Source organism: Scardinius erythrophthalmus (assembly GCF_964197995.2).
Source record: "Scardinius erythrophthalmus genome assembly, chromosome: 20".
NCBI classification, from domain to species: Eukaryota; Metazoa; Chordata; class Actinopteri; order Cypriniformes; family Leuciscidae; genus Scardinius; species Scardinius erythrophthalmus.
The window spans coordinates 2,479,844-2,551,932 of record NC_138240.1 but is presented as its reverse complement, the minus strand read 5'-3'; the positions used below and the strand labels follow the sequence as shown (position 1 = coordinate 2,551,932).

Here is a 72,089-nt window from a genome sequence, read left to right as displayed (position 1 = left end):
ATACAGTACACTCACGTAAAGCAATATACAGTATATAGCACATCTCAGATGCGTGATTGTTTATATCATCGGAAAAATGTAAACTGCACTATTGCACAGCTCTAAATATAAAGTTTGATTTATAATATATCCAGGTTAATCTGCATACTTACAGTACATAAAGCGATATATCAAAAGATCTAGCAAATCTCAACTGCTATATTATCGCCCAGCTCTTTATATAAAGTTGAATATACAGTATAAGTGTGTCCAACTTTATCTGCATGCATACAGTATACTTGCATAGGACAATATAAACATGAATCGTTGCAAAATGTAAACTATATTATCACCCATCTGCTAAATGTGACTATATTGCATTAGAATATTAAGACATTATCATCATGATTTTCTGCTTTGAAACAATATGTATTGTGAAAAGTGCAATGTTAATGCATTTAACTTGACTGAATTAACCAAAACCTATTAATATTAAATAGAAATGTATACTAGCCAATATAAACTATAATGCATCACATTTCTGTAATGAGGGAAATTCAGTGAGAAATAATTTAGGCGGCGGGACTTGAGGATACAGTTTTATGCGGTGATTACGTAATCCTTTGGACGTTATCATGAGTTTGAACATCTTCCAGCAAACGTCTGCTCACCTCATCAGCCATCAGCGAGAGCTCACTGGAATCTCCAGCATCGTAGGCATACAGGACTTTGGCCTTGCGTGTGCCGCTGGCGGGCGGCTGCACTTCTTCGATCTGAAGAGCGTCTGTGTCTGGAGATGGAGAGTTTAGAGGCAGGACGGCGGACGGGTCTGTGGGGCTGCCGACACCGGGGGACTTCACCTCCAGTGAGTCGGGGCATCCTCTGAAACACAGAAGATTGCCGGAGGAGACGCTATGAGGACTCTGCTGACTCGTGTGTGCACTAACAAGACGACAAACTCAAAACTCACATGTCTCCGCTGGAACTGCGAGCAGACGATGGGAAAAGTAAAACAATCATTTAGAATAATGTCATGTGATGAAAGTACACCAAGTCATATTTTCCACTGTAGTAAAGATTTCCTCTTTAAGAAATCTTGGTAACACTTTAGTTTAGGGTCCAATTCTCACTATTAACTAGTTGCTTATTAGCATGCATATTACTAGGATATTGGCTGATTATTAGTACTTATAAAGCACATATTAATGCCTTATTCTGCATGACCTTATTCTACATACCTTAATCCTCCAAATACCTAAACTTAACAACCTCACTAACTATTAATAAGCAGTAATTAGGAGTTTATTGAGGTAAAAGTCGTAGTTAACCCTGAGAATTGGACCTTAAACTAAAGTGTGACCGAAATCTTTAATTTAATGGGTTGTGCTTTACAATAAGGTTCCATTTGTTAACTATATTAGTTAAAGTGCACATATTATGCTCTTTTAAAGGTTCCTAATTTAGTTTTCTTGGTCTCCTACAGTAGGTTTACATGCATCTAAGGTAAAGGAAGAAAAAAACTATTTAATTTTCTAATCTACAAAGCAGCATCATCTCTTTTTTCACAGTGCAGCTCTTAGCCCCTCTTTTCCTCAAGCCTGCTCCGCTCTGAATGGTCAGATGGTCCAGTTAGTTGTGATTGGTCGTGCAGAAAACCAAACAGCCATTACCATATCTGAATTTCAGCTCCAGATCTTCCTCAGCACTTTACACAACAGTTCAGCCAATAGACAAGCATTATGAAAATGTGTTACAAACCTACATGCGTTCATGCAGGAAGTGAGACTGAATTACTGACGACTCGTTTCAGTTCAGAATCATTTATTTCTTTTAGGAAGACAAAAACTCCATTCATCTGCACTTTGATCTGTGAAACTATGCAGAGCTTTTACAATCACACACAACTCTATTACACACTACATGACAGGTAACATGAAAAACCATAATGGGGCACTTTAACATGAACTAATAATAAACAATACTTTTATTATTTATTATACATTTAATATTATTATTATTTTATCTCCATTTATTAATCTCAGATCATGTGACGATCATTTTACCATTTACTCACGTTTTCAAATTAAAAGCGGTCTCTGTTGACATTAGTTAATGCATAGTGAACTAACATAAATAAACAACGAACAATTTCTATTAACAAGTAAGAAACATATTGCTCATGTTAGCAAATGAGAACTAATTGTAGTGTTGCCATTTAATGTTATATTTTTAGGACTGTTGAGTTTCAATGACCGTTTTTGATTTTGTGCATGCTAAACATCATTAAATATTAGTTTTGCTCACCTGCCCAGCTCTCTCTGCAGCTCCTGCATGTATTTGTGGCACTGGTTGTAATACACCGTCTGCGCTTCCACAAACTCACACAGGCAGCGCAGATGATTCACCTGCGCAGACACAAAAGACCTCATTAAACTGTACAAACACAGACTGCACTTCATTTGTTTGCATAAGGATAATAGATATTTAAGCTTGTTGTCAGAGTCTTTTGAAATATGATTTAGCCATTACTGAGCGATGTTTTGAGTTTCAAAGTGTGTATATTTTGAGAGGTTATTAAGAAAGCCTTTAAGCCAACCCTGGCAATGAGGGTTATCCGTTTAAAGTGTCTTGTTTAACGTTAAACTATTCAAACAAACACTTCTGATCAGGTGTGTGTAGGGTTGAATATCATTTGAATCTTAATAATGATTCTGATTCTTATTGATCTCCAGTTTCGATTCCCAAAAATTAAGCATATTTTATTTTATTCACTTTATTTTGTGTTTTTGCACAAAACATTTTGTTGCAGCTGAATAAGAGCACTTACATGAGGAACTTTGTCTATGGTTTTAACAGAAATACCACAGCAAAAAAACAACTAACTAATATATATTTTAAAAATGATTAAAGACAATTAAAGAGTCAGGTTGGTCTAGTATTCAGGTACAGAAATTGAAATCAAATGAAATCAACTGCAAAATAACACTGCATAGTCTTCACTTTATAAATAATATATAGACTTATTTATTACAGTTACAAATGTTGATTAACATTTGAAAGGCTGCTGTCACTTTTACACAGAATGCACAGATCCAATATACTGTTGCACTCACTTTTTCTTTCTCAACTGTTTAAGACAATCACGACTGTATTTACAATGATATTGTGACATAATTTTGAATTTGGCTGTTCAAGCTAAAAAAAATAGGTGAAAGAGAACTCAGTTCAGTATTTATGCACTATTATGAGAGGCCCTTTCGGTGAGTGCTTCAGATGTGCGCGGAGAGAAACAGTGCACGCGTGCCAAATTGAGTTCTACTTCACATCTTCTTGCACTTGAATGGTTTAAAATCACATTTAAATGCGCACAAAGGAATCGATAAGCGGAATTAAACTTTTAATTCTATAACAAGTATCCGTTTCCTGACTAAATTTTCTATTCCCAACCCTATCTGTGCATAACATGTGTGTTAATGCAGCATGCAGTGTGTAAACACGACTCACGTGTGTGCTGCTGATGCCCTCCAGGAGCAGTCTGGTGACCTCAGCCTGTCTGTCAAACTCTGTCTGAGCAACACGCAGTTCATGATCCGCCTGCATCAGAGAGAGAGGGAGAGACATTGCATAAGCAACATTTGCATCTAAAAGCTGATCTGATGAAAACATAAAATGAATCTCAAGTTCATATTTAACTCAAATGGAAACAAAAACAAGGAAATAAATATATTTTGATTTATTTGACATGATTTGTGTATTTGTGACATTATTTTTTATGATTAAGAACCTCAATTTCCTCTGAATTTAGTTAAAAACAGCAGCAACAACAAAAAAATATATATATATTCTGTTTAATGATTTTCATTACTGAATTACAAAATGTTTTTTTGGCATAGTTATGAAAATAATTTCACAACGCAAAACATTTTAACATTCTTCACCATTTAAACTTTGTGCAAAATATTTACTTCATACTAAATATTTGATGCATAATATTTAATTTCTTATTTTGAAATATGACCCAACATTTCATCACGAGATTCAGTCAAATTGAAATTCAACTAACTTAATTCACGAATTAACCACAACCAAACCAGAAGACAGTAACAAAACATTTTTGACAGAATATATATAAACATCAATATATATGTGATGATGTCACGCTTACTTTATCAAGCTCCTCATTCCAGAGCTGATCAGAGGAGAGAGAAAAATGCAGATAATATAATTCAGAATGCTGACCGAACTATAAACGTGTAATAAAACTGTTCAATAAGAGTGCAGAAGAATATGTGATTGGTTTGCTTATAGTGGTGAGTGTGAGGTTGCTCATTTACTGTGCTGTACACCAGGGTGAAGCATGTAGATTTGTGTCATGGTAAAATAATCACTAACTCATGATGCACAGAATTAGCACTTTTGACAACAGAATGTCAGGATATTGAATGACAGGCTGTGTCTCATGAATATTGACACTGGATATGTAATAGAGTATATGTGTGTGGAGGAGGGCGTCTCAGACAGTGAAGATGTTCTCACCGCAGATGCACTGGCAGACAGCACATAATTACGTGGTCTGGTCTCTTGAAAGTCTGGAGCAGCCTGAAAAAGACAGGAACACACTTTGATGCACTCCTCATGCCAAAACACAATCAACAAACACGTAATGCTGCAGATATTTTAGGAAAGAGACTGACTGGCACCACTGAACTATGGGAAGAAAACTGCTGGTCATTGTGGGATGCTTTAAATGCCATGCATCAAAACAACAGATAGATTCAAAGATCAGAATATTGTGCATATGCTTGTTCAAATCTAGATGATATTTAGCTGATCTCTAAAAAGTATGATAATGAAAGCATCTGATCTTTGATCTTGCGGAAAAGCAAAATAAAGAAATACGTGAACTGAAATAATGCATTTTTTTTGTGTGCATTATCTATAAATTCTGTTGCATTAATAAATCCAAAACAAAACAATTAGAGTGGGTATTTATTGTTATGATATGATGGAATAAATGATCACATGATCATATTGCAGAAAATGAAGCTTGTTGCAATGCATTTTGTAAATTTGGATTTTTAATGTTTTTACTCTGATACATGTAATTACATCATATCATTTAAAAGTAGGTCTTATGTAAATCCTGGCAAGTGGAGTGCATGAAAAATGAAGGAACAAAACTGAAAAGTCTTTGTCGCTGTCATTCAAAAATATTAAAAAGGCAGAAAAGCATAATGAGGAAATTTACTGCGATACTCACTTCTCCCTCACACTGTGAAGGTTAAAGCAGAGACACGGGGTTAGTGCTCATAGTGTCAACAGGGGAGAAATCGCTCAATATTCACAGCAAACACGAGGAAGAGACTCATGTCAAGTGATGCTATCAAAGCATGACAATAAGGAAGGGGAATGAGAGGGTTGGGAATCGAGAAGCGGTTTTTATTAAGAACTAATTACATATGAGAGGCGAGTTTTCCAGACTACCAAACCTGTAAATGCAGCGTACTGTGAGGGACATGACACTTTTGTTTTGTTTTTACAGATGTGGAGCATGTTTTTCCTCAAGATTTATACTGTTTATTTCTGATTTGCCACTGTTCTGTTGATTTTATCATTCGACAAAACTTGAGGTCAGTAAATGCAATAAGAATCGTTTTGAAAATCATTATCTGTTATTTCTTCCTCAAACGTCACCTTTATTGTTATAGTGCTTTATACTAGAGCCCGACCGATATATCGGCAGGCCGATATTATCGGCCGATATTAGGCATTTTCAAAACTATCGGTATCGGCATTTATAACGGCCGATAAATGAATATTTCAAAAATAAAATAAAAAAGGACGAAACACCCTTCAACCATGTTATGAGTGCTGCCGTTGTATAGTTTGTCCACCAGAGGGCACTCTACACCGTCCCTGTTGGCAACACTCGTGTATAACGCGCCACACATTCAGCAACCTGTTGATCCAGCCAGAGTCGGGCAGAGAGAACCGCGAGTGAGATCATCGGTGAAGTGTGTTCATGGTGAGTTGGTCACGACTCACGAGACATACATTGCTTGAATAACAATTAAAAGAACATCCGTATCAGTTCTCTTAACTCAAATAAGGATGACAAAATTCGTGACTCATGTCCAGTTTTGCTGCGGTTAAATAAGCAGAGAGTGAAGCGGAACAACGCGACGTAGGCTATATTCACATAAAATGTTAACACTGCAGTTCACAAAAGTTCATAATGTGCATGTGCTTTAATGCTTTGTCGGTTAAACATTTAATTTTAAATGCTGATGCGCTGTTCTAACGTGTGCGTTTCTCAGCGCGTACATGTGAAGCTCACATGCACTAAAAGCCTTTCTACCAGCGCCTGGATACTGAACTAAGTTATCTTTCGAGTATTATTGTGCTAATACTGTTAAATACACACAAGATTTACATAAACAATGTCGGTTGTCTAAAGTGAAGGCAAAATTGAGAGAAAATCTGCTTGTCAAATGCGTGTACATTAGACGTGTCGTGCTCAGCTCTTAAAGAGACAGTAGCAATTGTAAACACATTGCCGCTTGTCCTTAAAGGGATAGTTCACCCAATAATAAAAATGATCTCATTATTTACAGGCACTCTAATGTTGTTCCAACTGTATTAATTTCCTTCTAATATTTTTCTAATATTAATAGTTTGAAGAATGTGGGTAACCAAACAGTAGCTGGTCCCCATTGACTTCCAAAGGAGAAAAATATACTATGGAAGTCACTGGGGTACATCAACTGTTTGGTTACCCACATTCATCCAAATAACTTATTTGCAACAGAAGAAAAAAACAACTTGAGAGAGTAAATTATGACAATTTGAATTTGTTGTCAATTTGAATGTGAAATTGTTGTTTTTGTTCAAAGGACTAAACATTTAGTCTTAAAAAAAAATCTTAAGTTTGTATTTTTATACATTTTAATTATCAGAACTTTAATATATTTTGATGTTCCTCTGTTCTGTTGTGACAATAAAAGAAACAAGTTTCTTTTTAAAATGCATTATCATATCATTTTAGTTAAAACTCATAAATAACTACAAATAACTAATGTTATGGAAATTTGTTAATGTTTTGTTTCTGAAAAAAAAATATATATATATCGTCCGATATATCGGAATATTGGATTTTAAAACCAACAAATATTTGTACCGGTATCAGCCTTCAAAATCCTTTATCAGTCGGGCTCTAGTACCCATCAAAAGTTTGTACACAACAATTGTAAAGTGTGTCCAAACTTACTGTACTATAATACACATAAATAATATTGCTACTGTATTATAATATACACATAAATAATATCGGCCGATATATCGGTATCTGGCTTTTTTTATCGGTATCGGCATCGGCGCCCAAAAATCCATATCGGTCGGGCTCTACTTTATACAATAGAAATTGTTTTAATAAAGCTTCAGTAATAAGCAGGAAAAAAAACAGAATTAATGATGCAAACTTCAAATTAAAATTCCACTGTAGAGCAGCTGTGGCGGATAATAGTGTCATTAATATTATTAGAAAACACTGTTATACCAATGATACTCAGCTATATTTCATCACGACAAGTGTGTTAAAGATATTAAAATATTGGATGACCAGTATTTTTGGTCTATTAAATTCGGATAAGATTGAGATATTATTTATTGGACTAAAAACCTGCACACAGAATCTCCTCGAATACAATTTGCATCTAGAAGGATGTACAGTTACTTCATCCTCTACAGTTAAAGGGATGGTTCAGAGTAAAATCAACCTAGGGTCCTTTGCACCATGACCTCGAGCCAAACACCCCCCCAGAAGCCTTTTTTCCCATGGTTGAACATTATTAAAGTTAGAGCTTATTTAGAGAAATCAGCCGGATGGTTTAGTGCAGGTGTTAATGGATCCAAGGATCTATCTCGTAAATTACCCCACTAATAATGCCCAGAATGGTACCAAATTTCTACAGTAGTACAAATAGGTTCTGTACTCATAAAACGAGGCATTGGAAAGTTTGTAAGCACATAAGGAGTTTATTTAAATAACACTTGCCTGACGGCTAATGCTACTGCTAACCCGGACATAGAGGTCACTTCCGTGATTTGGGAAAAGCCCGTAAAAGTCCTGGCAGAAAGCGATGCATAAGGATGTAGTGTAACGACGCCCAGTTCCAGGAATGCACTAACATTCTGGGCATTATTAGTGGGGTAAACTACGTGATAGATCCTTTAGCGTCTGCACTAAGCCATTCGGCTGATATCTCTAAATAAGCTCTAACTTTAATAATGTTCGACCAAGGGGAAAAAAGGCTTCTGGGGGGGGTGTTTGGCTCGAGGTCATGGTGCAAAGGACCCTAGGTTGATTTTACTCTGAACCATCCCTTTAAAGACCTGGGTGTTATATTAGACAGCAACTTGTCTTTCGAAAATCATATTTCATATGTTACAAAAACGGCTTTCTTCCACCTCAGAAACATTGCTGAACTCCAGAACATGCGATCTGTTTCTGATGCAGAAAAGCTAGTTCATGCATTCATGACCTCTAGACTACATTACTGTAATGCTTTATTAGCTGGTTGTCCTGCATCCTTGATAAACAAGCTACAATTAGTCCAAATTGCAGCTGCGAGGGCTTTACCAGGTCAAGAAATCATGATCATATGAACATATAACACCAATTATATAATCTCTACACTGGTTACCTATTAAGTTGAGTATCAATTAAAAAGTATTGCTGCTGACCAATAAAGCCCTAAATGGTTTAGCCCCTGTGTATTTAACTGATCTTCTATCACCTTAAAATTAACTCTGGGCTTCTGGTAGTCCTAAAGTCCACTAAAGGAGGGAGAGCGTATTCACATTAGGCTCCTAAACTCTGGAATAGCCTTCCTGATGATGTTCAGGGCTCAGACTCTCTCTCCCGGTTTAAATCTAGATTAAAGATGCATCTCTCAAGGCAAGCATTCACATAATGTATCTCATAACCTTGTACTCCAGTTATATCTGATGAAATGCACATGATTATATTCGCTTGAAATGTTATGAGCAGCAGCTACACTAATTATTTTCCATTTTCTTTTCTGTTTCTACCTCGGGATGCCCATTATTATTCAGCTCAATTCAGTTAATTGCTCATTCAGTTCAGTTTCAATAATAAAATCTAATTGCGTGAAACAGAATCATAAATGCTAAATCCCCTATGATTCCCATTCCTAGAGAAAAGAGAGGGTAAATGAGGAGAGGACAGGGTAAATAAGTCTTACAGCCGCTTTGGTCTCCGCTGCTCTGGCCTTCTTGAGTCGAGCTTTACAGGCGTCGAGATCCAAGCGCCGATTCTCCAGGAGCCGCCGCTCTTTCTGCAAAGCCGAGAGCATTTGTCAATGCATCAGAATCATGCTGATTAACAGAGATACTATCATATAGTCAAACTCACAGAAATGGTCCTCCAGTCTCCCTCCAGGAAGTTGCGCAGGGGTGTGAGGAAACTGATGGATGAGGTCTGCAGAAAGTCTCTCTGAGCGCCGCCCAGCCTCCTCTGGCAGTCGCCCACCTTGATCAGGGTGCTTCCTACACACACGAGTCAAAGTGTGGGCAGATATAGAATAAAAACATTTCCCAGTGTTTAAAGAGCATTAATTCATTTGGTAACACTCACTTTACAATAAGGTGCATTAGTTAATGTATTAACTAACATGAACTAACCAGGAGCGGTTACACTTTATTTTAAGGTGTCATTGTTACAGTGTAATTATATACAGTGAGGAAATTAAGTATTTGAACACCCTGCTATTTTGCAAGTTCTCCCACTTAGAAATCATGGAGGGGTCTGAAATTGTCATCGTAGGTGCATGTCCACTGTGAGAGACATAATCTAAAAAAAAAATCCAGAAATCACAATGTATGATTTTTTAACTATTTATTTGTATGATACAGCTGCAAATAAGTATTTGAACACCTAAGAAAATCAATGTTAATATTTGGTACAGTAGCCTTTGTTTGCAATTACAGAGGTCAAACGTTTCCTGTAGTTTTTCACCAGGTTTGCACACACTGCAGGAGGGATTTTGGCCCACTCCTCCATACAGATCTTCTCTAGATCAGTCAGGTTTCTGGGCTGTCGCTGAGAAACACGGAGTTTGAGCTCCCTCCAAAGATTCTCTATTGGGTTTAGGTCTGGAGACTGGCTAGGCCACGCCAGAACCTTGATATGCTTCTTACAGAGCCACTCCTTGGTTATCCTGGCTGTGAGCTTCGGGTCATTGTCATGTTGGAAGACCCAGCCTCGACCCATCTTCAATGCTCTAACTGAGGGAAGGAGGTTGTTCCCCAAAATCTCGCAAAACATGGCCCCGGTCATCCTCTCCTTAATACAGTGCAGTCGCCCTGTCCCATGTGCAGAAAAACACCCCCAAAGCATGATGCTACCCCCCCCATGCTTCACAGTAGGGATGGTGTTCTTGGGATGGTACTCATCGTTCTTCTTCCTCCAAACACGTTTAGTGGAATTATGACCAAAAAGTTCTATTTTGGTCTCATCTGACCACATGACTTTCTCCCATGACTCCTCTGGATCATCCAAATGGTCATTGGCAAACTTAAGACGGGCCTTGCCATGTGCTGGTTTAAGCAGGGGAACCTTCCGTGCCATGCATGATTTCAGGTGTACAATTTTGTCTCTAGTGTCTTTGGACAGCTCTTTGGTCTTGGCCATGTTAGTAGTTGGATTCTTACTGATTGTATGGGGTGAACAGGTGTCTTTATGCAGCTAACGACCTCAAACAGGTGCATCTAATTTAGGATAATAAATGGAGTGGAGGTGGACATTTTAAAGGCAGACTAACAGGTGTTTGAGGGTCAGAATTCTAGCTGATAGACAGGTGTTCAAATACTTATTTGCAGCTGTATCATACAAATAAATAGTTAAAAAATCTTATATTGTGATTTCTGGATTTTTTTTTTTAGATTATGTCTCTCACAGTGGACATGCACCTACGATGACAATTTCAGACCCCTCCATGATTTCTAAGTGGGAGAACTTGCAAAATAGCAGGGTGTTCAAATACTTATTTTCCTCACTGTATTTAAGTACTGAGTAATATTAAGCAAATATATGTACTTACTATAGGGTTAGGGTAGGATTAGGATTTGGTTAGTTGCATGTAATTATGCCTAATTAACTGTAATTACTATGAATACTACAACAATTGTAATAATACTACAATTGTTACTACAACAATTTTAATGTCTGTCTTGAGTGCACTCCATTTACTGCATTGCAATCAATGGCGAGTTTGTTTGTTTGTTAACAGCATGCCAGCCTTTTCATGCTGTGAAACATTTATAGTAAAACTATATTAGATTATATAAAGCTGTGTTTCCACTGCAAGTGTAAATGCACAGATCTGATCTTTTTCGCCTGTTTAAATTCAATTCAGACACGACTGGCATCCGATATCTGTGTTTACATTAATTCCCGCCCCAAAATTATAGTGGGTGGTCGCTTTACTATGCACATTGTAGAAAATGGGCCTGCACAATATAATGAAATTATCAAAATATCGCAAATGTATATATCGTGATATGCATATTGCAACCGCTTGCAATAACTGGGTTCATGATCAAAAGACAAAGAGAACATCACTCACTGCTCTCGGCTGAATAACTTTTGTAGCTTTAATAAGAATCAATATATATTTAATTCATACAGTGAAAACTAAGCAGTGTTTTATTTTGTTAAATAACCCTAATGTAGGATAACCTGAACCCCTAAACCCCAATAATGTTAAAATAACACTTCTAATGCCACAGTAAAACACTGATGTTCACTTTCAGAAGTTGTAGGGATGTTTTCTCGTCACAAAAAGAATGTGAAACACGTATGTAGGTTATATGATTTTAAATATATTTCAAAGATAATTTAAGTTTATTTTACACACTTTAAGCATTATTGTATCGCATACTGAATATCGCATTATTAAATTAGTTTTCGCATATCGCAATTTTCTTCAATATCATGCGGCCCAAGTAGAGAATTATTAATAGGCTATAATTCATGTCGGATGGCCATGATTGTTTGCCAGCATGGATAAGATAACAGCTGTCATTAATGTTTTGCAGCGCAAAATCTGACCGAACGGATCTGTACAGGAAAATAACAGTAATTTTCGTTTGCTATTTTATCTTCAGCTCGTTAGATCTAGAATTCTGAAATAAAATAGCACAACATTAGAAATCTATCTTTGTGGGCCAACGTGTTGCCCTCGCCTTGTGGTGCCGTGGAATATAAATGGGAATAGGATATACGTGTTTAGACATGGTCGGATGACCAAATATCGGAAATGAATCTGATTTTAAAACCACATTTGGAAGTGGCTCAGATTGGATGCGTAATATCGTGATATCGTGCAGATTTTTATACAGATACAGATAGCTTTATTAATTAATCCCCTAAGGGCAATTCAGTTTCTACAGTACACCGTCTAGACCAGTGTTTCCCAAACTTTTTTTCTGGGGACCCACATTTTAAAGTCGATAAATCCTTGTGACCCAATAAACATTAGGCCCATATAGTTCATATATAACGAAGAGAATTTATGCATTAACAAAATATGTATGACCATTTTGTAGGGCTGGGTATCGTTCAAAATCTTTCGATCCGGTGCCATTTTCGATACTTCAGTTTCGATACCGGTTCCTGAACGATACTTTTTTCGATACCAATTTTATGAAATCCATTTTAACAAGATTACATAACACATTACCTCAGAAAATTTTGTTTTTATTTTTTCAGTTTGACTCATGCTCCTTAGCCAGTGCACAAAGGCACAAAAAAAGCACAAAGGAACAAAAAATGTTTTATAAAGAGATCATGCTTACCAAAGCTGATTTTTTTTTAATATAAAAAATAAAACTTGTAATATTGTGAAATAGTATTACAATTTAAAATCTTATTTGAATATATTTCAAAATGTAATTTATTCCTGTCAAAGCTGAATTTTCAAAATCATTACTTAAGTGTCACATGATCCTTCAGAAATATGAAAACAGTTTGCTGCTCAATATTTTGGAAACTATGATACATTTTTTCATGATTCTTTGATGAATAAAAATGTCAAAAGAACAGCATTTATTTAAAAACTAAATATTTTGTAACATTACACATGTTTTAATGTCACTTTTGATAACTTTAATGCATCCTTACTGGGAAAAAAAATCTGACTAGCCAACACATTTATTAACGGCAGTGTACACTCAGAAGGTCATTATTGCAATATAAACACTGTCAGAGTGATCAAGGTATCTCTTCATTTACCAGTCGAAGGCGAAGCAACTTTCTGCTATTATGTTTACTCCGTGGCCGTGCACTGTCAAGGTCTTCATCATAGCCTATCTGTCGTGGTACCGGTCATTGCAGCTATTATTTTACCGCAAATACTGCATCGCGCGCTGTTGGCATCGAGCCTGGAGGAATGTAACCACACTTTTGATCGACTTTTCCACATCTTTAGGGTATTATGTGTGTGTGCTCGCGTCTCATGAATATGTGCGCGGAGAGTTTGTGTGTGTGTGTGTGTGTGTGTGTGTGTGCTCGCGTCTCATTGAGTATGTGCGCGAGTGTGTGTGTGCTCGCGTCTCGTATGCGCGTGGAGAGTTTGTGCGTGCGCGCGCGCGTCTCATATGAGTATGTGCGCGGAGAGTTCCGCGCTTCTCGTGTGTGTAGTTACGCAAACTCTACACATGTATGTGCGTTATGGAACGCCGTTGGGGACAATACTTATTATATGCAACGCGTGAAATTTGGACGCATTAACACGCACAGTTTGTATGTGACGCCCTAGGATGAGAGCGCGTTTATAGCACACTGAAAAATAGTGCTCGACTTGGCGACCCATACAAAATCTCCCGCGACCCACTTGTGGGTCGGGACCCCGCCTTTGGGAATGACTGGTCTAGACATACAACCATTCACACAGCCATAGCATGTAGTATATAACAAGGGTAACATGATAGGGTCCGGGTCCAAGGACAGTTTATAAATAAAAAGACATCAAAAGCAGAATAAAAAAAAAAAAAAAAAAAAAAAAGAGAAAGAATAAATAAATAAAAAATATACAGTAAGAAGTAAATATAAAATGAATTGCACATATCCGTAGCTCCTAAAGTGCATAGTGCCAAGAACAGATCAGTCCATAATTATTTTCTCAGCTCAATGTTTAACAGCATAATTGCTGAAGGAATAAATGATCTTCCATAACGGTTTGTCTTTCTAGGGGGCTGCAAGTATCGCCGACCTGATGGCATAAGAACAAATTCATCTCCCAGAATATGATGTTGGTTCATCGGACTTTTTACTTTTTGAAGAACACGTTTCTCCCAAAGAGAATTTAGGTCACACATTTGGATTCCAATAATTTTGGAGCAGACTTTCACAATATTATTTAAACAGTTTCGGTCCTTCACTGAAATGTTACCAAACCAACAAATGAAAGAAAAAGTAAGAAGGCTCTCAATATAAGACAAATACACAGTGCACAGTATAGATTTAGAAACCCCGAAGGAATTTATCCTACGCAATAAATGTACCTCTGCTGGGCCAGTTTGACCACTGATTCAGAGTTCCTTTCAAACTTCAGTTTAGAATCAAAAACCATACCCAGATATTTATAATAATTTACGATCTCCACATCCTCACCATGAATCCTGCATACTGAGGTATTTGTCCCTTTTTTTCTAAAATCGATAATGAGTTCTTTAGTTTTAAGAACATTAAGATCGAGAAGGCTGTCATCACACCACTTTACAAAATCAGGAAGTGCACGTCCGTGATCTGACTCTGTGCCATGGAGGAGTGACAGCAGAGCAGTATCATCAGAAATTTTAACAAGAAAACTGTCCTCTTTAAGAGACCTACAACTATTCGTGTATAAAATGAACAGTAGCGGGGAAAGTACGCAGCCTTGTGGGGAACCTGTATTGGAGACTTGGGTTTTTGAAGTAACCCCATTTACTAAAACCCTCTGTGTCCTATCAGTCAAAAAGTTTAAGAACAAAGCTAAAAGCTGGTCGGGCAGATTAAAATAAGAAGCAAGCCTCTCAATCAAAATGTGAGGCTGCATTTTGTTAAAAGCTGATGAGAAGTCAGCAAATAAAAGCCTGGCATGAGATTTGGGTTTCTCCAGATGCTTATAAAGTGTGTCCAAAATAAAAAGCTTAGCATCATCCACACCTTTATTCCTCTGATAGGCAAATTGAAGAGAATCAAGTTTGCCCTCTACCAAGATGAGAACCTCTTCTTTTAGGATTTTCTCGAGGTTTTTTACTACAAGAGAAGTAAGCGCCACAGGTCTGAAATCTTGTAATTCCCTAGATCTATTGATTTTGGGGATAGGAATAACAATGGAAGATTTCCAAATAGTTGGGAGCTTACAGTTATCAACACACATTTGAAAAAGATGGGAAAAAACACCACTGAGTTGTCCAGCACAGTGGTGTAATGTGTGACCACAGATAAGGTCCGGGCCTGAGGCTTTCCTCTTTTTTGTTTTCTTAAATAGAACCTCAACTTGTTCTTGAGATATTTTAATATCACTACATGGTGTCAAGGAGTTTTTCAACCTGGAGACATCATGCATGAAATCAGACGTTTCAAATCGTAAAAAAAAAAAAGTATTAAAAGCATCAGGCAAACAGTCATCCTGAACACTGTTAAGGCTGATCTGCTGCTTGGGTTCATTACCATGCTGATTAATTGTAGCCATAGATTTAATCCCACGCCATGCTGACCCAAGGTCGCCATTTACATATTGTTTTTCTATTTTTTCCCTATACTTACTTTTGGCTTTTACTATTTCAGCCCTAACCTCTCTGGATACAGACTTTCTCTCCAATGAGTCACCAGTAAAAAAGATCTTTTTTTTCTTATTAATCACTGTTTTTAGATCTTTGGTAACCCATGGTTTACTGTTGGGGAAGGTGATAACGGTTTTGACTGGGATAACAGTGTCCACACAAAAGGTGACATATGACTAAACAGTGTCCGAAAGTTCATCAATATTGTCCCCACAACCATCGAAAAAACATTTCCAGTCCGTACACTCAAAACAAGCCTGGAGGGAGGATATACTGTCCTCTGTCCAGAGCTTAACAGTTTTTGATTCTCCCTTCCGACGTCTAATAAAAGGTTCATACGTTGGCACAAGGAAAATTCTGTTGTGGTATGAAGCCCCCAACCCTGGCATGAGAAGAGACTTATATCCTTCCTTTACATTTCCAAAACACAAGTCCAGTGTGGTATTTCTTTGCGTGGTTATACAAGTCACATATTGGTCATATGTCCGCAAGACCTTGTCCAAACGAACATGGTTCATATCCCCCATGTAAAATTTGGGAGCATCACTGCAAATAGTATCCAACCGCTGAGATAAATCCACAATCACTTGTGTGGCTGCAGTAGCGTTAGCACGGGGATGACAGTACATCAGCGTAAAAAACAGCTGAGGGAACTCACATGGTAAATAGAAGGGTCGTAAGGAGAGGGTGAGTAACTCAATATCAGGAGTACAGATCTTTTCCCTCACATGAATAACTTTACAGTACCTCTGATTTACATAGAAGCAGACGCCTCCTCCACGGCTCTTTCCTGTCGTCTCCCTGGAGCGGTCCAGTCTGATGGGACAGCCGAAACCAGTGAGCGCCATCTCGTTATCCAGGTCGCTCTCATTTAGCCAAGTCTCAGTGATCCCCAGCAAGCAGCACTCTTTAATCTCTTGTCTTAATTTTACCAGGCTCTCCAGCTCGTCAATATTGCGCCTCAAAGACTGCGCGTTAGATAAAAAGACCGAGGGCAGAGGGGGCAGCCGGCGTCGGTCATCAAGACAGAACTTATTAACTCTACGCTTGATGCCTCCCCTCCTACCTCTTTTCCTCCGCGGGGGCCGCCTTGGGGGATTCCGGTCAATATGGAGAGGCACAAAAATCTCTGCCGGTATTGTGATCGGTATCTCACCCTCCGTTGAAGAACGTAGTGACAGGAGAAGCTCTCTGGTAAACACAAGACGGTATCCATGCTGCTGAACAGCCGTCGCCCCTCGACAGGTGCAGCAAACCAGCGTAATGATAAAAACAAGTAAAAAAAAATGCGAAGACGACCCCAAGTTCCACATCTCTGTACTCCGTCGTTATACACACATGCACACAGCGTTCAAAAATCGCTTAAAACATAAACATAAAACATAGAAAGCCACATAAAACAACCAAAAGACGGTGCTTGCTGTAGTGGGTCGCACACAAAGGAGCGCCCCCCCAATCAGCAGCTCATTTTTGAGCTTACATGTGCAACAAATACTGATGATCCATGTCAGAAGTGAGCAAAAAATAATTCATTGAGTCTGTTCATGGTGTATTGATACTTTGCACGTGACGTCACAAGTACTGGCTGGCGGGCAAGAACGTCGTTCTCCAGCAATGAAACCCAGTAAACTAATCAAGGGTCGCCAGTTTTGCTATACAAAAGTTGGTGTTTTGAGGTGTAAACGACATGCCAGATAGTTGTTGTGCAATTGGATGCACTAACCGCAGATGAGATAAGCAACCTTCACAGTAGGCTACACGTCTGTGCAAATTACCATCAAAGGTAATTTCAACATTTGTTTGAATACAAGGGGTGTATGATCATGTAATTAATCGTGTCTTTAAGTTACTGTAGTTTTGTCAATCAACACCACCAGTATTCACCAGCTGGTTCGGCGAGTCAGCTGTTTGTGTTATGAGTCTAAGCTAGGCTAACTGTACGTTCACACCGCTGCCAGCGAGAGCGGCAAAATTCATTGAAAATGAATTATTTCCGGGCACTTTGACGCTCTCACCGGTGGCGGTGTGAACGCACAGTAACAGCTGTCGTCTTTTGCTAACAATAACAGAAGTGTGTGATAGATATCGCAAACCTCAAAACAACCTATGATTTTCAATGAGAACCAGAAATGACCCAACAGCAGAGCTAGATTATTTACGGAGGAATGATTACTGCTCGATTATCTTAAAAAAACTTGTCTGCTTTACACAATTTAGTTACCTTGGAGTTAATCCTAGTCCATAGTTATGCAGCTAGCTCGCTAACAGACTTGATATCTACTAGAAAGACAGGACTCAACGTTGAAAATACCCATTTGTTGCCCGCCAGGTATCCGTGGTAGTCACGTGACTGCAAAGTATCAATAGATCCCACTGTTTGCCATTTGTTATTAATATTAGGAATTTAAAGATCCTAATTTAGATCAATAAGAGGTTTTGTGCAATTTTTGAGGTCTGCAAATAGCAATCAATGGAGAGATTGGATGTGGATCCAAAATGGAGACGAATCGTCACAGCTGGTTTAGAGAGGGAACAAACACACATTAGTCAGAGCAGCTGTTCAGCCCACTGAATCAATAATGAATGATGAACGGCTCTTTACATCTGCAGCACACTGTGGTTTCAACTGCGAAATTGAATCGGCTGATCTAATCTTGTTTTGACCTAAAAATAAAGCTTCCATGAAACTAATCAAATGTAATTCAGTGAGTACTCATTGATCATGTGACTGGGTCAGATGTTCTTAATGCTCTGTGGATCATCTCAAATCCTGCTGGAGAATATGATCATCAGGTTGTGTTCAAGTCGCTCCAGTGCGGCTGTCACTAAAGTGAAGGAGACACTCACCAAATATACTCTCGAAAACATTCTCAAATTGTTTCATTTAATGAGTTAAAAACTGCATTAAAATTAGAAAAACGCAAACAAAAGCATTTAAATGTACTGTATGTGGAAATTATAGCGTGCTTTCTTGACATAAGCAAACCTAATTAATGGCCTACTGCAAATGAAGTCAAAAGATTACAGGAAAAAAAGACTCTCCATAAATTTTACAAATAGACACTTTCTACTTTAGATGGGCTGCATTAGTCCCGTACTTACAGAGATCAGCCGTGTGTTTCCCCTCACACTACAGCCCAACCTAAAGCATGTGGTCAGTCACGGGACGTTAATGAGCCATTTAAAACCACTAAGTGCACTTTAGTTTGAGAAGAGAAAAACCAGAACGCCCAGTTCCCTCTCCACTGTATGGATCTAATATTTATTAGAAGTGCAACCAAACAAAGCAATAAGAGCATTCAACATTCAAGCAAAAAACTTCAACACTGGAATTCATATTTATTCACTTATTAATAGCTATTTACTAATATTATATATACAACAATCCATATTTAATGTTCAATCCAAATTTATTTTTGACAATTTTTGACAATACAAGCTAAAATCATTATGTTAGTGTTTATAATATCTTAACGTCTTCATGCCTTATAGCCGGATTTAGTAGATTAGAGCTGTGCGATATAATATAGTCACATTTTACAATGATACAAGCAATCAACCAGCTGAGATTTGCTATATAGGCCTAGTATATATACAGGTGAAACTCGAAGAATTAGAATATCGTGCAAAAGTTGGTGAAACTAATATATTATATAGACTCATTACATGCAAAGTGAGACATTTCAAGCCTTTATTTGTTATAGTTTTGATGATTATGGCTTACAGCTTATGAAAACCCCAAATTCAAAATCTCAGAATTTTTTTACATTTTCATAAGCTGTAAGCCATTATCATAACAAATAAAGGCTTGAGATATCTCACTTTGAATGTAATTTTCGACATAATATATTAGTTTCACCTTTTAAGTTGAATTACTGAAATAAATGAACTTTTGCACGATATTCAAATTTTTCGAGTTTCACCTGTCTTGCTCTACGCAAGTATGATGCATGAATACGAATAAAGTTGGACTTACATATGAGCCTTTATATAAAGTTGGATATATATTTTCTTTTCCTGTGTTTTTTTTCATAGTGACAGATGAATTTTGCATCAAATTATTAATGTTTTTTTGATTGCACACATGACCCTTGGCGCATCTTCACATCTACTAAAAAGTTATAAAAGGAAAATCTCTGTGGGAGAATGCTGGCCAGGAAATGACATCAGACACTGCTGTGACCTCTGACACTATTGATCACTGCGATGGGGAACATGCATCGAGAAAGAAAAGGCATCGAGATGTATTGGTTTGGCTGTTCCCACACAGCCTGAAGGGAAAACCCATCAGAGACTGGGAAATCAATTCAATCACTGAAAAATCACTGTAATTATTCCACCACTTAAAGAGCGCACCGCTAACTAACCTATTGTGTTTACAAATGACATCTACAAAGCAGCTTTAGAATTACAAATGTCACTGAATTAAATTAAGAGCAACGTTTGAGAGCCAAATCAATGGATTTGTCCTCAACCCAGCCGTGTTCAGCTTATTCTAACTCTTACAGACTAAATAAATCAAGCATTTACTCTTGGCAGCCGAAACTGCAGGTTTGTGAAGATGCAACATTTGCTAATTAATAAGCATTGATTAAAAAAAGGGATGCATGAATGCAAATTGTGAGGACACATGATTGGTGAACATTTCTGAGTTTGGATTCTTACCATACGGGGTTCCTGGTCCGAACTCCTTCGCTGCCTCCAGCATGAACTGGCCCAATATTTCTCCATTCGTGGCTCGCGGTGGAATCTTCCGGTCAAGCTTTTCATACAGGAACTCTTCGATGCGAGCACCTGACACACACACACACAAATAACAAGTCAGGACTCCAGACTGCGACTAAATGGTCGTGTTTTGTGACATTTTTTCCAGCTGGTGTGACTAAATCTTGTTAGAGGAGCCACTAATACACTGCTCGACTGATAAGAGTTGCCTATTTCTGTTGCATAATGTGAGAAACATCGAACGACAATTGAAACGAAAGCGGAATGAAACCGTGCTATCCGCCTTATTCCTGCGCCCCATTACGCTTTCCGCGAATTATGGGTGTAACTTTCGTCAAGCTGTAAACAATCAGTGAAACGCTTGCCTTGCTCTATGAACGCGATATGTTAAAAAAAGTGTCACAATGAGATGACATTAATCTACTCACCCTGCAACCATCACACTTTAAAAGGAAATTTAAAAGTGTAAATGCATCAACGAGATACTTTCAACAGATCAAACAACCCCGAAAGCGTGAGTCTTTGGTTAAATATCACTGTAGTAATATATATATATCTGTGTTATGTAACATGTTGCCTTAATCAAAAATGTTCATTAACTTTAGCATTACGTGATGCTATTTCAAAGTGATTTCCGTCATTTTGACTGATAATAAATTGCATTTACCTGTGAAAACAAACCTGGAAAGATACGGGATGAAAGAGATGAAACACAGCTAGCATAATTAGGCAAAAGAGCCCTTAAAGGGATAGTTCATCCAAAAATGAAAATTCTCTTTCTATCATCATTTGCTCACCATCAAGTTGTTCCAAAACTGTATACGTTTATTTGATCTGTTAAACACACACAAAATATATTTTGAAGAATGTCGGTAACCAAACAGTGGATGGATCCCATTGACTTCAATATTATGGAAATAAAAAATAAAAAATCATGTGTCAAAAAAAAAAAGTCAATGGTTCCCCACAACTGTTTGACTACCGATATTCTTCCAAATATGTGACCCTGGATCACAAAACAAGTCACATTTTTCACGGGTATATTTGTGGCAATAGCCAACAATACATTGTATGAGTCAAAATTATCGATTTTTCTTGTAAGGCAAAAAATCATTAGGATATTAAGTAAAGATCATGTTCCATGAAGATATTTTGTGAGTGAATGCAGCACAATCGCGAACATAAATGGACAACTTTAAAGGAGATGTTTGATTTTTTTGCACCCTCAGATTCCAGATTTTCAAATAGTTGTATCTGACCAAATATTGTCCTATCCTAACAACAAACCATACATCAATGGAAAGCTCATTTATTCAGCTTTCAGATCTCAAAAAAATGTTTTTACCCACGTGTGACTGGCTTTGTGGTCCAAGGTCACATATCTTCTTTTGTGTTCAGTAGAAGAAAAAATTCATAAAGGTTTGGAACGACTTGAGGGTGAGCAAATGAGAATTTTTATTTGTGGGCGAACAAATAAATTAATTGAATGCGTGTTTAATTGTCCCTTTAATTGAAGCGTGTTTAATTGTGTGTGTGAGTTCTGGGCTCCTGCTTACCGGGGTTTGGCTGCAGCAGAACTTCAGTCTGTCTGTAGATTTTCTCGGTCCAGTTTTTGGTGCAGTCAGCTCTGGACAGCAGACTCTCGAAGTGAGTGTCCAGCTCGGTCTTCTCAGCCTGTCCCAGTTTCTCCTCTGTAAACTGGAGCAAAAGTAACGAGATCAACGAGAATCTGTCATATTCCTGAGAGGAAACGCATCAAAATAATAACAAACACCCTAAACTATCTAAATAAGCCTCATGTTCAATCAACATCACCATTTAACTGTTAACGTTACATAATAACTAATAATTTTTTTGTACAGTGGATTTGTGATGATTGATATCTGTAAAACGGTTTCGTGTTTTGGTGTAAACGCAGAGTCACGCGCAACACATCAACTGTTTACGACACTCTGACCGTTGCGTTTAAACTCATATATTTATCCATAAACGAGGCTTCTTACCTGAACAGCCCGAGAGAAGAATATTCCAGCATCTGTAGCGAGTTTCCTCACGTTGAAATCCATGTTGTAAGCGGAGAAAGAGGCGGAATCCCCGCGGCATCAGGCGCTCCGCAGAGGCCAGTGTGTTTCTGTCGCTCAACCGTTTCTGTAGTTCACCGTTATTCCTCTAGAGGGCGCTCAGCGGCTCACAGACGCAATCCTCCATTTAGTAGCATTTAAATCTCAGTACGGTTTTAATTTTTCCTGTTCGAAACATTTGTGTATGTAAGAGCATTATCGTTAGAATCTTTAAATTCTAAGGATTAATAGCTTATTTATTAAACCAGTAAATCAAATGACGATCGCTGACCACACTCACACTGTGATTGGTCCATTCTAGCTGCGCTGAGAAAAATAACAGGAGTCACGTGACTTAACGCTGTTTCTCGTTTTAGCATATATCCCGACATTAATTTAGTCCAGAATTTGACACTGATAAGTAAATAATAAGATAAATATTATTTTAAATAATTATTAATTGTTAAAATAAGTATTACGGACCAATTACTGACAGCTCACCACCTATTTGTAAAACTATTCCTGCAAATATCCATTCTTCTTCTTATAGCTCTATGGGCTAGTGCAGTGGTTTTCAAACTTTTTCAAGAGCGACCCTTTTTTTTATTTTTTTTTATTGACGCGACCCATAGGCCTATATAGGCCTATTCTTAAGCCTTTTGTTAACAACCGCTTTTGATGATGCACGTGCAGTGGCTTATCCGTGACGCGATCGTAACGCAAAGTTGATTCTGCACTCTTTTGATCTAGCTAAAGCTACAGGGATGCTAATGAACCGGTAAACCATTAACCATTGTAAGAATTTTAACCAATTAATAGCCTACTATCGTTTGCTGTATGCTTAAAAAATTCACTAAAAATATTCCACAACAAATCCTTTAAATTTAATGATATTCAGAACAGAACAAGAATGAAAATATATATATATATATCTATAAACAAGCCAAAGCGAAATAATTTAAAGCGAAAGTGAAAGTAAGCGGCGTTGGGCACACGTAGCTCTCTCATTCGAATACATTTTTTTCCATATTCGCGATTTTGGATGCTAAACTATTATTTATTATAGGCTTATAAGAAAAAATGAAAATTATTATCCCCCCAAATTTTAAATATTTATTAGGCTTCAAAAAATATAAAAACTTTTAATTTAAGTGAACTTAAAACAAACCTTACATAAACCCATTATAAATGTCATATTTACCTGTGCCTTTCCTCAGGCCCGTCGCGACAAGGCAGGCAAACCCAATATTATCTGCCTGCAGAGCCGGAGGCTGCATTTTCAGGACCCCACTTCTAGGACCGCATTTCTAGGACCCTAGGTTTTTTGTGACAGCGCCACCTACCGACTCGGAGAACCGCAGTCTCAGGAACGCATTTCCAGGACCCTAGTTGTGCCAGGCAGTATTTCCACCCACCCAGTTTTAACTACATTAGAGTTTTACAGTTTTATTACACCCAAATACTACTTTATTTATTGCAATTAAACCTGGTTCCTAGGAATGTTGAGAAATTATTGGGTCTAGCATAATATAATAACTCAAGTAAAATAAACAAGGAATCATGTTATAGTCTTTTCAGTCACTAGATCGACCACATTTTCAAGTATAGAGGGAAGACAAGGATGACTCTGGGGGTAGATTGTGTATATTTTACAAAATAATATATCACACCTCAACTTGAACACACTAAATATTTTACAAAATAATATATAACAACTGAACTTGCACACACAAAATATTTTACAAAATAATATATAATAACTGAACTTGCACACACAAAATATTTTACAAAATAATATATAATAACTGAACTTGAACACACACAAAAACAAATTTGTTCATGATGTGGACCACAAACAGAACTTCATGGACAACATCATCACTGACTCCTAAGAGAGAGAGAGAGAGAGAGAGAAGTGAATTAAATAAGGAACATTTAGTTGAACATGTTCTACTCTAATTTTTTTTTCTTAGTTACCAAACAGTGCACACATATCAATTAATGTTCATAATACTATTATTGCATACTGTTCAAAGATTTGAAAAAAAAAAATGTTTTGATGTTGTGGGAACAAAGGTTCTAGAAACACTCATGTCAATAAAGCCCATCTCAATTGAGAAATCTGAATAGAAATAACATTGACACGACTTTTTTTCTGACTATATATATATATATATATATATATATATATATATATATATATATATATATATATATATATATATATATATATATACACACACATTTACATATGTATATAATATTTGCATGTAGACGCATACTACACATAACATGTATTGTGGGTAACGTTAAACAGGCTGACTGTGAGCACGTGACAGTGAAAACATTAAGATTATTTTAACTGAATTAAAATGGAAGAACAATGAGTAATTAACAAGCTTTCAGAACGAACATGCTACAGTTTTATTGTGCTGTCAATAAGTCAACACAGGCTTATCACGCAACAGTTCCGTTAAATGAACATGCTAACAATTCATTTTCAAGCATTAGAGGCTAAATACTATGGCTATGCATTCAAGACTATTTATTTAGCAAATCACCATCACGTTTGCTACGTTAACTTTCCAATTAAATGCATCGCAATTGTAAAAATTTATTCGCATTTGATACTCACACTCTGATTGTCATCCATCTTCGCTGGTCCTCTAATTCGGAAGGTGTCGCTGTCACTAAAAACCTAGGGTCCTAGAAATGCGGTCCTAAAAGTGGGGTCCTGAAAATGCAGCCTCCGGCTCTGCAGGCAGACCCTACTCGGCAAACCAAGCAATTGCTTGGGGCCCCGAGCTGGCCTGGGGCCCCAAGACAACGACTGGTTAAGAATAAAATGCAACGACAAACTGTGTGAGCGCCCCTTTGATGGTCAATGCAGTAAAGTGCAATGACACTGTTATCGGGATCCCCCTCAAGGGGGCCCCCCTCAGTAGTCGCTGACAGCAGCCAGCCAACCACGCGATCTCTGCCGCCGCAAAATACAAAACCTCCTCGGCAGTCATCATTAAGCGGAATTATGCTTCAGGAAGCCAGAAAAGAATGAAGAGAAAGGAAGAGGAGGATAAGAAAAAACAAGATAGTGGTAAGTAGGGGTGTAACGATACACGTATTCGTATTGAACCGTTCGGTACGAGGCTTTCGGTTCGGTGTTCGGTACGCATTTTCAAACCGAACGGTTCGTTGGATCATTTTTCCTGCCGACCAAAATTTCGTTATTTCAAATGTAGGCGGGTCGCGCGTGGCAAGCGCGCTCATAATGTAGAGACGCCGGCGCGACTACAACATTGCCCAACATCAAATGGCAAATGTAATGTAAGCGGAACGAAACTGAGCTACTCGTTATTGTGTGGTTGAAGGACCGTTGTTTATCAGTTTGGACCAGTGCAGCGCGAGACGATCGTGATCATGCGACACTGTTACTACACAGCACTAATAAGAGATCCAGTAAAGAAAGCATTTGAATTCGCCACAGAAGTAATAACATCGCTGCGAGATGTAGTGAGAAACATTCACATTGTTTGGCAGGAATAGTAGGCTATAATGCCTTCAAGAAACATTACGTCGGTTTTATTTTGACATTATGAATACAATGCCCTCAAATGTTAATCTTAACTAAAATAAACATTTGTTTATAACTACTACAATATTAAATTTATTTTTTTTCCAAGGAGCTGTTTTGTTTTATATGCTCCTAAGAAGAGTCAATTATAGCTCCAGAATTGCTCAAAGTAAAAAGAAATAATATTTTATGGTGCTAGTTTTAATTAAAAAAAAGAAGAAAAATAAATAAATCAAGGAAATTGGCATTTCTTTCTTTTTGCTGTATCGAAAACATACCAAACCGTAACACGTGTATCGTATTGAACCGAACCGTGAATTTTGTTACATCCCTAGTGGTAAGTGATAAATTACACTGGATAAAATAGCTCCACTTGTCTTGTACAAATGGTGTAATTTTGCAGCAGGTAGGCTAGAAAAAAAATATGTTTATGTTAGCTACCTGCCTGACGGCAAATGCTGCTTGTAACAAACAGTTAGTGCAACTTTTTTTTCGAACGGATATGTTTTTTATTGGGGGGGCCTCCATGTCCATTTTGCTTGGGGCCCCCAAATTCCTTCAAACGGCCCTGCCTTTCCTGTCTAACAAGTATGAAATATACAAAAAATTTAATATGATTATCAAAACATTCTGCACTGCATAAATTATAAACTAAATATAGATAAATCCTTATTAAAGCTACAAGCATTCTTTAGTCAAGAGCAGTTAGTAATTTTCTCCGAGAATTAGCTGCTGCCACTTTAGGACCAGCCACAGCTGACGATCTCACGCATCCCATTCTCTCACTACTCTTTACTTTAATTTAAGATTTTATTTAACTCATTTAAGACTGTTATTGTGAGAATACTCGACAAAACGCACATGGCATACATGTGTGTTGTTCGTTCTAGCACGAAAGAGAACTTGATACTGGCGCGCGTCTATCTGTGGGTCGTGTGTGTGTGTGTGTGTGTGTGTGTGTGTGTGTCAGGAGGACATTCACTGACAGCGCGTTCTCTTTTGTCTTGTCGCGCATGAAAAAGCATTTGCATGAATAAGAGCGGGATCATATAACGATAGCTTAGTTACTGTTGTTGTTTCTGGCGTTTCATCGCCTGTGCCGCAAACGCGATACCACGGAGGAGCAGGACCGAGCCTATGTCGATGCGTCCGCGTCCGGGAACATCGCGTGCACACTATATAAACAAATTATAGCAAACGGGATTTTGGATTTTGAAAAGTGGGGAGGACATGTCCCCCCTGTCCCCATAGGAAATTACGCTCCTGGGCTTCTTTGTACTTCACTCATGTTCCAATATCGATCCCTCTTCAGAAAATCACCCTCTTCACATGCGCAAAAATGTGCTTGGAAACATCACAGTGGAGCGGTGCTTACGCTGAATGGCACGAACTGTAGGCTATTGACTATTTAAACAGAGCAGTGTAATTTTTATGTGAGGTTGACTATTTTATTTTGATAATGAACCGGCTGCGATGTCAAGATTGCAATGCTGGAATGCGTGTGAGGTGCCACCGGCACGATGGAATCATTTAAATATACTCCGTTATTTTGTTCAGGACATCATTCGAAACTGCAAAGTATTTATTTATATTTGTGTACACTCGCAATAAAACACAACATTGTGCTTTTGTAAAATAAAGAAAACAAACAAACTGCGGTCTCGGTTTCCTTTCCGTCAACTTGTTTGTGAGGCGCCGCGCCAAACGAACCAAACTCAGCAGCATGCTGTCAGTTTTTTCTTTCGTTTTATTAATCTATTAATTGTTTAAATAGCCATATTGTGTGTGTTTCTTTTATATAGACTATGGTTTAATGAAAACAAATTTTGTTTTTTAATTTAATTATATTTTCCTTAAATCATCCTGGCGACCCATATTTTAAGTCTCGCGACCCACCCGAGGGTCGCGACCCAGGGTTTGAAAACCACTGGGCTAGTGTGTGTATTTAATGTGTGAGGCATCATCAGTCTAATTTAAAGGGCAATTCCACAGTTTATAGCACACTTTAACATGTATAACATTATATTCATGAATGCTCTTTGGAAAGTGATTGATGTGGGGCAATACGTTAGACAAATAAACATAATATTCACCTTTTTTATTTTTTTTATTGAAATTTTCAAAATAACAGAGTTTGATATCAAGTTCCTGACACAATTCTTTTACACATTTTCACATTTGTTAAGTATAACTTGAAACAACAATAATTTGAAAAAAAAGAAAAGAAACAAACAAAAGATAAACGGCATCACAAACATAAATTAAATTCATTTAGCAGCGATACAGATCTTTGGGCTTTTCGATTTTTTTTTTTTACTTTACAGACTCAAAATACATTTTAAATATTCACCTTTGTTTCATGTGGTATATAATCATTCAATGCAACCCTAAAAATGAGTGTAAACACATATGAAATATGTTCTTGGAACGGATGACATGGACTAAAAACTCTGGTTTATTGTACACAAATAAAGACTGCTCCATACATCAGACTGACACACTGTACTATTATACACCACCTACAATTATTAGATAAAAATAGCTTATAGTGAATTACAGTTAATACTTGTACATATTAGAATGATTTCTGAAGGATCATGTGACACTGAAGACTGGAGTAATGATGTTGACAATTCAGCTTTGATCACAGGAATAAATTACAGATTTAAATATATTCACATGGAAAAGACATTTTACATTTTTGTAATTAATAATTTATGTACAATTAAATGTATTAAAAGTATTAACAATGTAACAATAGTACTGTTTTACTCTATTTAATTCGAATGAATGCCTTGCTGTGCATAAAACATCTTTCAAAAACAAAAAAAAATCTTAATTATTCTAAACCTTTGACATATATATGGTAAATTCAGTATAATTTACATTTTTCCCCAGTATAGATGACAGACAGATAGATAAATAGATCTATCTATCTATCTATATATATATCTATCTGTCTGTCTGTCTATCTCTATCTGTCTGTGTCTGTCTGTCAAGTCATCCTCATTTATATAGCGCTTTTAACAATGTAGATTGTTTCAAAGCAGCTTTAAAGAGATAAGTGTATAATTTAAGGTAACAGAGATTGTTTTGTCTTTATAGCGGTTCTTTAATAAAGTTATTTTCCAGCTAAAGTTAGTTTTGATTGATTCGCTTCCGTCGCAACGATCATTTGTTATTAAATTAGGGGCCGCTAAGACGACACCATTCTCTCTACATAGAATTTAAATGCGAACCTGTGAGAAACGCTGATGGCGTTCACATGCGCATTAAGAATTGGTTCTATAGTTATGTGCATTTGAATATACTAGTGCAAAATGCCCGTGCAAAATCAGTTTTTGTGTGTTTTTAGTAATTGTTGGTTTGGTGTGTTTGAGTGCACATTGTTACAATCACACAGCAAAAGATCAGTGACATTTTTATTTGTGCATGGTAGAAAGCACACAGTGAACTCTGAGAAAAAAATGCTATGCTTGAGCAAACCTATTTTTTAATAGGCAACTACAAATGATGCCCGTGAAAGAGACTGTGAACGCATTGAATAGGATATGTTTAGTTGGTGAAAAGTATAGGCTAATATTACACAGTAGCGTTTTTAGCATATTACGTAGTTAAGTGCACCAGAATGAAATATAATATTCAGAAGTAAACAGCATAGCTGACTTACAGATTCAGATAACATCCACAAATGAATTAGCGCGTCGATTCAGGGAGCAGTGCAAAGTGCCCGTGCAAAATCAGTTTTTGGGTGTGTTTTTAGTAATTGTTGGTTTGGTGTGTTTGAGTGCTCATTGTTACAATTACACAGCAAAAGTTTAGAGACATTTTTATTTGTGCATGGTATGAAGCAAATACTGATACTGACATAATGACATACAATAAATGTGGAAAATTTAACTACACGCTTGAGGGAGCAAGCTACACAGTGAACTCAGAGAAAACGCTACTTATGCTCCTCTGCTTTCTTCGACTCTGGTCACGTGTGAGAGGGGCCAGCTGCTAGAGCGGTAAAAGCCAGTGTGTGCTTCTTTTACCGATATATTTAACGATATCTTTTGCATTTCTAATCCAAACAACGTCAAACTTGGCACTGCAATTACTCGTGCCCGTAGCGAGACATCTGTAAAGTTTGAAATCCATCTAACGGTTCGAGAGATATGCGAATAACACACACACAGACAGAAACAAGTTCCGGTAATTTATAGATAGATATAATATTCAGAAGTAAACAGTGTAGCTTATCAGAATGTTTATTTTTAACCCTCTGAGGTCTGAGCTGTTTTCTGGGCCCTGGAGGTGTTCTGACATGCTCTGACATTTGTGGTTATTTCTGTTACTTGTGACATTTTCATGGCTAAAGTCTAATTACACTGTATTCAGCACAAACTCTGCTACAATAATATATCAGCAGCATGTATGTAAAAGTTTGTAGTTTTGAGATAATGACATTTATGCGTGGTTTGTGAAAATACAAAAATAAATTCTCACTGAAATAAGGCCATGAAACCCATACTGATTATTTCTTCACAAGACTTTTGAAAATTGTATCACGTAGCCTAGAATATTTGCTCTAAAACTATGTGAGAATCACCCTGACTGCTCATTCAGAGAAGACAATATATTGATTTAAAAATTGTACGACGTGTTTTGTGTTAGAAAGCAATATGCGAAGGGGCGGATCACCTCATTAATATGAAAGCTTTCCACACCTGAGAAAGACAAAGAACCTCCCTAATGGCCCTATTAGGAGCTTATCAGGGCCCATCATTCTGACCAACCTTGCACAAAGAATGAGGAGATTTAAAAAAGAATGGCTTTTAAAATTGTTTGGATTTATTTACAACACAACATAATCTAAAGATACACAACAAAAAAGCACTTATTGAAGAAAGAGACCTTTGTGCCATTCCTAAAAACATTGTACATACCTTTCATTTTCTAAGGTGTTTGATTTTCACTTTACCATGTTCATGTACAGAGACATGTACTGTGAATGTTTAAGTCAGCAGGACTCAGTGGCATCTGGGCCCTGAAAAAAAAAAAGTGAACATACTGATATCAAGAGAAAGGCCTGCACGATTTTGGGAATACATTTTAGATTTTTCTTGTTAAAATTGCTTTTTAAAATTCACAGAATACACACACACACTCACACAAATGTTTCCAACAATATATAATGAACACCAGGTTTGTTGTGCCTTGTAGGTATAGGCTATGCGCAGTGCTGCATAAAATAATAACAATATAGCAGCCTATATATATTTTCAAAAAGATTTCAGTAACAACTAAGCTAGAGAAAAATATATTGATTATCATGTTACTTCAAATGTTTCCATTCGTTATGATGATATGAAATGAGATAATAGTAAAAACATGAAGCCGTTTGGAGCGTTTTGCTTTTCCAAAATATGATACATTCAAACGCGATCGCGATCAAAAATATGATACATTAAAACGCGATCGCGATCAAAAATATGATACATTAAAACGCAATTGCGATCAAATATAAAACATTATGGTTAGGCCTACCATATACATAGCCTATCTACGTTTGAGCAGATATCCACAAACACAGTAACAGTAAACACGGGTCTAAATATTATAATATTCACCATATATCTAGCAACAGTTCAACTGCAATGTGAAATTTATGCAACAATAGCAAACTAATATGTAAGAATTTCTTACCTTATCTTTCTTGTCTTCAAATATCGTTCTTCTTCTTCTGATGTAAATCCAATGTAAGCTCAGGCACGTCTTTCAAACTCGACGAAAAGTGAAGTGAAGTGTTTTGTTGTTGAGGTAATGAGGGCGATCGCGTTCCATGTGGAGATTTGCATGTGAATATCTTTTGCGCGAGTGGGCGTGGCCGAATTAAAAATAATTAGGAAGCGTTTGAGAAGCTGGAAATCTTGTTGGTTTTATACAAATTACTTAAACAGAGAATATTTGTTTTCGTTTTGAATCCGATCATTTAAAAGTACACACTTAAATGTTTATAAAGGTATATGGCTCATAAATGTGTAACAAGTATTCGCTGAGTTTTGTTTCAGTTTATAGACGTGCTCAAGAAAAAAAAGTTCACCGCGACGGAGAGGCAGAACGCACACAGTTTATTTTCTTTATTTTACAAAAGCACAATGTTTTGATTTGATTGGAAGTGGACACATACAAAAGTAGAAATACCACAGATTCTTTTTTTATATTTATTTTTTCTGTATGACCATAAATGACGGAGAAATTTAAGTTTAAAGTGCTACAATGTGGAGAAAATCCAGCAAAACGCGCCGGCGCGTTTGTCGACCTCAGAGGGTTAAACCACAACCTTCTAAGTGCTTCTTTTACTGGTATTTTTAATGATATCTTTTGCATTTCTCATCCAAACAATGTCAAACTTGGCACTGCACTTACTCGTGCCCATAGCGAGACACCTGTCAAGTTTGAAATCCATCGGACTAATGGTTCGAGAGATATGCGAATAACAGACACACACAGACAGACAGACGTTCCTGTAATTTATAGATAGATGTGCGCAGGTTTGGAATTCCCTACAGACGTTTAAACCTAAACAAAGTACTGGATTTTCCTTATAAATTTTTATACAGAATTTTATTTTATTTTGTCACTTCGGGGGTAGGTACGCAAAACGAATTTTCCCAACAACGCTTTATCTGTAGAGTGGTAAAGGGATCCTCCATAGGGAGAGACTAGTTGGCACTTCAGCACTGCGTTGTCATCGGGTCCAGGCGAAGGTCCATCGTCAGATCTGGATACGGCCTGGATCCGGCAGGCTGCGGGAAAACCTCGGGATAAACAAAGACACTAAAATTAGCGTAGATGCCATTCTTCTTATGATGCAACGAGTACATCAGGATTTATGGGAAGTGTTCCCGGTTCCAGCTGACCTAATCTATGCAGCCTAACATTAAATTATAGAAGTCTATAATGTGTTATGTGAATGCTAGGTCAAAGAGATGTGTCTTTAATCTGGCTTTGAACTGACAGAGTGTGTCTGCTTCCCGGACAATGTTAGGAAGACTGTTCCAGAGTTTTGGCGCTAAATAGGAGAAGGATCTACCGCCAGCAGTCGATTTTGATATTCTAGGTATTATCAACTGGCCGGAATTTTGAGATCGCAATAGACGTGAAGGACTATAATGCTATAAGAGCTTGCTGAAGTACTGCGGAGCTAAACCATTTAGTGCTTTGTAAGCAATCAGCAATATTTTAAAATTGATGCGATGTTTAATAGGGAGCCAATGCAGTTTTGACAGAACTGGGCTAATATGGTCATACTTCCTGGTTCTGCTAAGAACTCGAGCTGCTGCGTTTTGAACCAGCTGTAGTTTGTTTATTAAGCGTGCAGGGCAACCACCCAGTAGAGCATTACAATAATCTAGCCTTGAGGTCATGAACGCATGAACTAATTGTTCTGCATTTGTCATTGAGAGCATATGGCGTAATTTAGATATATTTTTAAGATGGAAAAATGCGGTTTTACAGATACTAGACACGTGACTTTCAAATGAAAGATTGGTATCAAAGAGCACACCCAGGTTCCTAACCGACGACGAAGACTTAACAGAGCAGCCATCAAGTGTTAGACAGTATTCTAGATTATTACGTGAGGAAGTTTTTTTGTCCAATAATTAGAAACTCTGTTTTTTCAGAGTTAAGTAGTAGGAAATAACTAGTCATCCAATTTTTTATATCAGCTATGCATTCCATTAATTTTGTGAATTGTTAAGTTTCGTCTGGGCGTGAAGAAATATAGAGCTGAGTATCATCGGCATAACACTGAAAGCTAATGCCATGCTTCCTAATGATATCTCCTAATGGTAGCATGTACAGAGTGAACAGCAGCGGTCCTAGTACTGCTAGAGCAATTCCGCTCCGTCTGTGCACACACCGACACAGTTGTCCCAACAAAGACCAAGTTCATCCAATTTACCATTGAGTTTTTCAAAAATATCTCTTCCGGTGCATGTTTTTTCCATTGCTGAGCAAAATAACAGATCTTCAAGCAATTTTCTCTCATGACGGTAGCGAACAAATACAAGTAGTTGCGAGGAGTTTGAGATGTCTGTCGACTCGTCTAATTGCAATGAAAAAAAAGTTCCGTCCCGTATTCTCTCAATTAGTTGCCTTTTGATGTCGGTTGCCATTTCAGTAATACGGCGGCTCATAGTGTTGTCTGATAGTGGAATTTGTTCAATGTCACTGGCAAACTTATCTCCAAACATATTTCTACAGATGGCCATTGCTGCTGGACGAATGAGGCTCTCTGCAATTGTATGAGGCTTTTTGTCCTTGGCAACTAAATACGCCACCTCATATGATGCTGTAAGCCAGGGGTGGGCAAACTACGGCCCGCGGGCCACATGCGGCCCGTTAGGCTGTTTAATCCGGCCCGCCGAGTATTTAAAAAAATTGTCTTCAGATCGCATTAATTTTGCCTTTTTTCTTGCAATACTTTGCGTTATTTATATATATATATATATATATATATTGCGTTGCATATATTTGACAATCGGAATATCAGATATTGCATGCCATAGCTAACAAATGTAAAAAAGGAAAAATGACATAAAAGCAGATCATCATTCATTCAGCGCTGTTGTGGCTGCGGTGTGTCATGTAACAAGCAGTGGCGCGTCACCATGGAAACCAAACAGACAGCAACTTAAGCGCATAGACTTGTTGCACGTTAATGTTTTTTCCTTTTTTGGAAACTCAATGAGAAAAAAAATGTTTGGTAACCGCTTACACACCTTAGTTTTTCCTTTGATTTGTCTGCTATTTAGTTTCTTTGCTCCTCTGGATTTGTGGATGTATCCTGCCCGATTCCGTTTACCGACCTTTATCGTCCGGCTTTCGACTACGCTCCCCTGTCTGCCATGTACAGAACCCGTTTTTTTTTTCATTAAATGTTCTGATCTCCCTTTGCCTTTTATGTTTTATTTTATTATTCTTAAAATAAATTTGTATATTCGTTCATTTCCACAAATGTATGACTTTTGGAAGTGCAAATTGCCATTCAGTTTTAATAAAGTTGAATTAACGTAACCTGTAATTTTTTCTCTTCTAAGTGTACACTTGCAGATGTTTTGTTTCTAATTTACAGTTAGGCCATTAAATAATAATAAGGATAAACAATATTTAAAAAGTATAGGCTATAATTATCTAACATCTTTAAAAATTAACATCAAAACATAACATGCTAAATGGGGGATATCTAGCATAAAAAATGTATTGTCAGAATGTCGTCTCTCAGTTGTTGAATTTCGCACAGACATTGCCACAACATTGTCTGTTTGCTCAGCCCGATCTTATGAAAGTGCGAATACCACGAATTGTATTTGTAGTGCATAATATGTTTTCGCGAGCATATGATATGCACTTTATGGCGTGTAATAGGCACGCACTCCACACCCCTAATCCTAACCAAGGGGTTTACAGTGTGTAGCATGCACGCAAAAAAAAAAAAAAAAAAAAAAAAAAACATTTTTTGGCATATAAATGGCACGAGAAATAAAATTTGTGGTATAGATACGCACTTTCATGAGATCGTGCTTCATAATCTGCTACTGGGCCGGCCCTCTGTCAAATTTTTAAAACCCAGTGTGGCCCTTGAGCCAAAAAGTTTGCCCACCCCTGCTGTAAGCGCTTTGACTGCCACAGTGGTTTGGCTGGTCATAGTTTGTTTTTGATTTTTTAATCCCGATTCTTTACGGCGAAAAAAGTAAACAGGTTTATCTTTTAACGTCGGGTGTTTGGTCTGTAAGTGACGTATTAGTTTCACAGGTTTCAAACTGTCATTTGCAAGCACCTCAGAACATACAACACACTGTGGACGTGGTTCGTGATTAAGTGTGATGCATGTGAATCCGTATTTTATGTACTGTTCGTCATACTTTCGTCGTTTTGATGCACCCAGGCCTTTGGTTTTTGCTATTAATCCTCTCTACGTGGAAAGCCCCGTTGACGTGGAGGGTTCGACATCAATTTGCGGAAGTTGTACGGGTTCAGTCAGACACTCTTCTTCTTTTTTGCCTGACGTTTTATCACTGGTATTATTACGTTTAAGCCACCGGTCCATTTTTGTTTTGTTTTAATATTTAGCTTGAACTCGATCGCGTCAACTCTTCTCCTCTGCTCTGTAGCCAACTAATATATCACCATGGCAACGTCACAGAGACTGAGGTCGCCTCGCCTGATTAGCTGCGGGACTAGTCCCCTCTAGTGGATGACTAAAGATTTGCTATCTTACATTCACGTTTCCTCTCCATTCACAGTTTCTCGCGCCCCCCTTAATAGGTGTTGGCGCCCCCCCTAGGGGGGCGGGCCCCACAGGTTGACAACCCCTGCTCTAGTACAGGGTCACACGTGTGTTGATGGATCTACTTCCTTTCTGCATTTTGCTCCAGCCGTTGATTGCTTTTAGGAACTTCTCGTTCGCGGTTCCAATGTTTCTGTAAAAGGCAGTGTCAAAGACCTTGCGCTCAGGCCTCCCTTTCTCACACACTCTCATGTGTGGCTCCAACCGGTCTGGAGCGAAGCATCGGCCGCACACGTCACAGGGAAACAGCCGCTAGAGCTTAGATTCTCTGCCCGAGCCAGAGCCCGGACTCGACCCGACATTTCCCGCCACTGTATTCGGGCCGGGTCGGGTCGGGCCCTTGATAGGCTAAAGCACGTTACGTGTCATGCGCAGCGTCTCGTCCACTCTCACTCGCAGTCTCGCACGCGTGACGCATCACACCTGCTGTGCGTGCTGTAGGCTACTATTCTGCTGCTTAAGTGCAACATGGAGCTTGAAGAAGCAAAGAAAAAAATTTAAACAGAAGAAATAACTTTGAGCAAGTTTGGAGGAAAATCGGAGGTATGGAAACATTTTAAACTAGTCGTGCGGAGTGACAATATGTGTTGGCTTTGTCTCGTGCATTAAATGCGGCACGCTGCTCGCCTATGACAGCAAAAAAAAACGGGGACTTCGACGATGAACAGACACATGAAGCAGTCTTGCCATGGCAGAAATTATGATAGTAGTCAGCCTCAGGCCTCAATGTCCTCTTTTGTTACTTTTCCGATCCATTCAATTATTTCCGAATAAACAATGTTTACATGCTTCTTCCTTGTCGCATTATTCATACGATAATTAATAAATGCACGCACATGAACTTGATAAATGTTACAGATATGTTTACTATGCACAAACAAATGCCTTTCCTTTACATGTGCAAAATTCAGAATTAAATGAATGTGCTGCAATTTGTACAAAAAGAGTGTCTGTAGTAACCTACGTGTTTTAGCTATTAAATAAGCACATTTAGTTTAAAGTTTGTTAAGTTTCGTTTTGAAGAAAGCTTTTCTTTAAAGTGAATTTCGTTTTGTATAAATTGTATCTTAATTTTAATACATTCCAATTGCCTGGATTTAATACATAAAAAGCAATAGGCCTATAGCAGACAATATAATCATGACATGCAATCGCCGGCGCGTCGCGGTCACTTAGCCTACAGTACACCATTTGAAACTCGTAACACACACTGTCACCGAATTTACAAATCTTGCTTGTTGCTCACACACATATTATGTTGAAATAACAATATGTTGTAGTAACATTATTAATCTTTAAGAATATTTGATTGAATGCTGAATGTTGTGTTTGTTCAATTTAATAAAATTAAAACTTTAATTGTGATAATTAAAATAACTGAATATTTAATATTGAGTGGGCAATTTTTGCTCATTTATTAATAGTATTTATATAATATATATAACTGCGCAGCTCCCCCTGTAGCTTAAATGATCTAGCACAGCAGCACCTGCGTTAAAAAATATTCTGGCGCCGCCCCTGGTAATAACGGCCCACATATGGTCGGGTTTAAATCGGGCTCGGGCTCATAATTACAGTGAATGTGTCGGGCCGGGCCGAGGACTGAAGTACTTTTTAAAAGTACTTAAGTACTTTTAAAAACAAGTACTTCTGTACTTTTACTTAAGTAAAAATCAGTCTTTTCAACTTTTACTTGTAACTGAATAATATTTGACCAGTAGTATCTGTAACTTACTTTCACTCAAGTAAGGAAATTGTGTAACTTGTCCATCTCTGGGCAGCGGATCCTGATGACGGTCTTCGGAAGCTGCTGTCCTGAATCTGGAGTGACCTTAGGATGGAATATATCACACATCTCATAGTTAGTTGCATATTGTACCTTTTTATAATTCTTTAATTCTGAAAATAGACACAAAAGTAACACAATCCCTTTAAAAACATGAAAAGAGAAGAACCGCACGGTCCCAGTTGAGCGTCCTTTACAGAAGCCAGCAAACGCGGAAGTTCGCGTCATTTAAGGTGGAACGGATAAGCTGGATTCAGCCTCGTCAATAATTAAACTATTTTTATTGTAATAAGTGTCTATTGAGACAAAGATTTTTAGTTTTTTTCTTTCCCAGAACTAACGTTAGTGTAAGCAATGTTGATACAGCATAATTGACGGACAGCTAGCTAAGGTCAGCTGTATCAAGTTCCAGCAACCGACTTTTTTCATTAGTTACTCTCCATTAATGACTAAACATCAATTTGCAAATTACATAAGATAAAGCAATAATAACTAATAGTTATATTAAGGACGTGTCCATTAATATTAGGCCCAGTCGCCTGGCGTAACGTTACGCCTTAACTTAAATTACGTTATTATTAAAAATGAACTTACATTGCACTTGTCTCTTCTCGTCGTCATCCTTCTTATTTTTCCTTTTTTCTGCACCCGATGGACAGACTCGTTTCATTTTTGCGGTCAAATTGACAAAGTCCAGGGAAGACAACGATTTTACACTGTTGACTGTTAAACTGCGGCGGCGCCGACGAGTACGATCTGTAGTTAGCTAAGTCCGCCAATGACAGCTGCATCCTCCGAAGGCTGTATTTGAAGGCTGACTGCGTCACAGCAATTCGAAGAACCGTTGCGTCACAGCAATTCGAAGGATGCTTGCGTCACAGATGCGTGACGTTAGGTGTGTTCCGACATCTATGGAAGGCCAAAACGTGTGAAACTGTCGTGTAAACACGTAATTACGTGCTGGCACATTGGAAATGATGGAACTCTACTGGCTGGTATGGCTATCTTGCACAAGCACAAATAACAAACAAATCCTGTAAATTGCAGGATTAAATCTAAAATAAAATTTGAACAATGTCTTTAAAAATGGACAATGCTTAAGTAAATATTTTATGAACGTCCTAATGGCCAAGCCATCCGCACAGTTAGAGGTCTATTGCTTGTATTTACTATGCTGTTGTAATAATACTTTTGACTGAGATTTGTTGGTTCTGTAGGAGCCTGGGTGATGTTATATTCACGGCCCCTTTGTTAATTTCTGATTTTATGCACAGGTAAACTCTAGCAGCTGCATTTTGGACTAACTGTAGCTTGTTTATTGAGGATGCAGTGTTTCACGACGACTGCGATCCTGGATTCAAGTCATAAAAGTCTGTTGTTGCCATAGATACGCAAAACACTAACACTAGCAATTTCGCAGTTTCATCAAATAAAGAAGGCTAGGATATCAGAATGGTTAAAGAAAACAAAAAAAGAGAGCCTAATTGGACAAAGGAGAAGAAATGCATTCTTGACGAATATGGTAAAAGGTTGCAAAAATTTACCGTTGCGTTTAAAGTCCCCATGAAATCAAAATTGACCCTATTTACTTTGTTAGCGCATATTACTAGTCTTGTGGTGAACAATTAATCCGTGCAAGAAAATATTTGAAAAAATTTTTTTTTACCATGGTAATCTTTAATCAAAATCTGAAAATGCCCCTCCCCTCTGCATTGGAGGACCTTCTCTGATGACATAGGTTTGAGGAATTGGTTTGGGCAACGCTTAACCACTCCCCTCAAACCGTTAGTCTGCTATGAGCAGAGATGGAGAGGAGGAGCGCTAGAGTAAAACCCTGCCCTCTGTTCAATATTCCGTTTCACTGGGAAATACGTCATAACACTGGAGAAAAGTCGTTTGCAACTTCCGGTTCACGGGGACTTTAAGTGACGGGAAAGAGCCCCCGCAACCCGGTGAACCACTCTGCTGACAGACGATTTATGCACGTGGAAAACATCTCCCACTACCGTCTGAAAACTCCCAGTTGCAAAAAAACGCAGTGCTATAAGCAGTTGTAACACCACAGGTAAAGAGTGGTTGCGATGTGTGACATGGTCAAGGTCGCCGTCTAGTTTGTTAGCGGTGTCAAATATTGCGCGTCGATCAAATCGGAATTCTTGCAACAATTTTTCATCGCTAAAATGGTCCAAAGGGTTCTCCCTATCCCTAAAAATTCTTCTTGGCACATAATGATCTTCATCTGGTTCCATAAATTCAGCCATTTCGTCTTATTTTTGTCTGCGTTACTCTTAAGGTTACGATTTCCAATATACAAATATCAGTATATCTGTTATACTTAGGAAAATGACCGTTAAGAGGTTTTATGCAACACTTAATGCTTTTTAAGGGATTTACTTAAGTGAAAAAAAAACAGCATTTAAGGGAAATTAAAGAACCCCTTAAGTAACACTTAAAGGGGGGGGGGGGTGAAACACTCAGTTTCAGTCAATCTCATGTTAATCTTGAGTACCTATAGAGTAGTATTGCATCCTTCATATCTCCAAAAAGTCTTTAGTTTTATTATATTTATAAAAGAAAGATAGGCTGTTCCGAGTCTTTCTGGAAAAAAACATCGGCTGGAGGCGTGCCGTGTGGGCTGTGCTTACGCGCCGATAGCTAACAACACACAGACATGTGAAGCAGTTTTACTCACGGTTCCAACGCACGACCGTTAACCTTTATCGTTGGGACTGCTCCATCCTTAAGCATTAGATGATCTGCAAATCCGGCGTCGAACTGGGCCTTGTTTATAAAACAATCATCGTTGAAATGCAGGGAACAAAACAAAGTCCTGTGACTGCAGCGAGCACAGCGCTTTGATGGGCGTACTGCTTTCGCTCTCTCGCTCTGGTCTACGAGTGCGCGCGCGCCCTCCCGAGAGAAGTGCCCTTAGGACCCGTATAAGGAAATTCCGCCACAGCTGACGTCACACATGCCCATAGTCGAAAAAACTTTCCGAAACTTGTGACAAACCGGAAGGAGTATTTTTGGCACAGAAATACTCCATCAAACATACAACTTAATTTTTGAAACTTTGTCCATGTTTAGCATGGGAATCCAACTCTTTAACAGTGTAAAAAACTCAGTATGCATGAAATAGCATTTCACCCCCCCTTTAAGGGTTTTTTTCTGCAACACCCTTAGGTTTAAGGGAAACATAAGGGCGAACTTAAGGGAAAATGACACGTAAGGTGCTTTATGTAACCAGGCAAAGGGCTTTTACTGTAGTGGATAAAGTAACAGGACATCCTTCTAAATTAAAGTTGTATTGTAAGAGGTTTTGTGGGCAGTTTTTTGGACCTCCGTTTTATCTGAATTTAATAGCAGAAAATTACACGTCATCCAGTATTTTATATCTTTAACACACTCTGTCAATTTAGATAATTTAGTGTTTTCATCTGGGCGTGATGAAATATATAATTGAGTGTCATCAGCATAACAGTGGAAATTAATTCCATGTTTTCTTATAATATTACCAAGTGGCAGCATATATATTGAGAATAGCAGAGGGCCTAACACAGATCCTTGTGGCACTCCATAGTTTACTGACGTTATCTTCTATTTTTCCCCATTTAAACAGACAAAATGGTAGCGGTCTGATAAGTACGATCTAAACCAGCTTAATGCCTGTCCATGAACACCAGTGTAGTTTTGTAGTCGATTTAAGAGTATTTTGTGATCTATAGTGTTGATCGCAGCGCTAAGATCAAGTAAAACTAGTATTGAGATACAGCCTAGGTCAGAAGCTAGAAGTAAGACCTGGAGGTCTATATACAGTAGTCAAGGCTAGAGATAATGGGGATTTCTTTCTTACATCTAAGAGCGTAATATTTAGCACAAGTACTTCAAACGAATTAAACCTGTGACCTGTTTTTTGAGTAACATTAAGAATATCTCTATAGATTGTTGCAACACCGCCGCCACGACCAATCAGACGGGGCTCATGCTTATAACAGTATCCTGATGGAGTAGACTCATTAAGACCGAAATAATCATTTGGTTTAAGCCAGGTTTCAGAAAGGCAAAGTACATCGAAAATATTATCTGTGACTATTTCATTTACAATAACTGCCTTAGGTGTGAGCGATCTAATGTTTAGAAGACCTAGCTTTAGAAATTGTTTTTGTTCACTAATATTAAGATTTTCTGGTTTAATCACAATTAGATTTTTCCTAGATCCTACAGTACATTTAATGTTTGACCTCACTAAACGAGGAATAGACACCGTTTCTATATAATGTTCTACATTGGTACTTATATCAATTAAGTTGGGACAGCAAAGACTGTGATTTGGACTTTGACTTACTAGTCATAAGGTGTGTAACGTCTTGGAGATGTTGTCCGACAGAAGAGCCGCTCCGATTCTGCTGGGGTGAAGGCCATCAGCACGGAAGAGCCTAGGTCGCTCCCAGAACAGATTCCAATTATTTACAAAGAGCAGTTTCTGTTCATTACACCATGACATTAGCCATTCATTTAGAGCAAATAATCTACTGAACCTTTCATGTCCTAATCGGTACGTGGGAAGCGGTCCTGACACAATGATCGTTGTTTCAGGCGATGTGCTGCGTACCTTCTCGATCAGGCTCCTGTAGTCCTTCTTCAGAACCTCCGTCTGCTGGAGCCTGATGTGGAACTAGGGATGATCGCATCCTGGGTGCTCTGGTCCTGTGCAGAGAAACACACGGAGTAGACGAGGTCGGAGTCAAAAGTTACTAACCACTGACTTGTGAGCATCGGCGCGTGATGTTTCAAGTCCTGATCGCCGATCTCGCAGCTCGGCTTGCCTCTCTAGTAGGTCACGGATCTGATTTTCCACGGACTCCAGCTCTAACTTCACCGAATGCAGCTCGAACGTGTCCTCACCTGCACTCAAATGTAACGTTAGACACACATCCGATATATTCGCCATTATAGCAAATGAACAATAAATTAGCAGTGATACTACCAATATCACTACTAATTTACTACTAATTTACCACTAATATTTTTCCTATTTAAAACTTGACTCTTCTGTAGTTACATCATGTACTAAGACCGATGGAAAATGAAAAGTTGCGAAAATTGCTGATCTAGAGAAGATCTGTGTGGAGGAGTGGGCCAAAATCCCTCCTGCAGTGTGTGCAAACCTGGTGAAAAACTACAGGAAACGTTTGACCTCTGTAATTGCAAACAAAGGCTACTGTACCAAATATTAACATTGATTTCCTCAGGTGTTCAAATACTTATTTGCAGCTGTATCATACAAATAAATATTTAAAAAATCATACATTGTGATTTCAGGAATTTTTTTTTAGATTATGTCTCTCACAGTGGACATGCACCTAAGATGACAATTTCAGACCCCTCCATGATTTCTCCATGAAGTGGGAGAACTTGCAAAATAGCAGGGTGTTCAAATACTTATTTTCCTCACTGTAAATATTGAACATTTTGTATCTTCGCTTGACCTTGGTCTTCTTCATCAACCAGTTGACGTTACAGAATAACCGACCAAAGTTATGGATGAACACCTCAGCTTCATCCTGGTGGCTCAGGAGAGCCTTGATATTCTAAGTTTCTCTAGGAAGTTTTTTCAGCTCGCCCTCATCAGTTCCCTGGAGGATGAAACCCTCTGCACTCTTTTCCAGCTCGGGGCCACTTTCCATCGTCGTATCAACCTCCCAGACACCACTGGACTATGCTGGAAAGAGACGGTAATCCGGTGTCTGGAGAGCGTTGCGCCCCGGTCTGGAACGCCACCCAACCCAGCACTTCACGCCAGTCCAGCCGAGCCCGCACTTCACGCCAGATCTGCCGAGCCCAAGGCAGTATGCGTCATGCCCGCCGCCCCTGAGACTGTGAGCGTCATGCCCGCCGCGCCTGTGACAGTGAGCGTCATGCCCGCCGACCTAGAGACTGATGGTGTCATGCCCGCAGAGCTAATGTTTTCTTTTATCCCGCCGAGCTTGAAGCTCCCTTCACCGCTGGTCCCGTCCAGCTTAAAGTCCTATCCGGTCTGGAACGCCACCCAACCCAGCACTTCACGCCAGTCCAGCCGAGCCCGCACTTCACGCTAGGGCTGCACGATTTTGAGAAAAAACCTAATTGCGGTTTTTCTGACAAATATTGCGATTGCGGTGCGATTTTCGATTTTTTTTGGTTTTATTTATTTTAAAGCTTAAAACTGTACTTTTTATGTAATTTATGTAATAAATATAACCTTATTGTAAAGTGTTACTGATTAGTTATACACCGATTCAGACGTCTCCTGAGTTCACTGTTGGAAAGATCAGTTGTTTTAACCATTCATTAAAATGAATCGGTTCAAAGGAGTCATTAGTTCGCGAATTGGACGTGTCATGCGCGTTGTGTGATTATCCCAGCAGTTAGGACATGGACATCCAAGATTTCTGTCAACACAGAAAACATTTCATCACTGGATATTTTTTTCGTTTAATTAAAGAGTTTTTTTTTTGTCAGTTAAATGTCCGGAACGCTTTTGAGTTCAATTTATTTAGCACAATTCACACCCAGCGGTAATTCAGGGGGAAAAAAAATCTCCGAATGATCCACATGAAACTTTGGTCTTCCGACCTTTTACCACCGTGTCGATTTATTTTGTGCGAGGGAGAGAGAGCAAGACAGCGCTTAGTTTGGAGACTGTGAAGTCTTGTTTACTTTCGCCAGGCTCCGAAGAGAGAGAGAGAGAGAGAGAGAGAGAGAGAGAGAGAGAGAATGCGCGCGCGCGCGACCGGCTCTCTCTCTGCTCGTTCTGTTAAACATGCGCCCTGTCACTCACAAGCGCAGCAGTTCATCTACATTACTCACCGATCAAATAATACTTTGGCGGGACTAAAATTCACTTTGGCGGGCGCTAAAACAAGTTCAATGCAGAAAATTCATGCGTGAATTTAACTTAGTAGGCTACATGACCATGCACTCGCACAAATGCGACCACATAAAATTTTAACTCGCACATTCTCAAAAAATGGTCGCATATTTCGGCCATTTCTGCGCAGTTACAAGCTTTTTCTATTGGCACAATTCGAGGTAGCCTACACGTTGTGTGTTAGCTGCTTTGCTGCTGACAGAAATACGGTGCACTGCATACAACCTTGTAACTTTCCATTGCCATTTCTAATTGGCCAGCAAGCCAGGAACGCGAGATTCGACCATTTTGATTGGCTAATAGGTTTGTCACTCAAATGTCAGAGGTGGGGGAAAAAACCTCAGACTCCTGAGGTTAGGTTATTGCGGGAGTTAAAACCTCAATATCGATGCGATAAAGGTTAATCGTGCAGCCCTACTTCACGCCAGATCTGCCGAGCCCAAGGCAGTATGCGTCATGCCCGCCGCCCCTGAGACTGTGAGCGTCATGCCCGCCGCGCCTGTGACAGTGAGCGTCATGCCCGCCGACCTAGAGACTGATGGAGTCATGCCCGCAGAGCTAATGTTTTCTTTTATCCCGCCGAGCTTGAAGCTCCCTTCACCGCTGGTCCCGTCCAGCTTAAAGTCCTATCCGGTCTGGAACGCCACCCAACCCAGCACTTCCCGCCAGTCCAGCCGAGCCCGCACTTCACGCCAGATCTGCCGAGCCCAAGGCAGTATGCGTCATGCCCGCCGCCCCTGAGACTGTGAGCGTCATGCCCGCCGCGCCTGTGACAGTGAGCGTCATGCCCGCCGACCTAGAGACTGATGGAGTCATGCCCGCAGAGCTAATGTTTTCTTTTATCCCGCCGAGCTTGAAGCTCCCTTCACCGCTGGTCCCGTCCAGCTTAAAGTCCTATTCGCCACTGGTCCCGTCCAGCTCAAAGCCCTCTTCGCCGCTGATCCTGTCCAGCTCAAAGCCCTATTCGCCGCTGGTCCCGTCCAGCTCAAAGCCCTATTCGCCGCTGGTCCCGTCCAGCTCAAAGCCCCATTCGCCACTGGTCCCGTCCAGCTCAAAGCCCTATTCGCCGCTGGTCCCGTCCAGCTCAAAGCCCTATTCGCCACTGGTCCCGTCTAGCTCAAAGCCCTCTTCGCCGCTGGTCCCGTCCAGCTCAAAGCCCTCTTCGCCGCTGATCCTGTCCAGCTCAGAGCCCTCTTTGCCACTGGTTCCGCCCAGCTCAAAGCCCTCTTCGCCGCTGGTTCCGCCCAGCTCAAAGCCCTCTTCATCGCTGGTCCCGTCCAGCTCAAAGCCCTATTTGCAGCTGGTCCCGTCCAGCTCAAAGCCCTCTTCGCCGCTGGTCCCGTCCAGCTCAAAGCCCTAATGCCGCTGGTCCCGTCCAGCTCAAAGCCCTCTTTTCCGCTGGTTCCGCCCAGCTCAAAGCCCTCTTCATCGCTGGTCCCGTCCAGCTCAAAGCCCTCTTCATCGCTGGTCCCGTCCAGCTCAGAGCCCTCTTCGCCACTGGTCCCGTCCAGCTCAAAGCCCTATTTGCAGCTGGTCCCGTCCAGCTCAAAGCCCTCTTCGCCGCTGGTCCCGTCCAGCTCAAAGCCCTATTCGCCGCTGGTCCCGTCCAGCTCAAAGCCCTATTCGCTGCTGGTCCCGTCCAGCTCAGAGCCCTCTTCGCCGCTGGTCCCGTCCAGCTCAAAGCCCTATTCGTCGCTGGTCCCGTCCAGCTCAAAGCCCTATTCGCCGCTGGTCTTGTCCAGCTCAAAGCCCTATTCGCCGCTGGTCCCGTCCAGCTCAGAGCCCTCTTTGCCGCTGGTCCCGTCCAGCTCAAAGCCCTCTTCGCCGCTGGTCCCGTCCAGCTCAAAGCCCTATTCGCCGCTGGTCCCGTCCAGCTCAAAGCCCTCTTCGCCGCTGGTCCTGTCCAGCTCAGAGCCCTCTTCGACATTGGTCCCGTCCAGCTCAAAGCCTTCTTCATCGCTAGTCCCGCCCAGCCCAAAGCCCTCTTCGACACTGGTCCCGTCCAGCTCAAAGCCTTCTTCATCGCTAGTCCCGCCCAGCTCAAAGCCTTCTTCATCGCTAGTCCCGCCCAGCTCAAAGCCCTCTTCGCCGCTGGTCCTGCCCAGCTCAAAGCCCACATCGCTGATCCCACCCAGCCTCCCTCTCCCACCTCTGCTGTTGGGGTCTTCTTGCTCTACTGTTTTGCCTCTACTGAGCCCTGTCGACCCCTCTGCCCATCCACAGCAAAATCCACAGCGACCGTCTGTGTCGCTGTGGATTCGCCTCAGGTTTTCCAGGCCTCAGCAGCGCCCGGGCCTGATGATTCCCTGTCCTCGCCTCTGTCCCCTGCACCTCAGACTCCACCTTGGCCCTCCGACCCTTCAGCTCCTCCTCAGCCCATAGTGCCCTCATCTCCGCTGTGTCGCGTCAGGCCTCCAGCTCTACCAGGCTCACTCGTCCCTCTGTCATATCAGTGGTCAGCCGTCACCCTGGCTCCACCTCGAGGACTCCGTGCTGCCGGCTGCACCTATGCCCTGCATCCCTTCGGCTCCACCGGGTTCCGTCTTCCCTCCTGCTCCTCCATCGTCCTCACTCACTCTGGTTCCGCCGCGGCCTTACGGATCCCCTTATCCGCCTTGGTCCCATGGGTCTTCGGTTTCGCCTTGGCCCTCCGGACCTGTGGTGTCGCCTTGGCTCTGGGTCCGGCCGGCTCAGTTGGGGATCCCTAAAACCCCTTCTCAGCCTTCATCGCTGTGGCCCCCTGCTCTGCCTGCTTCACCGTGGCCCCCTGCTCTGCCTGCACTGCCTTGGCCTTATCTTCAGCCTGCTCTGCAACGGACGCTTTCTCAACCTGCTCCGCCTAGGCCGCCCGATGGGTGGTCTCCTTGGCTCCTTCCTCCGTCATCTCCACCCTTGTCCTTCTCCGCCGCGAGGACGAGCCTCCCGGGAGGGGGGACATCCTCCTGACTGGCATCGAACCAGCTCGGTTCCTCATCATGCACTGCAGCACCATGATCATCGGTTTCTCCAAAATCATTACCAAACAAACCTTCTCTACTGCTCTTTTTCTAACATTTCGTCTATCCATGATTTTGTAATGACCTGTTTGTTGCTGGTTCCAGTGTTGACTGGAGGAAGAAATGACACACACACACACACACACACACACACACACACACACACACACACACACACACACACACAAATCCATTAATGCCAAACAAAAACACTATGACTAAGCAAACTTTTCTTAATATTATTTTATCTCAATATCGTCCGTCCGTCCTAAAACACCCAGGGCCCTATTTTAACAATCTGAAACGCAAGTATCAAACGCAAAACGCAAGTAACTTAGTGGGCGGGTCTTGGGCGCTGTTGCTATTATACCGGCGGGATAAATGACTCTTGCGCCCGTCGCAAATTTAAAATGGGTTGGTCTGAAGTAGCTTCAATATTCATAGGTGTGGTTTGGGCGTAACGTGAAATAAACCAATCAGAGCGTCATCTCACATTCCCTTTAAGAGCAGACGTGCTTTTTCCATGGCGAATTGCTATTGTAACTAGAGTTCTCAACGGGTCGGGTCGGCCCGACAAACCCGACGGGACCCGCGGGTTCGGGCCGGGTTCGGGTCGAAAATAATCAAATGACTCGGGTCGAACCTCGGGCTTAATCTTTTCCGCTCAGTAAAAAAAAAAAAAAAAAAAAAAAAAAAAAAAATTATTAATCATCGCTGCTGTTCACCGTAAAGAAAGTCTGGCTGCTGCGTGTAACGTGCATCATGGAGAGGGGCGGGGGCAGACCTGATGCCCTTGCGTGCACGCCTTTAACCTGGAGAAGAAGATGGAGTTGGTGAGAAGTAAACTTGCCACAGGTGAATTCACCGTCGCTACTACAGCCTATTTATATATTTAAAGTGTATTGTTTCAGTTGTTTGTATTGTTAAAAGGCGTGAACATTAAAGGTTGATTTGAATTCCCATCTGCTGGTCATGATAATACGCTGATTTCACGCAGCCGCCATTTTGAAATCGAAAGTGAGGCTCCGGTGGGAAAAACCCCGGACGTAAAGATAAACAACAATGCCTTTGGACTACCAACCTGAAGCTGCTGCTGCGATTTACACTTTTGGATGTTAATATCCAATATAGGATATTTATATAATTCATTCCTGCTTCATTTTTTTACTTTCTGAATAATATAAAAAAAATATTTTATTTATAAATGAATTTCACTGTATATAGTCTAAAGTATGACCGAAATGTATGTACAGTTTTAGAATTGACAAAACATCATTAAACACAACAATACGCCATCGCATTCACGACTCTCCTGTGATTAAAGGCGACACTTCCGGTTTTCTTCCCACCGGAGCCTCGCTTTCGATTGCAAAATAACGGCTGCGTGAAATCAGCGTATACGTGTATGAGAGAAAAAAAAAATCCGACGCAGCGTCGGGCCGGGTTCGGGCCGAATAATTCATGTTTATGTGTCGGGTTACATCGGGTCCGGGCTTTAAAAGCCACGGGCCGGGTAGGGTCGGGTTGTAATTTTCAGGCCCGTTGAGAACTCTAATTGTAACAGCGGATTTGCCAGGCGCGCGCCAAGCATGGGGGAACCCAGTCTAGCTGACTTCAGAAAACCTCAGAATAACCAGAAAGACTAACATTAGCGTGGATGCCATTCTTCTTATGAAATGAGTACATCAGTTGTTATAGGAAAATGTCCCTGGTTCCGGCTGACCTTATGTATGCAGCCTAATAATCATTTAACTGATTTGAATAATAGAAATGTATAATGTTCTACATGCATGTCAGGTAAAAGAGATGCGTTTTTAGTCTAGATTCAAAACTGACAGAGTGTGTCTGCTTCCCGCATCACTTAGAGCGTTGCAATAAAACTGACATCCAAGTTAAGCTTTTTTTGTGGAAGTATCAATTAATTATTCAAAATGCAATTAAAATGATTGCAAACATTACCAAATGACCAAATGTGAAAAACAAACAAAATGTGTATTCAGTATTTGCAAACTGAATTATAGTAATAGTAATAAAAGAGTCATTTGGACAAATATTATCAACATTAAGGCATTAAAATAAAACATTACTTTATTAAAAGTAAAATATTACTGTAATGTTGATAGTGTCTTTAACATTAAAACTCACAAACCCACAAAGCTGCTCATTAGCACTAGTGTCTTTCGAGACCTACAACAGCGAGTTTTCCCTCTTTGAGCCAGAAAACACCATAATATTGTTATTAACAATATTATATTATATAACTGAGGACACTTTATTGAACAACCACACACAGCAACTTATGGTGATAATAACACAAAATGTGTGAAAGTTCATCGAAATGAAAGTTCATTTCAAGGGTTAAAAGAAATAAACACTTGAAATATATCAGTCTGAAGGTTTGCAGTATAAATGTGCATTTCTCTTAAAACAATGCACAACCCACAACAATTTAAAACCTGCACAGCACAAGCTATAAATACAGCACTTTCTTACCCTTTTAGAAGTGCTTTCGTCTGGTCTTCTTTGAAGAAAAGGCCCCAATTATGTCCTTAAAATCCAAATCACGAAGGATGTCATGCTCAATATACATCAGTGTGAGATGACTTGCTGCATGCTTGACCGCAGTCTATTTTTCACCAAGCCCAGTTTGGAGAAGGACTGTTCTCCGCTCGCGTTGGTCACTGGCATAGTCAGGAATAGCCGTAGAGCTATGTCTGTGTTTGGAAACACTGTATGGAGTTTTCTTCTTCTTAAAAATTTCAGTAACTCCACTGCTCAAATTTTCATCCTGTACAAATTCTCTGAACTGTACCACCTCCTCCACAAAGTCCTCTTCCAAGTCACTGTTGTATTTCCTCTGCAGGCTCAGTGCTGCTGAGCGGAGGTCTTGGGGGGAAATCAAGTGCAACCCATTTAAAAAAAAACAAGTTTTCACACAATTCTTTGTATGACTGGTACCTTCTGTCCAGTTCTGATACTAAACGGTCAATGATATAGATATACACAGATGTACAGAAGCGTTTGCGGCCTGATAGCTCGTCTCTTTCTTTTTTTCTTTCGCTGGGTATCTGCTTTGTACTGATGAGACACAATGGGGGACATGCTCCTTGCAGCTGCCTCAAAGCTATCAAACTGATCCCGGAGGCCTGCTACATATTCACGCAATGACCGAACCAGATCCACAGCATTGCACAGATCCAATTCCAACACTTGTACTCACACCCTGGAAACGTTGAAGGATGGCATTCCACATGTTGCACATTAGTGCAATTTCCAGTTTGTTCATCTTTTTGTGCAGTGCCCTAGCCTCCTCTCTTGTGCTCAAATTCTGGTGCTCATCATCAGCAGCAATGTTGAGTAATGACTGCTGGATCCCTGCGTAGTTCTGACATAGGGCTTTGGTTGCGACAGCGTGTGCTGACCATCTTGTGTCAGAAAGCGTATTCTTTTATTATCATTGGGCTGCAACCCTGCCCTGATCATCTGCCAGCGTGAAGTGGTCTTTGATGAAAAGTTGAACAAAGCTTGTACAAAACTGAAAAACTGACAGTCTCCTCACAGCAGTTTACACTGTTGACCCCCACCAGGTTTAGGGTATGTGCTGCACAGGGTACCCACTGTACCAATGAGCTGATCTGCTTGATGCGGGCCTGCACACCTTTGTAGGCTCCTGACATATTATTAGCATTGTGTCACGGTTGATGAATTCATTGACTCTTCCTTGCGCTGTTTATGCGTGTGTGTGGCCGTGGTCGCTGATGATCCTCCGAATTACTAGTGCCTATTTATACTCACCTCTTGCGTTTTGTGTTTGTCAGATCGTTGTTTGTGGATGTTTCCCTGTGCCGTTCAGTTCATCCTCGTGTTTCCGTGCTTCAGTTCCTGTCTTCATGTGGGGAGTTATCTGTAGCAGTTCCAGTCGTCGTTCCTACATCTTCACTTCGGGGTCTGCACTTCACTCATCTGACTTCACGCACTGACCGAGTTGCCTTCTGCAAACCTGCGCTGCCAACCGCCTGTGCCGTGATATGCATCCTTTCCAGTATTCACATTCATCATTGAACTGTTTTTTGAGTTCTGAGTCCACTGTCCCACTGTCAGCTGCTTGATTGATGTAAGCGATCATGGCTTTTCTGTGAATTTCACAGCTTTCATGGCTTTTCTGTTAATTTCACAGCTTCTGCTATACGATCATTAGCATGTTTCCAGTCAGAATAACCCCCACACACACAAATGCTGACTTTTCCTTGTTCTCGCCAAATATTTGCATGCAAAACAAAACGCACTACCTGCTGATGGTGAATAACAGAGCCATTCTCTGGGCACACACTCTCCGTTACCGAGTTTGCATTTGAAATGCATTTTTGAGAAAAATCTTCTCTGATGTTTATATTGGCGTTCCGATGCCGTCACTTCAGCATCTTTATTTTGACAGGACTCCGGTCCCATTTCCGCCCAATAAGCCCGCACTTTTCTGTCAATATTGTTTCCCCAGCGGCCCAGGTCACTGTTATAATATGGGTCATCTGACTCGTTTCCCCTTAACTGGTTTGCGGCCTGGTCCTCTCTCTGGGGCTCGTGTGCTCCCCCCTTTCTCCTCCCCTCCCCTCCCCTCCCCTCCCCTCCCCTCCCCTCCATTGCTGCGGGTAGTCCCCTGCTGCTCTCCAGCCACATCCACCTGCGCGGCCTGCGCCTCCTCCGCTCCCTCCGGTGTGTGGGATAGTAATCTTGAGACTCACCTGTTCTAATTGAAGTACCTTGCGATACTAAGTACTCCAATACTCATCTTCAGTCTGTGTTCCTGTTTACCATCTGCCATCACCGCTGATCTCCTTCATCCTCCGTTCACCAGGCTGGTCTTCCTCCATCTGCAAAAGACATTCTGTTATTTCTCCAGCTAAGTTAATTTATCAACTCATTACAACATCTGATGGTTCCGTGCTTCTGTTCCAAATAAAACTACTGTTTATTTTACTCCCCTGTCTGACTCATCTCTAAACCTGACACCTATAGGCTATATTTCAACTTTATGCAAATGAGAAGCCGTTTTCGCGAGCGACAACCAATAGGAAAGAAGCCTTTCAGTGGAGCTCAGCTCCCGTTACCATCTGGAGTGGAGTGCAGTGCAGGCAAGACAGAAGAGTTCGAGGGCGATTTCACTGTTTTACATGATTTGACTGTAACTAACCACAAACATGGATATAATAAAACGATGCATGGAAAAGAAACTGTCGACAGTCTCAGTGAGTTTAATTCATACATTTATAGTTCAATTTATAGTATAAAAACTAGTGTTGTAGTTTTATGATGCAAGCTTAGCACTGCTGCAGTTCATTTTACAGTTTCCCCTGCATAATGTTGACTATTAGGGAAGAGAAAATTGATTATTTGTCAAATTCGGATGACGTTTTAGTAATTTATGACAGTATGAGTGAGTGTAATTTGTAGATTGATCGATGGTTAATCTATTTAATTATTTAATCCACTGAACACTGCTGTGTGGTAATATAAAAACACTCTCCCAACAGCATACTAATTCCTAGTCAAATTAAAATAATATAGTTGTATCACTTGTGATGGTGTTTTGTATAGATGTGGCCAGACGAGCGGTCTAACATTAGAGCGACAGCACTACCAATGGCAACACCAACAAGCAACTTCACAGAGCAGGGGTGCCCAATCTTGCTCCTGCCGATCGACTGTCCTGCACAGTTCATCTCCAACCCTAATCAAACATACCTGCCTTTAATTTTCAAGTGATCCTGAAGACCTTAATTGGTTGCTTCAGGTGTGTTTGATTAGGGTTGGAGATGAACTGTGCAGGACAGTCGATCGGCAGGAGCAGGATTGGGCACCCCTGGTATAGAGACTAGCGACATACAGCAACAAAATCTGACAAGTTACAAAACAATATGATCTTTTTTGTTCATGAACCTGAACATGGTAGGCCCCTGAACTTGGGAGGCCCCTGGGCTTCAGCCCAGGTAAACTTGTGCATTAATGCGGCCATGTGTATATGTAATACTGGCATTCCACGGCACCTTGAGCAGTTCGGCCAGTTGATCTCTTTTTTGGCTCGACAGGAACTTGACCCGGCAGCGGAGGACACAGAAACTCTTCGACGCTGTCGGACCTGGACAAACCCTGTTGGTTTGGGCTCTCCGATCCATCGCCACTCCACCTCCCCTCGACGCTGTACGTGCCTCGGCTGCACAGACTCCTCTCCACATGGACCTCAGGGAGGGGCCAAGCTGAGGCTGACGTGATGCCCGGAGAAGAATCTGGGGAAGCAGTTCTCCAGGATCTGGGGCGGCCTGAGGATGGAACATTTCAGACATCAAAAACTGTTTTTGTTTTATTTATCTATCTATAAATTACAGAAACGTCTGTCTGTATGTCTGTCTGTCTGTCTGTGTGTGTGTCTGTGTGTGTGTGTGTTAGTGTTATTCGCATATCTCTCGAACCGTTACTCCGATGGATTTCAAACTGGTGTCTCGCTACGGGGACGAGAAAGTGCAGTGCCAAGTTTGACGTTGTTTGGATGAGAAATGCAAAAGATATCGTTAAATATACCAGTAAAAGAAGCACTTAGAAGGTTGTGGTTTAAAAATAAACATTCTGACATAAACACTCTGTCAGCTACACTGTTTACTTCTGATTATAGTTTGGTTCCAAAAAGTGATAAATCCATGATAAATCCATTTTGATTCATTTGAGTGAAAATGTGTTTTCTTTACCAAAAAAGTGACAAGATGAAACCACTATTTTCTGTTTCAAACTTTCCCATAGCATCTTTAGGTTATAATAAAATTTAAAAAATTCAAATCCAGATTTTGATTTTCAAAGATTTATTATAAAAACGGATTATTTTCCCCAAAAATGCAATAAATTCATGACAGTTTTTTTTCAAAATGCAATAAATCCATTGAATCAATATAAAAGTTGCTTTTTATCATATTGAAACTGTTGAAATCAGCCATCGCTAAGAAATATCTCCTGAACTTTTTTGACGGCGATCAGCTCACAAAAACTGATTTTGCATGGGCACTTTGCACGGGCATCAGCCTATTCACAAACTGTTTGCTCAAGCATAGCGTTTTCTCAGAGTTCACTTTGTGCTTTCTACCATGCACATATAAAAATGTAACTGAACTTTTGCTGTGTAATTGTAACAATGAGCACCCAAACACATCAAACCAACAATTAGGCTACTAAAAACACACTCAAAAAATTATTTTGCATGGGCATTTTGAACTATTTTTTTTTTATAATATTAATTAGAAATGTCAGTGGTCACATCAAATTGTTACTTTGGTTTCACTTTATTTTGGTCCCTTTAAGACATTCTATAAGTCTATAAGTAACATTGCGCCTACATGCAGGACCGGCGAGTGCACTTCTGCCGCTCTAGGTGAAAAACAATTGTGCCGCCCCAAGGGTTGGTCCGAATACCTTTTTTTTGAGCTTCGAAGCTTCGGTAGTAATGAACATCGAATATTCGAAGCTTCGGAGAGAGGGTGCTCAAGAACATATTCTTCTCTCTAATAAAGGCAGGAATCTCTATGTGTCTGTCTGTCTGTTTGCATTTTGATTATTTCGAGAACCGTTCATCCAATCGACTTCACAAGGGAGTGCAGTGTCGCATTTGGTGCAATACAGATAGACACGTGAGACGTGACACATTCATAATTTTAATAAACTTTTCGTAAACTACAGAACAGCGCGAGCGGGAAGCGGCGCGCCTCACGAGGGCAGGGCTTATATGCTCCGAGAACGGACACTGCACTAGTAATATAAAACGCACACACACAGGTCTGTTAAATTAAGCAATACTTTTAAGGTAGTCTAATATTTTTCTGACTAACAAATTACTGACACAGTAAAGGGTAGATTTAAATAAAGAGAAACGAAATTTAAATAAAGAAAAATTAAATTCAAATAAAGAAAAAACTAAACTTAATATACAGTAGAGCTGCATCTAACGATTATATTTGTTGTCGATTAATCTATCGATTATTTCTTCGATTAGTCGACTAATCTAACGATTCTTTTTCTGATTAATCTAATGATTATTTTTGGGATTAGCTGATTTATCCATTGGCAAACTTTACAATAAATAAGTACAACAATATATCAGCTGTATTTTGAAGAGGGTAGTGCATCTGAATATATTATTTTAACATGAAATCTATGAATGATGACAAAAAAAAAAATTTTCAGAAAGGGTAATTGTCATTTTATTATGAAATATGCGAACAGGAAGCATTTTAAGCTTTATTTTTAAATAATGGCACTGTTTCATAAAATGTAAGATACAGTCACAGGCCTATTTAGGAAACGTGTTTAATATACTCTGTTATTAATTACTTTAGTGGGAGTATGATTTACTCAATTAACTTGTCCGAAAATGCACTTGTGTTTATCTGCAAAAAGGTTCACATACACTAGATTGCAGCCTAGGCTACTGTTAATGTAAATATAACGTTAGTCGTTTGTTTTTAAAGTCTACATTAGAGACCTGCGTGAGACGGATTTCTCCGTTAATGATTTCTAAAAAACTGACATTTCAGTCCATCGCGATCTCACAAATCTCTGTTATTATAAATGAAACTGGCTGCACAATTAATCTTTCATAATATCTACACTTTGTTTGCTATAATCAGAAGATAATTAATGTGACACGTCGACGCATTTCATGCGTGTCGACGTATTTTCATAGTCGACGTAATCGATGACGTTAACGCGTCGTTGCGGCCCTAATATACAGTATACCGGAAGTAAACAAGAAGTAGAGGTAAACATGGCGAGACGCAGCACAGCACCACAGCACCGCACTTTTGGAGCGAGGAGGAAAGCGCAAACAAAGGCGATAGTTATCTGCCCCGAACTATTTTCCACGGGAAATTCGAGCATGTGTTTGCGTCATTACGTCATATCTTTCGCCGTTTACATCGGGATATTGCCAATTGATTACAAATTCCATGTATACAGGAGTAACTCTCTCTACTCACACATGTAAACGGGTTATTCCGAAAGTTTTAGAAACCCAAATAGTGACCCTAACCCGACCATAACCCGGATATTGGCTGCATGTAAACGTAGTGATGGATCTCAAACTCAATTCCTGGAGGGCCACAGCTCTGGGGTGCGTTTCCCGAAAGCATCGTTGGCCAACTATGGTCACAAGTTCCGTCGTTACCAATAGAGTTCAATGGACATTGCGATGCATAGTTGGCCAACGATGCTTTCGGGAAACGCACCCTTGCACAGTTAGCTCCAACCAGCTCCAACTCACACCAGCAAGGAAGTTTCTAGTAATCCTGGTGTTTGATTAGGGTTGGAGCAAAACTGTGCAGAGCTGTGGCCCTCCAGGAATTGAGTTTGAGATCACTGGTTTAAAATAATGATGGAGAAATAATGATTTACCATTATTTGGCTTGACGCCAGAGTGATCAGAATCTGCTGGAGGAATGAAAGGCTCCACAACATTCACAGCACTACTGGAAGAGCTGCTGAAAACACCCTTCGTAGCCTTCCAGAGCCTGAGGAACCAACCAGGTCTCTTCCAACGTTCTGGAGCTTTTTCTGAAATGAAGAAAAAACAAATGAAAACAACTATTAGACCCATCTCTGACATCAAATTAAGCAATAATATAATGACATAACTTACATTTTACTATTAAAATCTTAATAGTTTAACAGACTCTCTGCTTAATATCTGCAAACTCTTTATTGTGATGCTCCTCCAACAGACATTCTATAAGTCTATAAGTAACATTACACCTACATGTCTACTAACTCTCATTAGAGTATTAGTAGAGTATTAGTAGACTGGTAGGGTTAGAATAAGTTGACATGTAGTTGAAAAGTTACTTATAGTTAGTAGAGTGTCTGTTGCTAGATCCATTGTTTTATTTAAAAAATGTCAGCGCTATTATAATGGGGGAAATCATTTTTATATTCTGTAAAAACAAGTCTTATTTTGAGTGGAAAAAAAGATAATACTGTTTAAAATAATGATTTACCATTATTTGGCTTGACGGCAGAGTGATCTGGATCTGCTGGAGGAATGAAAGGCTCCACAACATTCACAGCACTACTGGAAGAGCTGCTGATAACACCCTTCGTAGCCTTCCAGAGCCTGAGGAACCAACCAGGTCTCTTCCAACATTCTGGAGATTTTTCTGAAATGAAGAAAAAACAAATGAAAATAACTATTAGACCCATCTCTGACGTCAAATTAAGCAATAATATAATGACAAAACTTACATTCTACTATTAAAATCTTATCTGTAATGTTACAAATCTAAAGTAATGGGAATCGTTCACGCTATCCACCTGACTTCTGCTTAATGCCTGCATAAATGTCCCAACATATTATGTCATAATATTAATAGTCATTTTATTTCACTATTAGCACGATTACAAGGGTGGAGCCTGGTGATTCCGATTCAACGATAAAGTTATTTTTCTTATTTTATCTGATCTTTTATTAAAAAGAAAACATACATTAATTCGTTTAACATTTTAAAGCTATTTACATGAAAGTTTTCATTCATTAAGTTTCATTCAGTTGTGTGTGTGAATGTTAATGGGGCAATCCAGATGTTGCCTGGTAATTCTTTAGTTAACCATACATGTTCAAATGTAGAATTCATGAATTTGCCATCTGATAAGCACAACATCTTAATTTTCAGACTTGAATTTGGCCCACTGGGCAAACGTCACGCGGCATAATAATTATTCTTGAGCAATTTCACCTTGTTAAGCCCTGTAAAGACATATATTGTATCAAACGTGTGTTTGTCTTGTGTTATGTCAGAGTTATGACAGTAAACTTACCAATAATCTCATTCTCAGGCTGACAATTAAATTTCTTAAACCAATTGTGGCGACAAACATTGTCCAGTTCAAGCCGCTTCTCTGGGTTTCTTTGCAGGAGAGAGCAAAGTAATTCGCAGCATTCTGTGAAGAAAGAGAAGAGAGTCCTTTTATTATCTTAAACTCTTTGATTAAGCTGAAAGATCTAAATATTACTGCATTACCCACACAACCATTTGAATTACTTTGTTCTATTTTGTATGATTTAGAATTGCAAGTAAACTTTGCTGAAATGAAGATCTTACCTTGTGACAAGCCCTCTTTGGTCCAGATGTTATCATTGAGCTTGTCCAAGTCTTCTGACTCTGGAAATTTCCAACACATCAGCGCAAACAAGACTATCCCGAGTGACCAAACTGTCGCTGGTTCCCCGTGATACTCGCCGTTTAAATCAAACTCAGGGGGGCAGTACGCTAATGTGCCTGGAAAAAAATACATTTTGTCTGATTTGTAAGTTTGTATTAAAGCAACATTTTGACTAGGCATTCATTAGCATGCAAGAAATTATTAGATGCTATTGATTCACAATGGTGGATATCATTACATGATGCAAGTCGAACACCTTAATGACCCGTCATCAAAGTTTGAGGCCCACCTTACAGCTCTGAGGAATAATACATACCAGCAAAGTACGTGTATCCCGCATTGGTCAGGATTTCGCCGCACCCAAAGTCAATTAGTTTGACTTCCAGGGTGTCCGGGTTAATCAGCAGGTTTTGCAGCTTGATGTCGCGGTGCAGCACTCCACGTTGGCAGCAAGTTTGAGCTGCGAGGGTTACCTGCTGCATGATAGCCGATACTTTGCTTTCTCCGATGTAGCCTTCGAGATGCTTACAAAATTCTAACAAGTCCTCACAGGGCTTAGGCAGCTCTAGAACCATAATGTGACGTTCAGGCTCTTCGACCCAGTCCAGAAGCTGGATGATTTGGGGAACCCTGGGGCCTTTGTTGGCAAGAATTAGCAGACCGATCTCCTTTGGAACGGGTTCAGGAAGACCCTCCTAGAAGAAAGACAATTCTTATGATATTACATGGAGAAAGGATTTAGACCACTACTAAACTACTGACAATACCAGTATGTCTATTGAAAAATAGACTAAGAGAAACAGAGTACTTACAACGTCGATGCATTCTATTCCCACTTTGTTAACGACTTTCAGCGCCACCTGATCAACAAAACAAAAAATGGATTTGTGTTAGAATTATTTACAATGTGTGTACAGAGTTCATATCATGTCAGTCATTAACCTTGAACAGACATGTTCAGTTTCATGAATTTAAATTCTAATCATCTAGAGCATTTCTAACAATTTAAACAGGTCTGAGAGGTCAAGTGCTCTAAGTAGTGAACATAAGATACACTGAGAGGGTGTAAGATAGGGCAAGAACACTTTGATAGATAAATAATGCAAGTAAAATAAGTGATACCTCAAGGCCATCTTTCAAGCGAATCCCTGCATAAACGCTTCCATAGGCTCCTTCACCGAGCTTCCTGCCGATTTCATAGCTGTAGTAACCGGTGTCTGTTAAAAGAAAAATAAGAAGAGTTGATATGAAAATTGCTTTGTGCCCGAGTAAAGGCATATTGTATCCAATGTGTGTTTGTCTTGTGTTATGTCAGAGTTATGACAGTAAACTTACCAATAATCTCATTATTCTCAGGTTGACAATTCAATTTCTTAAACCAATTGTGGCGACAAACATTGTCCAGTTCAAGCCGCTTCTCTGGGTAACTTTGCAGGAGAGAGCAAAGTAATTCGCAGCATTCTGTGAAGAAAGAGAAGAGAGTCCTTTTATTATCTTAAACTTCACACTCGCTCTCTTTGATTAAGCTGAAAGATCTAAATATTACTGCATTACCCACACAACCATTTGTATAACTTTGTTCTATTTTGTATGATTTAGAATTGCAAGTAAACTTTGCTGAAATGAAGATCTTACCTTGTGACAAGCCATTCGCAGTCCAGATGTTATCATTGAGCTTTTCCAAGTCTTCTGACTCTGGAAATTCCCCGAACAGCAGCAAAAACAAGACTATCCCGAGTGACCAAACTGTCGCTGGTTCCCCGTGATACTCTCCGTTTGCATGAAACTCAGGGGGGCTGTACGCTAATGAGCCTGGAAAAATACATTTTGTCTGATGTGTAAGTTTGTATTAAAGCAACATTTTGACTAGGCATTCATTAGCATGCAAGAAATTATTAGATGCTATTGATTCCCAATGGTGGATCTCATTACATGAAGCAAGGCGAACACCTTAATGACCCATCATCAAAGTTTGAGGCCCACCTTACAGCTCTGAGGAATAATACATACCAGCATAGGACGTGTATCCTGCATTGGTCAGGATTTCGCCGCACCCAAAGTCAATTAGTTTGACTTCCAGGGTGTCCGGGTTAATCAGCAGGTTTCGCAGCATTATGTTGCGGTGCAGCACTCCACGTTGGCAGCAAGTTTGAGCTGCGAGGGTTACCTGCTGCATGATAGCCGATATTTTGCTTTCTTCGATGTAGCCTTCGAGACGCTTACAAAATTCTACCAAGTTCTCACAGGGCTTAGGCAGCTCTAGAACCATAATGTATCGTTCAGGCTCTTCGACCCAGTCCAGAAGCTGGATGATCTGGGGAACCCTGGGGCCTCTGCTGGCAAGAATTAGCAGACCGATCTCCTTTGGAACGGGTTCAGGAAGACCCTCCAAGAAGAAAGACAATTCTTATGATATTACATGGAGAAAGGATTTAGACCACTACTAAACTACTGACAATACCAGCATGTCTATTGAAAAATAGACTAAGAGAAACGGAGTACTTACAACGTCGATGTATTCAATTCCCACTTTGTCAGCGAATTTCAGCGCCACCTGATCAACAAAACAAAAAATGGATTTGTGTTAGAATTATTTACAATGTGTGTGCAGAGTTCATATCATGTCAATCATTAACCTTGAACAGACATGTTCAGTTTCATGAATTTAAATTCTAATCATCTAGAGCATTTCTAACAATTTAAACAGGTCTGAGAGGTCAAGTGCTCTAAGCAGTGAACATAAGATACACTGAGAGGGTGTAAGATAGGGCAAGAACACTTTGATAAATAAATAATGCAAGTAAAATAAGTGATACCTCAAGGCCATCTTCAAAGCGAATCCCTGCATAAACGATTCCAAAGGCTCCTTCACCGAGCTTCCTGCCGATTTCATAGCTGTAGTAACCGGTGTCTGTTAAAAGAAAAATAGGAAGAGTTGATATGAAAATTGCTTTGTGCCTGAGTAAAGGCATATTGTATCAAACGTGTGTTTGTCTTGTGTTATGTCAGAGTTATGACAGTAAACTTACCAATAATCTCATTATTCTCAGGCTGACAATTACATTTCTTAAACCAATTGTGGCACCAAACATTGTCCAGTTCAAGCCGCTTCTCTGGGTTTCTTTGCAGGAGAGAGCAAAGTATTTCGCAGCATTCTGTGAAGAAAGAGAAGAGAGTCCTATTATTATCTTAAACTTCACACTCGCTCTCTTTGATTAAGCTGAAAGATCTAAATATTACTGCATTACCCACACAACCATTTGAATTACTTTGTTCTATTTTGTATGATTTAGAATTGCAAGTAAACTTTGCTGAAATGAAGATCTTACCTTGTGACAAGCCCTCTTTGGTCCAGATGTTATCATTGAGCTTGTCCAATTCTTCTGAGTCTGGATTTTGCCCACACAGCAGCTCAAACAAGACTATCCCGAGTGACCAAACTGTCGCTGGTTCCCCGTGATACTCTCCGTTTAAATCAAACTCAGGGGGGCAGTACGCTTCTGTGCCTGGAAAAATACATTTTGTCTGATGTGTAAGTTTGTATTAAAGCAACATTTTGACTAGGCATTCATTAGCATGCAAGAAATTATTAGATGCTATTGATTTACAATGGTGGATCTCATTACATGATGCAAGGCGAACACCTAAATGACCCGTCATCAAAGTTTGAGGCCCACCTTACAGCTCTGAGGAATAATACATACCAGCAAAGGACGTGTATCCCGCATTGGTCAGGATTTTGCCGCACCCAAAGTCAATTAGTTTGACTTCCAGGGTGTCCGGGTTAATCAGCAGGTTTTCCAGCTTGATGTCGCGGTGCAGCACTCCACGTTGACAGCATGCTTCAGCTGCGAATGTTACCTTCTGCATGATAGCCTTTGCTACGTTCTCTTTGATGTAGCCTTCGTGCCGTCTTCGAAATTCAAACAAGTCCTCACAGGCCTTAGGCAGCTCTAGAACCATAATGTATCGTTCAGGCTCGTCGACCCAGTCCAGAAGCTCGATGACCTGGGGAATCCTGGAGCCTTCGTTGGCAAGAATTAGCAGACCGATCTCCTTTGGAACGGGTTCAGGAAGACCCTCCTAGAAGAAAGACAATTCTTATGATATTACATGGAGAAAGGATTTAGACCACTACTAAACTACTGACAATACCAGTATGTCTATTGAAAAATAGACTAAGAGAAACAGAGTACTTACAATGTCGATGTATTCAATTCTCACTTTGTCAGCGAATTTCAGCGCCACCTGATCAACAAAACAAAAAATGGATTTGTGTTAGAATTATTTACAATGTGTGTGCAGAGTTCATATCATGTCAGTCATTAACCTTGAACAGACATGTTCAGTTTCATGAATTTAAATTCTAATCATCTAGAGCATTTCTAACAATTTAAACAGGTCTGAGAGGTCAAGTGCTCTAAGTAGTGAACATAAGATACACTGAGAGGGTGTAAGATAGGGCAAGAACACTTTGATAGATAAATAATGCAAGTAAAATAAGTGATACCTCAAGGCCATCTTTCAAGCGAATCCCTGCATAAACGCTTCCATAGGCTCCTTCACCGAGCTTCCTGCCGATTTCATAGCTGTAGAAACCGGTGTCTGTTAAAAGAAAAATAGGAGTTGACATTAGTAAAGACAGATATAATATCAAAAGTTTGTCTGTATTGTGTTATGTTGGCGTCATGACAGTCAACTTACCAATAATCTTATTATCCTCCAGTTTCTTCAACGGAGGTGATACAGTGTCCCCTGTTGGTCCGACATGGACGTTGTTGACTCCACAGTCTGACGTGGCACAGTCTGTAACTTGAGGGACATCATCTCTACAGTCTCCGACTAAGTCTTGGAAGGAGACATCACTCCACTCATCATCGACTTTAGCATGACCAGGCTCCTCTGCAATGGGAAGGACTTCGGCCTCACTGGTACTGGTGACATGCTGAGACGTCTGATCTAAAGAGGGAAATGATATTACCAAAAGATGGTTTTAATGAAATACTATTAATAAAAGATTGCATAACCATATACATTACTAGACACTAATATTGCTGCAACTAAGCTTGCTGTAAATTATTTTTGGGGCTTTCAGACAGGTCTAATTTGTGCAATCCGCTTTCTCAGTTGTCGGTCAGTGAGCACATGCAGGAATGTTCTGTTCTCTGTTTAAGTGTCAAATTAAAAAAAGTTTAACTTTTCAACACAGTCATTAAGTTAAAGGAGCTGTATGTAAGAAATTTATTTAAATTAATCATAAAATGGCCCTGATATGTCACTAGACATTAAGAAATCATGTTCATTTCAAATACTTATATTTCTGACAACAGTAGTACGGCCAGGATATTGTCATTTAAAAAGTGAAGTTGCAGCCCTCAACTGATGTTGATGTTGTCATCTTGTGTTTTGGCCTGATGCCCCACCCTCCGCCTATCTACCAATCACGAAGTTAGTTGTGTTTCAGCATCCGGGGTGCCAGCTCTGCTCTAGTTACCACAGCTGCAGCTACAAACTGTAGCCTAGGTTCCTGCTGGATCCTGCAGCCTATCTGGCAACCTCGAGTCAGGGGGGAGGGTGAGGGGATACAGTAATTTGAAAGTGATTGCAGTACCAGTTTTGGCCACAATCTTACATACAGCTCCTTTAAGTTTACATTCATTAAGTTTCATTCAGTTGTGTGTGTGAATGTTAATGGGGCAATCCACATGTTGCCTGGTAATTCTTCAGTAACCATACATGTTCAAATGTAGAATTCATGAATTTGCCATCTGATTAGCACATCTTCATTTTCAGACTTGAATTTGGCCCACTGGGCAAACATCACACGGCATAATAATTATTCTTGAGCAATTTCACCTTGTTAAGATTTGTAAAGACAGCATAAAAACTTCAATAAAAATTAAGGGATAATGTAGAGCGAGGCGGTGGTTATAGCGAATGCAACCCCAACGCGAAGCGGAGTCGTTATTACATGGCTACCTACCAAATAAATCAATAATTTGGCACAAATTATTGATTTAAAAAGGAGTTTATTGATTTAAAAACTATTGTATTGCTTCCGCTAAAGAAAGCGTCCATAGTAACGCTCTGTTTTTCATGGCAACGGTGTGTTATACTTCGCAGCGGCCTGTTATCAAGAAATAACAGACCGCATTCTACATTGGAATTCAACCAAGCCATGTAATAATACATTTTAATGTCTGTTTAAAGGCATTTACGCATCTTTCATCTATACATGTTAAGTATGCTATATCAGTGAATTATCCTTTAGTAATTATTGATTTATTTGGTAGGTAGCCATGTAATAACGACTCTGCTTCGTGCCGTTCAGCCTGTCAGGATTGTATTCGCTATAACAACCGCCTCGCTCTACATTATCATATATATATATTAATGAGCTGATGAGTTGAATCAGGTGTGTTTGATTAGGGAGACAAAGAAAATGTGCAGTGTTGGGGTGCCGGCAGGACAGGTTTGGGAACCACTGACCTAGACAATTAACACAAGAAAAGATTGAACCCATTTTCAAATGCTAAATAACGACGCTGCGAGAAATGCCAGTAGAAAACTAACAGCAAATTAATGAATAGATGAATTAATAGATAGAATTAATGAAGAAAATTAGCGAAAGTGTGCTTTAATTGACCTGCGTGCGATTGTGACGTCACGTTATATGACGTCCCAGTGACATTCTATATCGATCAGTGGTGTGACTCTTTCTTATACTGTCTATGGTGTGAGTGTATTTATATTATCTCTAACTAGACACTCACCGTCTGTCGGCTCGGACTCAGTTGCTGGGTCTGATGTTTCACTAAACCAGTCATGATCGAAGATGTTCTGCAAGGTGATCCATGACTCTCTGTGACGAAGTTTCTGAAGTAGATCCAGGCATTCTGTAAAAGTTTTCAGAAGAGAGATGATTAGTCCTGTTTGATTTTGAGATGGTATGTAGTTTATGTAAAGTAATGTTGCTGTTACTAGGGCTGCACGATTAATCGTATTTTAATCGCGATAACGATATCTGCCTCTCTCGATTAATTTTTAAAAATCGTCGCGATATTTGCCCGCTCGTTTCTTATCCTGAAAACGCTTTTTTATTAGACATTTGCATTATCTTGCATTGTAAACAAGTCCCCACTAGCACTGATGTTTGTGGTTGCCAGATCTGAATAGCTTAAATATCCCGAATTATCCAAACAGAGCTTTTCTCTTACATTTTATGCCCTCTGTGTTTTACTTAGTCGGTGCAATCTGGCAACCCAGCGCGCGCGCTCTACACTGCGGAAAAAGCACTGATCTCCACAGCGATATTCTGTTTGCTTGAAATTGTTAAACAGCCAGTCTGTTTCTTCACAAGCCACTTGTGCTGTTTGTGTGACTAAATCTGTTTCTAAATGAGTTTCACTGTTCTATTTTTTGAAGTTTAAGTTTTTACCAGTTTTCAAGATGTGTCGTGAATCACTTTGAAAACGACAGCCACTGCCCGTTTTTAGTTTGTATCAACAAGTAAGTTAACGTTAGACTATTTTTCTCTGCAGTACGAATTTGCTGAGCGATCTGGATCTTTACTTTGTCTCATTTTCAACCGAAATGTGTCGCTTAGAAGATCTAATTTGAAGACGCATCACAAAACGCTTTACGTTAAATCATGCCATTTGTATTGACTTGCTGTCTGAGGAAGTTGTAGCAGTTGGTTAAATGAAGTTTGATGGTTTGAAATTAACACCCGCCAAATGCGGCTAAAAATGAACTTTGGCGGGTATCTCTGTCAAATCACTGGCCAATTTGGCATGTTATTATGTTTACTCACTTTGCTGGGGAAATTCGTGTAAACCAAATCTGCTTGGATTTTGCGCAAATACTTGTGCAAAACCGTTAACTGACTCTTCTCTTTCTATGTAGATTCTCAAATGAGAATAATCGTGAATAATTATCGCGATTATAATTTTGAGCAAAATAATCATGATTATCATTTTAGCCATTATCGTGCAGCCCTAGCTGTTACTATGGCATTCTCTGGATGCCCATGAACATTTATTCATGGCTAAACATTCACTGTCAATCTGCTGTGTTTTACACTTTGCTTATTTGTCATCAAGGTAATTTTACTGTCACTTGTGTAAGAGCTTTACATGTTTCCAAGCAATGCTATTTCCATTTCGTTCTTGTTTTTGGTCTCACCTTTGGACAAGTCGGTAGTTTTCCCATGAAACCATTCTCCTTTGACCATCCCCTTCAGCACTCGGCGTAAGCCTTTGTTTGTTTCCATTAAAGCGTGAGTTCTCCTCTCTCCACTTGATTTACGATCGCCTTTTCCTGTAAGCAGTAAGTTTCAGTTTTCAGTAAAACGCCCTTATGTCTATAATATCCTGTGCATAATCAGTGACTTGTTCTCAAAAAGCAAGCTCACGTGTTTCTCTGGTGGTCAGTGCTCTGTAAAAGCCGGTTAACTTGATCTGCCTGGTGTTCTGGTCGATGAGCACTTTCTTCAGGCTTATGCCTTTATAGTAAACATCTTGTTCGCTGCAGTGCCGTAACACAGAGATGAGTTTCTGCATGATGTCTTTTGCTTCTGCTTCATCCAGACGACTTCCGTTTGCTTTGATGTGATCAAACAAGGTCGTGCTGGTACCTGGATGTTCCATGATTAAGATGTCGTGATCTTTCATGCTGAACCATTCAAGTAACTTTACGACATGGTCGCTATCTTCCACCATCCGCATTATAGCTGCCTCCCGACACAAAGGTTTGGAATCCTCCATCTGAAAGAAGAGATTGACAAAAGGTAGGTTGACTCCTAACCTCAAACCTCCTTACCAAAGAGTGACGTTCTTGGAGTGACCTCCTTACAACTGACACTTCAAGGCTTTGATTGTCTATTTCAGTTTTATCTTATGCTGTCTACATACAGAATTATCAATTACCGAATAAGAATTTAATAAATAATTCTTAATAGTAATTTTCATGAAGAATAAAATCGTGTCAACTTACGTGGAAATCAAACAGGCGCTTCTTAACAGATTTGATGATCACCTACAAATTAAGAAAATATTTGCAAACATCAGTGAACCGACTCATTCTTGTTGTTTACATGATAATCTACAATCTTTTTAAAACATGTTTTGAATAAAAAAGACAGAAGGAAACAAGAGGCAAAAAGTTTGCTGTATCCAGAAAGAGCAACTTACTTCTGTGCCGTCTGATTTTCGAATTCCTTCATGGACAGTGCCATGGGGTTTCGAAGCCAGTTTCTTTCTCACTTCAAAAAGAGAGTCAAATGATCCTAGAAAACACACAACAGCATGAGACTGAACTGAACCAACCAGTGTGAAGATTACAAATAAAATCAGGAAACAGGCTGACATTGACACATGAATAATTAGCAGGTTTTGTGATCGCCAAAACATTTGGTAGCCTATCTAAACACTATTTTATTGAGTTTAGTGACAGCATGGTGCAGTAATTGGTATAGGCTACTATTTTTACAATTGCTTGATACAAATTTTACATTTTAAAAAGAGCAAAACTTAAGAGCGTTATTTTAGTCTTAAGAGAGTTATTTTTAAGAGCAAAACTTTTCCACCTAGTATTTAAAGTGTGGTGGAGAATTCATCTGGCCTTCATCGGCCTCCATGTCTTTATCTTATGTGAGTGGATATCATATTAAACATCGATCTATAAATTACAGAAACGTCTTTCTGTGTGTCTGTGTGTGTGTGTCTGTCTGTCTGTGTGTGTGTCTGTTAACCACATATCTCTCGAACCGTTAGTCCGATGGATTTCAAATTCGACAGGTGTCTTGCCACGGGCACGAGTAAGTGCAGTGCCAAGTTTGACGTTGTTTGAATGAGAAATGCTAAAGATATCGTTAAATATATAATTAATTTAAAAGGTTGTGGTTTAAAAATAAACATTCTGACATAAACACTCAGTCAGCTACACTGTTTACTTCTGAATATTAGAGTTTGGTTCCAAAACGAGATAAATCCCTTTTGATTAATTTGAGTAAAAATGCATTTTTCTTTACCATAAAGTAGCAAGATGAAACCACTATTTTCTGTTTCAAACTTTCCCATAGCATCTTTAAGTTATAATAACATAAAAAATTCAAATCCAGATTTTAATTTTCAAAGATTTATTATAAAAACGGATTATTTTTTCCCAAAAATGCAATAAATTCATGACACTTTTTTTTCAAAATGCAATTAATCCATTGAATCAATATAAAAGTTATTTTTTTTTATCATATTGAAACTGTTCAAATCAGCCATCGCTAAGAGATATCTCCTGAACTTTTTTGACGGCGATCAGCTCACAAAAACTGATTTTGCACGGGCACTTTGCACTGCTCCCTGAATCGAGGCGCTTATTCATTTGTGGATGTAAACTGAATCTATAAGTCAGCTATGCTGTTTACTTCTGGATATTATACATTCCATACGTGTGCTTTTTACCATGCACAAATAAAAATGTCACTGAACTGCACTCAAACACACCAAACCAACAATTACTAAAACACACTCAAAAACTGATTTTGCACGGGCATTTTGCACTAGTTCTTAAAAATACTGCTTATTTAATATGTGTGAACATTTTCCAATAAAAGAAAATAAACTTTTAGTAATGTATTGAAGTAATTAATTAATTAATTGTTAAGTAATGTTGTAATCAAGATTGTTAACGGGACAGGTTAGGTAATAAAGTCTGTATCATTACATGGTAACTTGTCTTTCTGTTGTTGTTTTGTAGATGTGTGTTGTTGTTTGTTGTAACTAGGCTTGAATGTAATTCAAGATACGTTTGTAAAACCATGGTTAAACTGTGGTAATCCAACCAATTTGTGGTAACGTTACATGAACCATGGTTTAAAAAAATCATAAACAATATACATTTACAAGAGGAACCCAGATCGTACAATTTATGCTGGCGTTATTATGGTCCTAGTAAAAGTATTATGAAAAGTACAAATTAATTAACGTTACACCATTAATAAAGTAAAGATAATTAAAATACGAAGCCCGGGAAGTCACCTGTGGGAGAAAAAAAAACAATCCGTGGCGACGGTTTTGAAATCCGTCTGCTCAGTTTATAAACCGTAAATTAACGTTACTCACGAATTCTCAAACTGTTTCCTCGGTTTAACAAATACGGATTAATAAACCGTACCCACGAGTTTCTAATCCGCGCTCTCAGATTTGTAAACCGTGCCTTCAGTTTCTGCAATCTGTAACGTTACCCACAAATTCATAAACATATGTGAGTTCATATGTGAGTTGTGTATTAATAATGTTAACTTACCTGTCGTGTTCTGGCCATCTGTTCGGCTGCAACTGGCGTTTCTCTCAGGTAATATACCGTCGATCAACTGTCGCGTGTAATTTAACACGCGTTTCATGTTTCCTATTGTTTGTATCTCTAAAGCGTTGGTAAAATATTTCACTAATGTTGCTGTCTGTCTGTCTGTCTGTCTGTCTGTTTGTTTGTGTTGCTGGCTGCGTCGTTGCTTAGCAACCTCTGCGACGTTACCGATAATACTGTTTCCGGGTCCAAAGCCCGAGACGGGGCCTCTCTCTTTCGCTAGTGTTTTTACAATGCGCAGTGCTGTGTCCCGTGTTGTTTGAACAGATCAGAGTTAAAGAAAAAAAAAGTGACAATAAACTGTCATTCTACCGCTTTCCTTGTGACGAGAAAGAGAAGAGGAAATGGCTGCAGTTGATCAGGTAAGTTACAAATCTTAAACGAGGAAAGAAACTGTTTAAAAGCGTTACAGAATGTTGCGTAGCAGACTGCAGTGTGTATCATCAGTTTTGTAATATTAATGAGCCGTCTTCCTTCCCTCTGTACGATGAATCTTCAATATTTTAAATTGCACGCTGTCACACGGATCGAGCGCGCGCGCGGCCGGGTGTCTCAAGTCAAGTGGCTTCGCATTGTGCCACTCGCATCCAAAACACGGAATATATATATATATATATATATTCAAATGTATTTGATATAATTATTAATATATATATATATATATATATATATATATATATATATATATATATATATATATATATATATATATATATTAATAATTATATCAAATACATTGATGTCTCATTGTTCGTAGTTGATCAGCATACAATTTGACAACCATTAAAAACATTGTTGCATTTTTCCCTTACCAGTACATGTGAAAACAAAACTGACAGTTTTACCTTTATTAAGAGATTTTGCGTTGGCTAGTGCAGTTTCACCGATCCATTTTGTCTTACTACATACAGTACAGGCCAAAAGTTTGGAGACATTACTATTTTTAATGTTTTTGAAAGAAGTTTCTTCTGCTCATCAAGCCTGCATTTATTTGATCAAAAATACAGAAAAAAAATGTAATATTGTGATATATTATTACAATTTAAAATAATTGGTTTTCAATTTATTATACTTTAAATTATCATTTATTTCTGTGATGCAAAGCTGAATTTTCAGGATCATTACTCCAGTCTATCAAATGATCCTTTAGAAATCATTCTAATATGATGATTCATTATCAAAGTTGGAAACAGTTCTGCTGCTTAATATTTTTTCATAACCTGTGATACTTTTTTAGGATACTTTGATGAATAAAAAAAAGAAAAAGAAAAAAGAAAAGAAAAAAAAAGAAGCAAATGTTTTCGAGATAGAAATCTTTTATAA

At 39.4% G+C, this 72,089-nt stretch overlaps 2 protein-coding genes across 2 annotated transcripts in view; both read right to left on the bottom strand.

Annotated features, from left to right (window-relative positions):
- sh3glb2a (SH3-domain GRB2-like endophilin B2a) overlaps positions 1–23,928 on the bottom strand; it is a 26,313-nt gene extending 2,385 nt beyond the window's left edge. The window contains exons 1-12 of the mRNA XM_081348711.1: positions 23,815–23,928; positions 22,557–22,799; positions 22,110–22,251; positions 20,494–20,622; positions 9,413–9,546; positions 9,243–9,335; positions 4,516–4,578; positions 4,145–4,168; positions 3,484–3,573; positions 2,284–2,384; positions 950–964; positions 651–861 (exon numbers count right to left, since the gene is read on the bottom strand). Coding sequence (XP_081204837.1) covers positions 651–861; positions 950–964; positions 2,284–2,384; positions 3,484–3,573; positions 4,145–4,168; positions 4,516–4,578; positions 9,243–9,335; positions 9,413–9,546; positions 20,494–20,622; positions 22,110–22,251; positions 22,557–22,619 — 1,065 coding nt within the window. The 5' untranslated portion in view covers positions 22,620–22,799; positions 23,815–23,928. The remainder of the gene's footprint in view (positions 1–650; positions 862–949; positions 965–2,283; positions 2,385–3,483; positions 3,574–4,144; positions 4,169–4,515; positions 4,579–9,242; positions 9,336–9,412; positions 9,547–20,493; positions 20,623–22,109; positions 22,252–22,556; positions 22,800–23,814) is intronic.
- Positions 23,929–48,047: 24,119 nt separating this feature from the next.
- Positions 48,048–70,803, bottom strand: LOC308680430 (uncharacterized protein; the record flags this gene model as incomplete). Its single annotated transcript, XM_081348558.1, has 27 exons — positions 48,048–48,202; positions 50,856–51,104; positions 54,260–54,532; positions 57,645–57,803; positions 58,244–58,402; positions 59,061–59,183; positions 59,345–59,521; positions 59,722–60,100; positions 60,218–60,265; positions 60,528–60,622; positions 60,741–60,866; positions 61,041–61,217; positions 61,416–61,791; positions 61,912–61,959; positions 62,222–62,316; positions 62,435–62,560; positions 62,735–62,911; positions 63,110–63,488; positions 63,606–63,653; positions 63,916–64,010; positions 64,110–64,364; positions 66,179–66,301; positions 67,590–67,724; positions 67,819–68,170; positions 68,400–68,441; positions 68,597–68,691; positions 70,707–70,803. The coding sequence occupies 27 exons, from the start codon at positions 70,801–70,803 to the stop codon at positions 48,048–48,050; spliced, it is 4,563 nt and encodes a 1,520-aa protein (XP_081204684.1).
- Between the last annotated feature and the right edge of the window lie 1,286 nt (positions 70,804–72,089).